We start from the raw sequence: 62,291 nt of genomic DNA on the forward strand, positions 1-62,291 counted from the left end.
ATCAGAAGAAACTTGCAGTGGTGTTTCAGTTCACAACCCTCTCTACAGGCAACACAGTTCAACATTAGAGACGATGAGACAAAAATAAATGGAGGAAGCTAGACACGGGAACATAATCAAAGGCATCGAGCCTTTTAAGATAGTGTCTGTCCTAATATTTACAGAGTCCTTCCAAAGCCAAGCGACTTCTTCTGGACTTCAGAGACTCGGTGCTGCTCTGTTCTTGTTTATGGCCCCAGTGCCAAAGAAAATTGAGAGGCTGATAAACACCACGCACCCTGCCATGCTCTGTCAATGGACGTCTTCCTTGGAATTAAGTGCCTGAACAACATAAAAGTATTTTCGTTCTGCTTTATGTTCTCATCTGTCTCCTGAGCAACTATTTTCAGATTTATACAGGAACATGAACTCAGTAGGACTTGGGGTTTTTTTTCCTGCTTTTCCATCAAGCTACCGTGCCAGCCCATGTGCAGCGTGTCTTGCTCTGGCACGGCATTATCCTGATGTGTTCATCTTGTAGTTGTCCCTCGTGTGGGAATTCGCTCATCTGAATTCAGAGCAAGCTCCAGCCGACCAAGGAATGGCTCCCCTCAGAAAAGCGGACTTAATTGAAGGGAGCTTTCACTGTAGCCACTTGATGTTCAATCTCGTTGGGTGTCTGGACCCTAATTAGAGAAGGGAATTGTGGACCGGGAGCAGGAAGTTGGCAGGACTCGCAAATACGGGTTCACCCCAGGGTTGCAATCTTCTGGGTGGCTGCCGCATCAGCGCGGTGATTAGTGGCTCCAATCCCACTGGCTGGCTATAATGGAATAGAAGCCCTCTAATTGTGTGTTAATTAGAGTTAATTGCTCACCAGGAAGGAACTCAGGCCCTCCTAGCTGATGGTGGAAAGCAGCGATAGCGGAGCGCTCCTGACTGAAGGAGGAGCCCCTCAAGGCAGGGCTCCTGCGAAGGGTGATGCTTGGCAGGAGGCTGGGAAGGGCTGCCCAGCTCACCTTCCTCCTCCTCCGGCACCTGGGACGGGTCTAACCCTGCACTGATCCTGATTGTCTGGGTCTGTGCTCCGCTCCCGGGCTGCCACAGCTCGTCCCGTCCCTTGTCAGCATCCCAGTTGCAGCAAGGGGTTTCCAAGGGCTGTGCTGGAGAATCGGCATCACCAGAGGCAGGACCCATGGAGAGGGCCAAGAACCAGGGTTGGGCAGCTGTGGACAGCAGGCACAGCCTTTCTCCTGCTAGTACCCCTGCTCCTAAATCGAAGCCACTCAGAGCCGGTGCTGCTCTGTGTCTGCAGGAGCCCTGCTGCTCAACCCAACCTCTTTGGGAATGGAGGGCACAGACCTCCTCCTGCTTCAGACCTCTGCATCACACGAGAAATTCCCCCAGATCCTTTTTCCCTGCAAGAATTTCAGGCCAATATCAGCTTGAGGCTTTGCAAGTGAGGTGGAGGGAAAGAGAGGCCGGGGGGAAGGCAGTGGGAGCTGGGATATGTGGTGGGAAGGGAGGACGGACGTGCACCCAGCAGATGCCTGGCACCGAATTGCGTGAAGCAACTGCAAGCAGGAGCGGAGCTGGACTGCTGTGACTTTGGAAGAGACAGGGAACATGCCCAGCACAACCGACAGCCTGAAAGCAAGCACCGGCTCAGGATAAACGTGTGGGGTCCGGGGTTTGGCTCTTGTGGGTTTGTTGTTGCAGGGAGGAATGCGAGCAATTTCTTGGCACTATTTCTCCCCAGGATATTAGCATTATAAAGGGAGTCGCTGAGAAGCAATAGTTCAGATTGTTGTTGGCTCCGGTCAGTATCTCCAGGGGTCTTGGGTCTGCTCTGTCCTTTTCCAGTTACTATAGTCGAAGGATGATTTGATTGCTCCGCACTTTTGACGTACAAAGCACCCCAAAACAGCTGAGGAGGACGGCTGGCAGGAGCGGGGAGGATAACATCCCCATTCCGCATCGCAAAACCTCCTGCTCGCCCATTCTCTGCAGGAGGCCTGCAACCTGAAGCCTTGCCTCTTGGCAAGGACAAAACAACAGATTGATGCTTTCTTTCCTTTCCTGACCCGTATAAAGGGATCCCAAATGGGTCTTTGTGTCTCTTCTGGCTCTAGTTCACATGAGGTATTTAAGCCTAATGAGCCTGTGATCGTACGCAGGGCACTCGGGGATGGACAGAAAATCTAAACCCCAAGGACAGGTATTTTTAAGGCACAAATGTGGATGGAGTCGAGGGGGATATCTCCCCCTGTGGAAAGATTGGACCCTGACTACTGGATGGTTTTTTTTTGGGGGAAAAACCCTCTGTGCCTCCTTTTACAGCAAGTTGTAAAACTTTACTGCTTGTCAAGCAATCTCAGTACTTGTCCCTCCTGGGAAAAGGAGCCTTACTGCTATTACCGCAGATTCACCCCAGCACTTCGGGCTCGAGTGATGCTGGGCACAAATTCATGCCCTCAGTCATTTTTAGCAGCGCTTTGGAAAAGACTTCTCGTCCCTCCCATCACAGTCATATAAACGACGGCTGCTCTGGGAAATCACGTTGCAATCAAGACGGAGTTGGAAGAACGGTTGTTCATGATCTCCCCCTCCTTGGGGACATCACTTCCAATCCAGATTAGATTAAATTGAACCAAAAAGCATCCAGATTGCACAGCTGTAAAGCAGCCAAGAATTAATGAGTTTTCATGATCCCAGGCCCCCAGTGCAATTTCTTTTGCATTCCTCTGGCCTCCCACATGCATTGAACAATGAATGCACCCCATTTCAGGGACCATCAGGAGACGAGCAAATGTTTATAAACTGAAAATCACCCTTCAGGCCATTGGAAAGGCGTTTTGTCCTCACCAGCAAAGACTGCCATAGCAGAAACGGAAGCTGGCAGCCCCTATCATGCTGTGCAGACTCCTGCAATGAGGATGGAGGTGGAGCAGCTACATCCCTCTCCAAGCCTCAACCAGTGGGAGAAGCATTTTTAAGCATTGAGTTAATCGCTTAAACACTGACAGGTTGGTTTTTGCATTTACTGTTAACTCAGAAGCATGGAGAACCTCAATCATAAAGAGCCACGTGGAGATTGTGTTTCAACAGACACACAGCCAGGGTTTAAAAGTAAGACTTAGAAAGCAAGGCATGTGCCAAGCTTGTTGAGAGGTGGCAGGGCAGCGCTGGGACCTGCTCAGGAACAGGGAGGGATGAGGACAATGAACAACTGAGCAAACCTTACCTCCTTGACTGCCGAGCGAGCCCACAACCCTCGCTGGGTGTGCAGAGGTTGGAACAACAGGGAAATGAAACGGCCACCAGCACCACCGCGTTGGCTTTGCTGAGCCACCAGTTCTGGCTCCTCCACCAGTGCTGCAGATGGGAAGCAGCCCTCCAGGCATCTCCTCTGACTCTGACAATGTCTAAATGCTTCCAGGCACAAGCGATTCCTTCGTCAGCAGCATGTTCCAGTCCCGGGGCTGGAACAAGAAGTCCTCTCTGTCTGGGGGGTGTTTGGACAATTTGTGTCTCAGGCAGACGGGCAGGTTGGGTTTTGCTGCAGACAGGTGGCAAAACTCGTGCGCCCCAATGTATGAGCTCCGGAGGAATGAGCGTCGCTGCAAATCATTGCCAGGAGCAGTGTTTCCATCCAACCAGCCCCTGGCAGAGCAGAGCTGGACCTCGGTTTAGGCAAATCTCCCACTCCCCATCTGGCGCAGCCACCCCAGATGAGCCACATTTGCTCAGGCCTCCATCAGCCACATCAGCCCGGAGCAAGGTTGTGCAGACGTGCGCTCTGCACCCCTGCATTGTGCTGGGCACAACCCCTGGGGGGGCTGGCCAGCATCTCTGGGCCATGTCCCCCACCCTGCACACCTCCTGCTCCAGCAAGGCGGGTGCTACATCAGAGTACACCTTCAGGTGTAGCCGCAGGGCGACCACAGCTTCTCCCCCTCAGGCCACAAAGTTTTGGAGCCATGTTGCCCTGGAGGGAAGGGAAACACCCTGGATTTTCTTATTAGCTTCCTTCTTGGCTGCAGGTGGTGCTTCACCCGCATTCCACCTAAACCAGTGAAGGAAGAGCACCTAGCTGCACCCTTTGCACCAAGATGCCTTTAAACCCGTGGAGTTGCCACTCCTGTTCCTTGTTTGCTTCGTGAACTTGGCTGGAATCCTGCTTCCCTTCGGCATGTTCCCCGGCTTTGTTTCCAGCCCTGCATGGAGGAAAGGACCTGCAGAGCTATTGCATGGGTTGTTCAAACCCCATGGCCCTGAAGGTACTGTTGCAGCAGGTAGACGAGAGGCCACGCGTGGAGCTGGAAGAGCTGGGCAGTGCACAGGGCAGTGCTGCTGGGAGGGAAACCAGCACATCCTTCCCCAGCAGCAGGAGCAGCCTGGGAGCTTTCTCTCCTCCATGGAGGGCAGGGATGAAGAAAGAGGTGACTTTGAGCTTCGAGATGCTGGCACAGTCTGCACTGCAGCCATCCCCGCAGCACCTCCTGCTAACTCCTCACCCGCCTTCTGCAGATCCACAGCTGCGCTTCTGCTCCCCATGGGTGGAAGTGAAAGGCTGAAATGGCCAGGAAAAAAACAAAGCTGGTGCAAGTGAGAGCAGGCTGTGGCCACCAGCAGAGTTAGGCTCCAGGGGGACGCTGGAAGCCCTTGAGGTGATGAATGAGCCTATGGGTACGAGCAGAAGGTGCAGCCTCCTGTAAATAGGTGTTGAAGAAGATGCACAAGATGTCAGGTCTTTCCCCGTGGTGTCACATAATAAACGTGTTGTCCTCCTTGCAGGACACCCCTGTTTCCCAGAGGCAGGAGAAAGCGGTGGCTGCAGGACAGCCACCCCTGCGAGGTCACCGTTCCTCGTCTGCATGCTCAGATGTCCCAGCCCTCCATGTGGAAGCAGGAGAAGGGGCACGACAGCACCCGAGGGTGCTGCAAGGCACCTGGCAGGGTTGGGATGGGGGGCCCTGGAGGAACGGGGCATATTCTGGAGCAGGAATAAGCAGCCACGTGGTGTGGTCCAGGTTGGAATAAATGGATCTCTCCACTGATAAATACCGTGCATAGGGGGAAGAGGGTGTGAATGAGATTTCTCCTCTAGAGGCTTAGAGCGGCTTTGGAAAAGCCTGTCCGGTGTGTTGAGCACTTACTCCTTCATAAGGTACCGTGGTCTCCTTTGGGGATGCACTGTGCGTGCTGGGCCCTTCTCCCAGCTCGGTTCCTGCCTAAGGGATGACTTTGGGGTGGCTGAAGGGACAGAGCAGGACCATGCCACCTTTCTGATTTAAAAAGGTTCATTTTCAAAAGAGGGGATTAGACAAACAGGTTTTGTGCTGAGTAGCCCTCTGACATTACTTATGTGCATTGGCAAATTAGGACCATCTCGTGACATCTTTTGTAAAATAGGTTGAGTTTCTTGGGCCTGATGTCTTCCGAAAGACCAAGAGAGTGTGGGCGACGTGCTGGAGCTTTGCAGCAGCCACAGACAACAGACATGGAGCGGGCGATCTCAGCCACGGTGTGCGGCGGCTCGGTCCAGCCACCTTGATGGAGACTTGCACGGCACGACCATTGCTGTCAGCACCCTCTTCCATGAAAAGGCTGACTACAGCTTTGTTGGCAGACCAAAGCATTGCTAATTTCTCAAAGTGGCCCAAAACGTGGCAAGTTCAGTTTCCCCAGGTCACACTTCCAAAAAAAGGGGTAAAAATTAAAAATCTATATTTTGATACACTCAATGAATGATATAACAAGCTTGTCTAACAAAGAGCAAGCGGTTTTATGGATAGTGATGTGAATGTTAATAGTAAATTAGTTAGAAAGTCCGGTGAAGCATGACACTAATCAGGAAAGGTGATTGCATCTGTGCTTTAAAGTACGTGATCGCCCCTGAATCACCCGAATTTGCTGCTCAGCCACGGCTGGCGCAGCAGACCCTGCAGCAGGAGGCAGGCTGCTCATTGCTAAGGGGACACTGGGAGTTTGACAGCTCTGATGACTGTCTCTTGAGATGGTTTCGCAAAACCCTGGGCCTAATGAAAATGCCACTCGAGCAAGATGCGGTGTTTCGGGCTGTAAAATATGGAGCTGAATTGCTTTTTCAGGACTGAGCGAAGGTGAAGAGTCTGAAAGTTAGTGGTCCACAGCTGGTACAGGGACCTGAAAGCCCATCATGACTTTTGCCAGGTCTGCAAGGGACATCTCATTCTCTCCTCTCCAAGAAGGGTCACAGCTCCTTTCTGGGGCTGGGCAAATCCACCAGGAGACAGGGATCTGTTGCCCGGGTGGTCCAGCCTGTCCCAGAGGTGTTGGACTCAATGGCTGAGATCCTGGAGAGTGACCAGTGACCCCAAGGAGCAAAAGTCCTGTTCTCTGCTGTTGGGTTTGGTGGGGGAGAAGGAGGGGTTAATATGCTCTAAAGTAAGGGTCTGTATAAATATACATACACAGTTTTTAAAATATATAATATACATATTTATATATAAAAATTATATTTGTAAAACAAATAACAGTTTCTATATGTTTTAATGAGCATATTCTAAAAGCCCATGAGCTCTCAGTGTACTAATTACAAAATGGGCCAGGCCTAAACTTTCCTTTCCTATTACCCATGTTCCTCCTCTTGATTTTGAGTAAGTCAGACTTGACTATTTTCATGCGGTCCGAAGCAAATAAAGAAAATAGCAGTGAAGTGAAACATGCCACTAGTTTGTAGGCAAACTGGCAAGCTTCTGACTCTGCAAATGATTTACTGGAATCTTTAATGAAGTCTGCATGGGTGAATTATGGACAGCAAAACTGGGAACGGCATTTGGCGTTGAAAAGGAGAATAAGGATAGAGTATTTTTTTAGCCATTTTCCTATCAGATTTATATTTTTCTGAAGTTTTATGATGCTTGGCCATAACTCCTGATATACTTTTAAAATGGTGTTTTCATCCCAAATTAAGATTGCATTGTAAAAATGTCTGCAGCAACCTATCTCGTCACAGCTGCTACAACACCCACGTTAGTTTTGCCACTACCACAGCACTAAGTTATCCATCTGGGGTGGGCTGGGGGGGCTGCAGGCTTTTCACATCACTGGTACGGTCCTACATGAAGTTTTTCATTTTTCTGAAAAGCTGAGATGTGCAAAACCAGCCACCTGCCTCTGCTCAGGCAGGAGAGCCATCTGCGGGGAACCAAGCGATTTAGCTTACGTTTTTAATTCTTTTAAGTATCTTCCGCTAAATAATTAATGGACATGACACCTCCTTCCTGCTCAGCTGTGGCTTTCACAAGGTGTGAAGACGAAGCCATCAAGCAAAACCGAACAGTTTGTGGTATAAATGTTTATCTGCCACCTCCTGCCCGCTCCCCATCCTCAGAGCAGAAAAAAAGGGATTTGGGCTCAAATCAAAAGAGTTGGGTCCCAATGGGCCTAATGCCTCCACCAGGCTGTGGCTCTAAGGGAAGGTCCTTGAGCTTGGGTTGATGTTGTGTCTCTGAGGCCCATCAGGGGAGATGGAGAAACGCAGCTGGACCCGCTCAGGGACAACGTCTTGGGCTCCAGCAATGCCTGCCTGCCGGTGGTGCCTTAAAGCTGTGTGTGTCGAGTCGAGTTTCCCAAGGCTGCAAGTTGAATTTCTCATAGCTACCCCCAAAAAATATTAGCCTCCATCGATGGTATTGAAGCTCCATTTGGGGGAGGACCCTTGCCAGTTCCTCCCATCAGGATGAAAACCAGCAGGCAGGCTGCCTCCGCGCTGGCTGCACGGCTGCTGCCAGCCTCTGTCCTCGCTGGAAAGAGCTTTGCACTTTGTGGAGAAACCATCAGCCTCGATCTGCGAGTCCCCCTGCCCTTTCTCTGGGTCAGAAATCACAACAAACAGCCTCGAGGTTTCAGGAGCCCCAGCATCCTCCGGGGAGGCTGCCCACCGCTCCCCCAGCATCCAGCTCCCACCATCCAAGCACAAGATACAGCCTTGTAGTATTAAAGGCTGCGATCAAAGCGGTTCAGTGAGTCCATGCTTTCCTGTTTGTCCCAGCTCCTGACGAGTACGAGAGCTGCTGTGACCAGATAGGAGTGGGGAACGTGCTCTCAGGGAGGCGAAAGCCTTTTGAACTGAGGACAGCATGGCATGAAAAGCACATCTGTGTTTCCCCAGCCCTCCCACCTCCTGCAAATCCTTCAGGGTGGGTGGGAAAACCTCCCTCGACCCAAAAGCTTTGCCGTAAGAAAGGAGTCGAGGAGTAACACTTGGATGCTCAGAGCTCTGTGTCAGCCTAATCTTGGCTATTCTCAAAGCCCAGGGAGAAACAACTCCTACAAAAGCAGTAGCGCTGGTTCTGTCGGTTCAGCTCGGTTTGCACGGGAGCGTGTGGGGTACGGCTGCCTCGGGTCTGCTTATGATTTTTTAGGCTGTGTTTCTGTGCCAGCTGAAACCCTGGAAGAGATACGCCAGCATCATACAGCCCGATGCAGCTACAGCCAGCCTCTCTGTCCTGTCTCTCCCCGCATTGCCCTCTAAGCTCCTGAGGGTGTTGTGGGCTAAACCGTCCCTTTCTACCTGGGAGAACGCTTTTGGATCCAGGTTACTCCGTTTCCAGGCTTTTCGTTACTGGTTTGCATTTGCCCAGCCAGCCAGAGGCAAATCCATCCCCGCTGACCCCAGGGAGCTTCAACCAGGGGTGAGTTTGGCCCAAGATGTTTCTATCACAAAGCTGTCAAAGCCAATTTCCTCCGATCGGACTGACTTGAAATCCCAGCGGAGGCAATTCATCAACTGCTGGATGCTGGATATAACGGTAAATAAACATCAGAGGCAGGAAAGCCTGGCTGGAGATGAGAAACCTTGTCCTGTGATGAGAGGTTATGAACCTTTCTTATCTTATCTGTTTGGGTTTCATAACGAGAAGCCTGACGTGGCGGTGGAGGCTCACACCGAGCAGCCTGTCCCCGAGCCCCCGCTGGGTGCTGGGGTGCCCCGGGGCTGGCAGATGGACCGACGGCTGGGGATGCTGCAGGGGGACAGCCAGCTCTGGCCATCCCCGGGTTTGTGGTGCGGGCTGGGGCTGGGGCAGCCCCACAGCAGGGTGGCCGCGTGATGCTGTGTCTCCTCCAGGATCAAAAACGTGATCTTTGTGTCCCTGGGGCTGACTGCTGGGCCAGCAATCTGTTTTCTCACGCCCTGGATGAGGGGTGGGATTGAAGGACAAGGCAGGGAGGGAACGTGCCAGCATTAAAGCCATGGTGGATTTAACAGCAGATACTTTATCTGCTGCCAACGTGCAAGCAAATGCCTGTGGGAACGTGCCAGCCCTGGCCAAGGTCCTTCCTACAGAGTTCTTGCCCGTATGCCCATGCTGACTGCTGTTTTGGGGTGCAGCGGTGGGATACACTGGTGTGGGAGCTGGCAGGGGAGCAGCTTCGTTCCCTTCACCTCCTGCTCATGTTGTCCTTAACTGGGGTACCTCCACTCATCAGAGCCCCAGGACACCCCTGAGGGCCACCTTTGACCACTGCTCCAGGCATACGGTTCATCTCCATGCCACACAAGACCCCACCACCTTCAATCCATCCCACCTCTCTGGAAACGGGGTGATTTTTTTCCTATTTGCCTACAGTAGCTGCTGCACGTCTGCTGAGTGGATTAACCCATGGGGATGAAGCCATTCCACCAAGCTCCCATGGGAAATCAGTGGCAGAACCAGGACTGGCCACCCCGTCCCCTGACTCCCGTCCCTGCGCCGCCTCGCCGGCGGCCGGCATTGCAGCAGCGAGGAGGAAATGCTGGGGCTTAAGTGATTTAGCTTGGGGAGTGAGTGAAATCTACTTATATGGGCTAATTGATAGCAAATGATTCCTTAATTAGAAATTATAGAATTGCCCCCTCACTTACAAGGAGGAACAGGACCAATGCGTTGAGGAGCTGAGGAGTATTTTTTGTGGCTGCTGTTGATTCTCCTTCAGAGATGCTCTTGCCAATTAACTTTTTATGACATAAATTTGTTTGCCTTAAAATATCCAGTTAGAAGCATTTTCGGATACATTATTTAAGGCCTGAAAATAAATATTGGATGCTCAAGCTGTGCTTTGTGAAAGCTCAGAGCGGCTTGCCTTCCCACTCAATTATTGATCGTGCTTTCCGCTGCATTGGAGATGCTCCCGCATGCACAGGGGAAAATCCCGGCTTGTTTACTTGCTCGTTCTATTTCTTTCTTACAGTTTTTAACTCATCCAGCAATGGATTTGGGATGTTTATCACAGCAGAGAATTTATTTCCGATGCTAAGGCCCCATCAGGGAGCTGTCAGCCCCAGGTACTTCTCACTGCAGGCACTAAGGATGGGCTGATGTATTTTTATTAAAAGGGGAAATGCCAATGATGGCACAACCCGTTTCCACCGCCACCGGGAAAGGTGAGCTTTGCACACTTGCTAGCTGGATGAGCACAGAAGAGCTACCAAAGTCGGGCTTCTTCAGCAGCCGAGACGGACTGCATGGTCTGACGGATGCTTTTCTCACGTTAGGGACTTTTATGTCTCTCTCCATGTGGGCTTTCTGATGGTTAAAAAGCTACAAGCATCTCATGCAATTTTTTTCTCGCTGAGACATTTACAGGATCTTTCTGCTCAACGCAGACATTATTCGATACAAAATTTTGCCAGGACAGATTTATCCTTGGAATTGCCATGCTCGTGTCAGATTTGATTGCAATTAGCCCCGGAGGCTCCTCAGGGAGAAGAGCAGCCCGCCAGTCAGTATGGTGGTTTGGACCTCGTCTTCTGCAAGCATCAGGACAGAGAAGTGGTGAAAACTCATAGCGGTCGAGTAGCCACGAGTTGCGAGAGCCAGAGCAGTGAGATTTGTAAAGGATTTGCATAAACTTCCCCTTTGGAAGATTGCAAATAGGTTTACAGGGATATTTGGGGGATGTGGTCCCTGGGCCGGCAGGCTCTCGGCCCCCGCGAGATGCCAGTGCCCAAGAACTGCTCACCCTTGCCTTCGTGTCAGGAGATCTGCCAAAAATTTGCCGGTGGAAAACTGGTGAGCCTGGCTGTCTTGCTTTGCAGCCGGAGCCTCGACAGAAACGGCATGTCCACAGGGAAGGTTTCCGCACTCCGTGCGGAACAGAGACCCACAGAAAGCTGCTCTGACAGAGGCTTTTTGAGCAATGGGAGCCCCAGCATCACCCAAGATGGGTCCGAGCGTTGTCACGAGGCAAAACTAATGCGGGACCTGTCTCAGAAGTGTTGCAAGGGAATTCACTTTGCATCCCTGCGCCTTCCTGCATGGCGAATTGGAGCCGCAGAGCTTCAAAATGCTGCGGTCTCAAGGCCCTAATTAATACTGCAAACAAGCTGGCAAGGGGACGCCAGCAGACGGGCTCCGGCTACGGGCCTGACCATCAGCAGGGCTGCAAAGTCCTCGTCGTGCTAAGGTTGGTGGTCAAAGCCAGCGGGAATTTCACCATTGACTTCCAAGAAACCAATGTTTTGCCCCAAAGCCCTGCCCCGAGTCTTTTCCACCCGATGCCCACCAGGACGTAACCAGCCCAATCGGTGCTGCCCCCATCTGCTTTAACAACCTCCAGACCCAATTTTTCCGCTTTTTAAATGCCATTCATGCTGGTGGCGATTCCTCTGATGGATGCTAAGGGGGAAGCTCAGCTTTCGGGCTGGCATTGCCCAATTGCCACTGTTATTGCGGTGAAGGGGACGGTTTTTTAACATCCATGCAAATAATCCCATGGCACTGGGAACTAAATGAGAGCCCAGCGCTTGCCAGCTGGAAAAGAAAACTGGGCATTTCTTTGCCGTAGAAAAGGACTGCAAATAATGGACTTATAAAAGAGGGAGTGCAAAAAAAAAAGTAGACCCGAGTGCTTTCTGTTCTCCTTTACATGCTTATAAGAAAGCAATTCAGGCTTGGCGCATGCATTTATTAAACAAAAAAAAATTCTTGTGACTTCGTTTCTTTCCAGGGCAGTCGAGCAAACTGCTCGATATGCCGTGACCTTGAAACATAATGAAGCATTGAAAAGCAAATCCGGCGATACAGAAAGGAAGTGTGTTTTACCAGGCAAGAGGAGGTATTGAGGTCCAAGCAAGAAACAGCCAAGCGGTTATCTCTGACGGCTTAAATCTCATCCAGGCAACGCTTTTTACAAGACCCCCTTTGTTAAGAGAGCCACAAACGGTGCAATGTGTGGAGGGTTCTGCAGAAAAATACCTGGCATTGTGGAGTGCATCTGACATTTAACATCATTTTATAACGATATAACTGACTTGTGTTGCTCTTTGCCCTTGTCAGTGTGTAATAACCCCTAGGACAGGCCCCCACGTGCCCGGTAGAGGTGACCATTGCAAAACGCTATCTGTTCCAGCATCCTTGGGGTCTGCTCCAAGGAGGGGGGGGCAGAGGATGCCTTCTGCAAATAGCAGAGGGTTTGCACGTGGTTATGGATTTAAAACCCAGCCAGGGTGCTGGGGGCTAACAAAGGAGCTGCGAGCTGGCCCATTGCACACCAGCATCACTCCATTGCCACCCCTTTCCTGGCAACAAATGTCCCCAGCTTGATCTCAGAGGCAGTTTTGGGTAGTTGAGAGACCTGTAAAGGCAGCAAAGAAACCAGGGAAGATGGGGGAAGGGGATGGTGGGGCTGCTCAGGAGCTCCTGGGGAGAGAGTGCTTGGGTGAGGGTGTCAGCAGGGACATTTCTTCAAATATAGAGTAGCCAGAGTTAAGAAAAAGAGAAAGGATTGCAAGGCTGCAGGTAGCGTCCTGGGTGCCCTCTGGGTCCTGGCTGTGCTCAGCATCTCCAGGATGTGATCCCATAGAGTCACACCTGGGTGACACACAGGGCTTTTGCATGTCAGAGGAGGAGCAAAATCAAGACCCTTCTCCTGCCTGATGATTAAATATCCCTCAACACTCTGAAGAAGAAAAGAAGGGTGAGAAGCCCCATGTCCCATGTGAAACTTTCCTAATTTTAGCGAACTTTAGCAAGGGAAAGTTTTGCAGTCCTTTGGCCCCAACGTGAGCACCTGGGTGTCAGGATGACTGCAGAGGCACCCCTTTGGAGAGCTTAGGAGGTTCAATCACCTTGGCCAGAAACCTAAAACCAACACGGCAGGTAAATAGAGGGCATGATATCTGGAGCAGAAATCTTGGAATCATAGAATCATTAAGGTTGGAAGAGACCTCTAAGATCATCAAGTCCAACCATCAACCCAACACCACCATGCTCACTAAACCATGTCCCTAAGCGCCTCATCTACACGTCTTTCAAATACCTCCAGGATTGGTGACTTCACCACTTCCCTGGGCAGCCTGTTCCAAGGCCTGACCACTCTTTCAGTAAAGAAATTTCTCCTAATATCCAATCTAAACCTCCCTTGGCGCAACCTGAGGCCATTTCCTCTTGTCCTATCTCTAGTTACTTGGCAGAAGAGACCAACACCCACCTCACTTCAACCTCCTTCCAGGTAGTTGTAGAGCACGATGAGGTCTCCCCTCAGCCTCCTTTTCTCCAGGCTAAACAACCCCAGTTCCCTCAGCTGCCCCCCATCAGACTTGTGCTCCAGGCCCTTCACCAGCTTCAGTGCCCTTCTCTGGAAGGGCTCCAGCACCTCAATGTCCTTCTTGTAGTGAGGGGCCCAGAACTGAACACAGTATTCGAGGTGCAGATGAAGATCTTCAGGTGATGTAGACATCAAGCTCTCTCTGACCCGGGTTATAACACACTTAGGACAGATGCAAGTTTCCTCCTCGAGGGATTTTTCAGCTCCAAGTCTTTGGGATGACAGGAGAAGCTTCCAACCTCCCCTGAAAATCAGCCAGAGAAATGCAGCCCCATCTGGCCCGATTCTCTGGAGGAAAGCCAAGGGGACAGCACGAGTCGTGCAGGAGCCACCAAACACCATTGGGAAGGGATTTTGCATCGCTGGCTTGAACGGGGTGCTGAGAGGATTTTGTGGGATCTCTTGATGGGGCAGCTACCTTCATATTAATTACTAGTTAATTAGTAATTAGTAAAGTGACTATCTGCACTATCTCCAGGAGATCATCCAGGAGATGCTACACAGATGACCAGCATCTCAAGGTGGGTGAGCAATCACCAAAAATACCCTGAATTACAGGCACGCTAGCAAATTTTAGCATTGCGCCCTGGCTGTGCTAAATGGGCAAAATGGGGACGATGTGTCCCCGTCTGACACAGCGGCTGTGGAAATGCAGACACGCAGGCTTCAGCCTGAGCAAAACTGCCCAGGAGAGAATGCTAATTGCCAGAGTCTGGATGGTTTTTTAGTAAATAAGACTCAGGGGCTGCAGGTAGGAAAAGGAGGATGGGAAGAAGGGATGTCCCTCCTGCATATGGGGTCGTAAGGAAAAAAATAGCGTCCATCGACCATATGAACAGGGGGAAAGAGCTGTGCTGGTTGTGCCGCCGGGTGTTTGCTTTGAGAAGATAACGTTGCCATCAGTCATCATTGCACGACCTCTGCCTGCCGCTGGGACGCTGCTGACGGGGCACGTGCTCCGGCAGGTCTTGCTTCAGTCCTCGTTAACCGCGCGATTGATGGCTCTCAGCTCTTCTGGGTTTCTGGGCTAATCCCTCACTCCCATTTTCCTGTGCCTCTAAAGGCCTGGGAATTATTATTTTCCCCTTATCTTTTGAGTCCCAAGCCCTTTTGCAAGGGGGATAACAGATAGGCAAAGGTGTTAATACTTTTATCCTCTCCTTTTATCCTGGGACACTTGCACCCAGGGTCCCTGGGATGAATTTGCAGAAAACGCTGCTTCCTTTGGGTTTGCCCTGTATTTGTATCAGCTGCATTCAGCCCTTGGGTTCAAATCTGATTTAGTTGCTGGTACGCGCTAGAAACGAGACTGCTGGCTGCAACGTAGCATCTTCCGAATGCCTGTCCCTGTCCCTAAGCCACTGCTGGAGTACAGTGGGGAGACTCGGGATCTCCTGCTGCTTGCATCAAGGTGGAGATGACCGCAGGCAGCTCTTCTGACAGATCATCACATTAAGTGGGGCTAATGATGTGAAACAGCTGCTCCGAACACAAGCTGGTGTAATCATCAATTCCATTAACCACATTGATTAATACAGGAGCTCAGCAAATGTCATAAACGAGGCTGCCCGTCACTGAACATGGGAAATTACCGTGCCTTACACTATTTAAATGAGGAAACTGTCCCCTGTTTTATCACGATGCTGCCTGAAAGGTGGAAGGGGTCTGGCAGTGATTCGATGGAAGGAAATAAATGACGGGTGCGTCACTCTGCAGCACTGTTAAATGGCTCTTGCTCCTCGTGTCTTTGCCCCAGAGAAGATCTTTAGATGTGTAGGGGGAAAACTGGGAGTCAGCAGCCAAAACTGGTAGAGAAAGGGCTTGCTTTGAGCCTCTGAAGGACATAGGAAGGTAGCCCAGGAGGACATTGCGCTAAAGACTGCAGTCCTCTTTGGCGGCAAAACAGGGCTTTCTGCTCCTCTACCTCCCTCCTGCAAGCTCTGGGCCTGATCCAGACCCACAGAAATCCGCTGGAGCCTCTTCACTGACTGCAGCAATCCCTGCAAATCCCATATTCCAGCTGAATTTGTCGCTTGGCTGGGGACAGAGGGTGTAGGTGGGAGCACATCTCTCATCTCTCAACCTCATTTTAAGGTTCACGGCGATGCATGAATAATCGTGCCCTTTTGCACGCCTCTTCTGCTAGGCAGGGATATTTGTCCATCTACAAAGCCATCATAAACGGTAGCGACTTCCCCCTTCCCATTAGCTTGGCACTTTCTTCCCTAACGATGATAAAACAGACTCATCTTGGTGGTTAGTTTTAGATAGAGCTGTCATTGAGCCTTGGCATTTTTTGCAGCTTCCGTCGTTCTGTTGCCAGGAGAATCTCCATCGTGAACAAAAGCTGTTTTATTTTGTGCAATCGGACTCGGGGAGGAAAAGAAACTCTCTATGGGAAACTGCAGCGTTAACTCGTGGGTCGCGGGTCTCGCCGTTGCCATCGGCCAGCCAGGAGGGAGGTATGGACAGGGGATTGCTTGGCTTATAGTGAAAGGGTGGTGAGGAAAAATGAAGAGGGCTATTTACTGGAAATGGTTGGTTAAAATAAAGGATTTGGTTTAAAATAAAGGATCTGAGTTACAATCAAGGATTTTGCCATACGGAGTAGTTTTCCAGGAGGAGGGAGGCTGAGGATGCATGGGTGGTGCAAAGCTCCCCAAAGCAAACTCCCCTGCCCGTCCCTCCCCACGGGGCAGAGCGAGCAGTGGGTAGGAGTTGCACCATTTGATGCACGAAGGCAAGGATGAGGGATGCAACGGGGGCAGGAACGGTGTGCAAGGCTGCTGCAAAGCTGCAGATGGTGGCGGCGGGGTGGAAAGATGCTGTAGGTCTTACCTCGAGGACCAGAGAAGGTGCAAGGCTGGACCCCGGGCCTCTCTTATCTCTCACCTCCGCCTCTTCGTTTTCCTTTGTTCATTCATTCACTCAGTTGATGTCAGGCAGCCAAAGAAATTAAAAGCCACTCCGGAAGCCCTGTCATTTGCTTTGCGCACTTTCTCATCAGGCTTAAAAAAACTAATCCCTGTTATTAGTAGGAAGCAATCGTTACCTGGCCGGTTGTTTACCATGACCTTACAAACACCGTACAAGAGGGCTGAGCGGTTTGCACAGCTGTCACGGGTGACTTGCAGGCCCCCCCCCCCCCAATCCCACAACTTTCCTTCCCCTTTGGCACCAACACGGCCCCAAATTTATAAAGGGAGGGGGTACTCACCTGCTGCGGTGCAACGATTACCCCAGCAAACGTGTCGGGGGATGCTGTGCCCGGAGTCTCGAGGAAAAGCAAAAGTAGAGGCCAGGTTTGCAAATACAGCATAGGAAATTGCTGCTTTCGCCTTTGCAACGGATGGAGATCCCGCATAACGTTCGCAGCGCGTGGCCGAGGAAGGAATGGAAAAAAATCCTCCAGACTCTAGCTATAAAACCAAATTGGGTAAATGCACGTTCAAAGAGGAGACGGGTGTTGGAGGAGTAAATCTGCCCTGCTTTCATTACAGCCCAGCATAATCTAATTCAGAAAATGAAGCAGAAAAAGTCCGGGAAAAAGATCCCGGTAGAAGGAAGACGATGCTTTGTTTGCCCGTTCGAAAGGCACCGAGACTTATTTATTAGAAACTTTTGTGGGTAATTGGTTTTGAAATGAGAAAGTTATGCATACAAAATAAATCTTGTCCGAATCATTTATTTACTTTATCCTAGTCGTAAAACCCGAGTACCCCGACCAAGAGGAATTCAAACACCTGTAAACGCTGCCTGTGTCAGCGCTGCTCCGGAGCCTGCCTTGCTCCCTGCCAAGGGATGCAAACAAAGAGCCAGCGCTTCCCGGGAAGGCAGCAATAGCTCTGCTACCCGCTCCCATAGGAGAAGATCTGTCTTGGTACAGCACGAACCAAGAAGGACATCAAAAACCACCAGCTATCCCTATCGCTCGTCATTAACCATCGTGGCTGTAATTAATTCGCAGCAAGGGGAAGATTGGCCTGGGAAGAGCTCACCCCAGGGAGTTTGCCGGGCTCGCTGTCCTAATGAAGCGTTATTAAACGTACCTTGGCAGCCAAGCGCTTTCCCAGCTCCGGAAAGCAATCTATAGCATGATACGGGCAAAGGGATTTGCTGGACTCCTACCAAAATTGGAGGATCATGGAAAAAACACTCCCTCCAGCGCGTAGCAACAGGCTGCAACAAACCCAGGCTGCAGCAGGAGCTCGGACGCTCCCACCGAGGGCCAGGATTTTATTAAATTCCATTTGGGAAGTAGATTTTATTAGGCTTAGATATGGGAACACTCCCGTTCGCAAGGTTTCGGGAGCTGAACGTTAGCGGTTGAACCACCGCTTCACCCGTAAGAGCATCCTTCTGCATCTTCAGCCCCGGCGAGGGGTTTGGTGGTGCTGGGTTTGGTGCTCATCAGACCCGGAATCGTTTGCAGGGCAGCCCGTTTTCAGTGTTTTCCTCCAAGACAAGCAAATGTCCAGCGTCCCTCTGCAATTTCAAAGGTGGCATCAGAGCAAAGATGACCCCTTCTCTTTGCGCAAGAGCCGGATACGCTCACGCATCGGAGTCGCGGGTACGTCATCCCGGACCAGCCCTTCTCCCAAGCGCTATTTAGGCAAACGGAGACAATTACCATTCACTTTTGCGCAAGTGCTTCAGAAACACCGTAGGCGAATGGACAGAGAAAGTCTTGAAATGAACTTTAACATGGAATTCCTGCAAGATTAATTCCCAGCGCCATATAAAAGCCCGAGCTCGTTAGGGCATCCTGTCTGGGTCTAATTGCTCACCGGTATCGCTTCCTGGCAGGGGAAACGGGAGTGGCACACGTCCAAAGGTGGGATGGCCGTGCCGGCGTGCCCGGCTCTCTCCCGGCTCTCTCCCGGCTCTCTGCGGTCACAGTGGGAGCGGAGGGGATGCGGCAGCAGAAGGCGGCTGCAGGCAGGAGAGGGGTAGGAGCAGGGGAAGGAGGCAGGAGCCCGGGGGCAGCCCGCACCAGCGCCTGCTGGAAGGATGCTGGGGGAACATCTTCTTCCATCCCCAAGGAATTTGGTCCCTGCCACATCCAGCACCCACCCTACGACCAAATACCCCGCTGCCCCTTATTGCTCTGAGCTGCTTCTGGGTGTTTCAAAACACTTGTTGCAAAACAGAGAGGGAGAGGAGATGCGGGATGGGATGCTCATCCCTCCATCCCAGGCTCGGCCGGACCTTCCCCACCAGCAACGTGCCTAACGTGCATCCTCAGCGCAGGGAATGCAGCTCCCAGCTGCCAGGATGGGCAGCGGTCGTCGCGCATGAATTGCTGATTTTCAATTAAGCCGAGAGTTTGGAGTTCAAGCTCAGTTTTACCGCCTGGAGATGTGGGTTTACCACAGAGGGATCACGAGGCTGCTGAGCTGAAACTCTCGATGCACGTACGCCTCCTCCAGCCCAGCAACCAGCTCATCGGAAAAGACACTTTTGTCCCCAAAGCTACTCAAGGCGTGACGATCCAGAGATCTCCACCGTCACTTCTCAGGGCTTCAGCTATTTAGGAAATGATTAAAGTGAATAAGAATAAACTGGGGTTTGGGAGGCAGAGAAAAAAAAGTCGATTCAAACTTTGTCGGGGACGGGAGAGGACAGTGTGACTTACCCCTGCCACGGACTGATTCATTTAAGAGCGAAGCAGGACCAATAAATTTTGTGAAACATCAGCTGGTTGGCAGCGGAGGCTGTTTCGCTAGCGAGATTCGCTACTTTAGTATTTCTAACATAAAAACATTGAATGAGACAAGTCATTTTGGACTTTACAGTATGAGAGAGACTGAAAGTGCAAGAGATGAATAAACCAGGGTGCAGGAGGGACAGGAGCACCTTGGTCTGGGTGCCCCAGGCTTGGTGCCAAAGTGCAGACGGGAGTAGCACCCCGGTACCCGCACGGCACCCGCGGGTGCCGGAGCAGCACCCAGCTCAGCTGCACCCCGGTGTTGCCGGCAGCCCGACATTCACGGGTGCCACCTGAACCGTTTCCACCAGGCAAAGCGAGATGAAAATGCGCCGTTGCAATTAGAGAACCGGGCTATCCGGCTGCGGGGAGCTTTCCTTTGATAAACCCCAAACCTCCCAAAACAATGCAACAGAGAGGAGCTCCCAAGGGTGCTTTGAAGTGGTTATACGGCTCGTTTCGTTTGCGTTCGCTAAACGAAGCCAGCGAAAGGGCTGGATGAGGCCAGGGAACCCCGGCTGACACCCGGGACGGGGTTTGGCCGCCCGAGGACTTGCAGCCGCCCCGGCTGCCGCCCCGCTTTCATCTCGCCCCGGCGAAAACCCCGTCTCCTTCTGCGGCGCTGGGAGTTTGGGCGCAGGAGGAGCCAACACCAGGAAGAGGAAATTTAATCATCGGATCCTGATTAAACCCAGGAAAAAACAAGGAGGGGGTAGGAAGAGCGGCGGCTCGCATAGCCCGGGCCCTTCCGCGCACGGGACCCGCTCGCCCCAATATTTCTCGCTCAGCTGCTTTTCCCAGGGGTGTTTCAACACAAAATGGCCACCGGGACGGTCTCTGCGGCCACCATCACCGGCTGCACGTTGCATCCATCCCCGGCCCATTGTGTTCCTTGCTCCCGGTACCCCATTTCCTAACCCAGCATCCCTGCCGGGCAGCGCGACCCAAGTCAGTGCCGGGGTGGGACGCTCAATTAGTCCGTGGGGTTTTAACGAGCACAAAGCCTTTTTTTGGCTGCGGCTGCCTCGGGGTTGGAGCCGTTGCAAGGTTTGAAGCCGCCTTCTCGAACCGTGGTTATCTCAAGAAATTGGGTTGCGCAACTCGTTGCTTTATCGAGAAGAAAGATTTGATTTTCTTTTAGCATTTTCCTCCATGTTTCTTCCCTCTTGCAGGAATTCCCATCCTTCCCATCCCCGGGGAGGGGAGGGATTGGGGGGATTTTTGCTCCGGTCCCGACAGCACAGGGATCCGGCACCAAACACTCGACATGGGCTGCACCACGCGGCTTCGCTTCCTTTACAAAAATGCATGAAAATGCAAAAAAAAAAAAACCACCATAAAAGCTGAATTGCTCAGTCTACAGGGAAAACAGCCCAAGTGCAACCACCTCCCCCCCCGAGTTCGGGTTTGCATTCACTGCGCCGGTGGCACCCCCTTGCACCAGGCTGGGCCCCCGTGGCCGGTCCTGGGTGGAAGTGATTTGTACGGGGGCTCTCCTGTGCACGAGGGTTCCCCCACAAAGCCCCTTGCACGCCTGTGTTGCACGAGGACTGCCCCTTGCACAAGGTTCTCCTACACCCCTCGTGCACGCTTGTTTTGCACGACTGCCCCTTGCACACTTGTTTTGCACGAGGACTGCCCCTTGCAAAGGCACTCCCACACCCCGTGCACGCTTGTTTTGCACGACTGCCCCTTGACGCCTGTGTTGCACGAGGGCTGCCCCTTGCACAAGGTGCTCCTACACCCCTCATGCACGCTTCTCTTGCACGACTGCCCCTTGCACGCCTGTTGCACGAGGGCTGCCCCTTGCACAAGGACCCCCCCACCACCACCCGCGCAGCGGCACGCGCCCAGCCTTGCACGCGCACACCCGCCCCTTTGCACGCGGGCGCTCGCCCCGCCCCTTTCCCCCTCACACCCATCCACCCTCCCCCCCCCCCGCGGACGGTCTCGGCTCCCGCGGGCGGCCCCGCCCCCTGACGTCAGCGCCGGCGCGGGGCGGGCGGCGCGCGCGGCCCGTGCCCGGCGGGGAGGCGCGAGCCGGGAGCGGAGCGAGGTCGGTGCCGGTGCCGGTGCCGCCGCCGGGCGCAGGTGAGCGCCGCGCTGCCGGGGAGCGGGCGCGGGGGTCGGGGTCGGGGGGCACCGCCGGCGGGAGCGGCTCCCGCGCCCTCTGCGGCTCCGCCGGGGGCTCCCGGTACCGCCCCGCCGCCAGGGAAAAGTTTGTGGCGGCGGCGCCGGGCGGGTGAGCGGAGGGAGCCGTCCCCCCGCCCCTCGACAGGGAGCGCTGGGAGGCGGCGTCCGAGGTCGGCCGGTGTGGGCAGCCGGGCTCCCGCGGCTCCGGCTGCTCCGGCCGGGCGGCGTTAGGGCGTGGGGTGCTCCGGGGCTGTGCGGGGGTGCGTGCGTGTGTGTGTGCCGTGAGAGCGTGCGTGCAGCGCTGAGCGGGTCTGTCTGCGTGTGCGGGTAAGCGTGCAACGCCGGGCAAGCGTGTGCTGTGCGTGTGCAGTGCCCTGCGAGTGGGTGTGCAGCGCTGTGCGACCGTGGGTGCGGTGGGTGTGCAACGCTGTATGCGTGTGCATCGCCCTGCAAGCGTGCGTTGCTGTATGCGTGGGTGCCCGGTGGAGCGTGGCGTGCCAGCCCCACGCGAGTGGGAGCCAGGGAAGCCGGGCTGGCGCGGGGTGGGAGCCCCACCAGCAGCGTGTGCTCTGGGCAGTCTGCCCTGCTCCTGCTGCCCCACGGAGATTTCCGCTGCGAGAAACTTTTGCTCGCGCCCCGAGCATCGCGTGCTTTAGGGGGGCTTGCCCGCCTGCCCACACGTTAGCCACCCTGCAAGCACTGCGTGTTGGCCCCAGCAGCCTGCCTGTTGTCCCCTAGGTCCCACTGGCACTGCCAGGAGGGGACGGGGACGATGGGGGTCAGGTCCCAGGGTTTGGCACCCCTGCATCCCGTGGGGAACCCCTTGACAGCCGGGTGGACGCCGGGAGCTTTGTGCACGGCGGTGTGACCGGGTGTGCTCCGGGGACAACGCGCAAGCGTTTCCTTGATGTGTCTGGCCCGTAAACTTGCGGTGATGTCTTACAGCTGAGGCTGGAGGAGGCCGGGCTGCCTTTTTTTTTCCTTTCTTCTCTCATCGGCCACGAGTGGGACGTTCCCTGGGAGTTTGGGGCTTTTTTTTAAGAGCATTGCACCGGCTGTGCTTGGCATTTATTTTCCAGGAGGGTTTGCCCAGTCGGGGCTCGCCGATGTCATGGGGTCGCTGACCTTTTTGCTCCTTGCTGGCTGCTTGGGGAGGGGTTGTTTTGCAAGCAAGGGATGCTATTCAAGGCTTGGTTTACGGCCGTTGCTGCAGCAGGGTTGCTCGCAGGACGGCATTCGGCAGGAGAGGTGGACTCGTGCAGAAGGTGTGTTATGGGGAGGTGTGAATGGGTGTTGATGTCTTGCAGCCTTGGGCTCAGGTACTGGGCTACGCCCTTGGGTTTTTTAGGGATCCCTGGCTATAAAGCTGTTCAGGAGTAAGCACCTCGGCCACGAGGGCAGCTCAGCGTTAGTTATACTCGGAGCAACTTCGGTACAACGGGGACGGTGGTGACCGTGATGCTGTTTTGTGCATCCCTCAACCCCCGCCTGTGCCCTACGTAAGCCGTGTTGCATCGAAGCCTGTTCAGACCCAGAGGTGTAAAGGGGTGTAGGATGCAAGAGCATGCAAATGCCTAGCGCAGCATGCGTGCTCTGGCAGGGGGGATGCTGAGGAAGCATGTTTAATGCCCATCACCGCCCCCCCAACCTGCCCTTCCTGGCTAACACTACCTAAGATTGCAATAATTAAGTTATGGCTGTTAACGAGCAGAGCGGCAGCTTGGGTAGAAGTTGGAGGGGGACGCGCATTGTGTTACATCTGTGTCTAGATAGCAGAACGTCCCCCTCCACTCTGGAAGAAGGACTCATCCTTTATTTTCTAGCGCCCAACTGCAGCAACGTGATGCTTAGATTTGCTTAAAAACAAAAAAAAACCTGATACTGAGAATAATGTCCTCCTGCGATGTCTTGTAGCTCTCAGTATTTGTGTCTCATCCTGGCTCTTGCTCCTGTGCGGCAGCATTGGTACTTGCCCCTGCACAGGTGCCGTCGTGCAACATCTCCGGTACCATCTTTTCTCTCCTTTTCTCTTTTATCTCTCTGTCTTCCTTTTCTTTCACCCTTTCCAGCGGTTAGATGCTCGCCCAGGGTCGCTGTGCTCTTCTGACGGCGAGCTTTAACCCCCTGGCCGCGAGCAGCAAGAGGATGCAGTTGCCCACGATGCTCGCTGGTGCTCCACGCCACGGACCTCCAGCGTCCGCTGGGCGCGTGTCCTCCCGGGTGGTGTTTTTTTGCTGGCAAAGATGCCAGCTTTCCATATATATATTTCCAAAATAACTCCGGTTGGGCCGTGGAAGAGAGTGTGCTTTTCAAAAATAGCAGCGTCGTTACTTTTAATCAAATAAAGCCTGAGCAGCGTGGTGCTGCGTGGAGTGATTGCAGCCGTTGCTTGCCTCTGTGCTTGACATCCTAATTATGTTTTCATTTTAATGAGAGGAAAACTATTTGCGAAGCAAAATATTTATTTTAGCCTGGTGGGGTTGTTCAGAAGAGCTTGTATCTATGTTAAGGAGGTGGTTTAGACACTGCATTTTTTTTAAATGAGAAAAACATTTAAATACGGCAAGAAGCTTTTCATCGCAGAAGCCTGTCTGTGCAAAGGGAGCTAGCAGCTGTAGAGGTCAGGACGTGAAGGGGAATTTGCATCCTCCTTATTCTTCTTATTTTCAAGAGGTCTGAAAGTTGCATCGCCTTCTGGTTTGGTGAGTGGATTTCTGACGGCAGCTGAAACAGAAACGAATGCAAATAACCTCGCCTCGGAGTCTCTCAACCTTAGGTTTGGCACCTGCCTTTTCTCTCCTTTTCAAAATGCATTCTGAAAACACCTGAGCTTTGCAGACTGCCCGGGAGGCTTCCCGGGAGATGGTAAGGAGGTGGGATGGATTTCCAGCAGGTCGGAGGTTTGCTGCCCCTGCAAAGGGCGTGCTTTGGGCTGGCAGGGCTGGCTGTGACGCTGCTCGGCCAAGGGTGATCCTCTCTGGGTGTTCGGGCACCCAGCATTATCACGGAGGGGTGTCCATGCCGGTGGAGGGGTTCCCCAGGCAGAGGGCTGAGCATCTCTTGCATTTTGGCTGCGGATGGCAACTCTTGGAGGAGTTTTGTAGCTGTGTGTTGACTTCCCTAGTGAGCAGCGACGAGCCAGGTTTGAAAGAGGGGGATCAACCTGCTGGAGAATGTATTTGTGCTGTGGAATATATACATTGCAATATATACAGCGAAATGTTCTTCAGTGCTTCACCCTTGCAGGGCTTTTGGTCTGGTTTGCTCTTAAAAATTGCTTGGTTGGGACCTCCTGGAGGCGATGGGACAGGGGCAAATGGCAGGTTTCATTGGTGGCTTTGGTAGTGTCATGCATGTGTTGCTGTGGATGCCAAACGGATAGCTTGCTCCTTGTGTTGCGGTAATACCCCAGGCCTGCTGCCAGGCTGGTGGGTTTGTTGCAGGGCATTTTATGTAGGCTTGCAAGGGACAGCCTGGGGTGGGAGACGATGCAGCAAGGTGTTTATTGAGAGCAACGTGTGGCCGCAAAGCTGGGTGCTGCCTGGGGTGCCCTGTCCTCTGGACGATGCCCCGCTGTGGTACGAGAGGCATCTCTGCCGTCAGCGCCAGCTGATGGACCCATCCAGGCTGCTCCCTAAAATTTGCAGAATGAGATTTCAGCTTAAAAAGCACAAAACGAGTCCCCCATCGTTTCAGGCAGGACCTGAGCTCCGGCATCAGAGCGCGCTCCTGGTCCCTGTGCGAGCGGAGGATGCTTCCCTTTTGCTCACTTGTTGCGAGCACGGCGCAAACAATCCCTGCATTAACCCTGCCAAGGGGCCAGCGTTTGGGCACAGGGCTGTCATTGTTAGAGGACGTCAAAAGCACCGTGCCAGCCTTGGCCGGGGCAGGGAGCACGTGGACCTCTTGGAGCTGGCACGGGGAAAAACCTGCTGCCCACCCGGGGACGTGACTTGGAAGCAAACCCCGGAGGGGTAGTGAAACCCTGGGGAGCAGCGGGAGGGTTGCTCCTCACGGAGGTGATGGGTCCGATTTCTCTCCCTAAAGGACCTGAAGGGTTGGTACGGGGATGCAAGGGCAGCCTGGCTTCTTAGTTACGAAGCTGCAGAGTTCATTGAATTCAAAAGTCCGAATTGCAGCCTGAGCTCCCTTTGTGGCCATAAATAATGTTTATTTTTTAAAAATAAAAAAGGAGAAAGCGCTTGCAGAACCTGTAACTTTGGCTGGTGGGAGCAGGTCCTCCGCTGAGCACGTGCACGTCCTGACAAGCCCCTTTCCTTCCAGCGCAGAGCCTTGGCTTTCTAAACGAGGTGGAGAGACTTGCTCCCAGCAGGTCAGATGGTCGCATCTGATTTTTGTTTAATGCTTAAGTGATGTCCTAGTTCCAGTAACACCGCAACCGTCCGCAGAGCCACGCTGAGGGATAATTTTTGAGGCTACCTGTGGCATCTGTCCCCTCCCATGGTCCTCATTGCAGTCTGGGGTCCTTAATTTCTCCCAGTGGTCCTCGGAGTCAAGTGATTTCAGTGTATTTCTTGCTCCCTTGGGCTCGTAAAGAAAAGCGTGGGAATATGGAGAGGGATGTGAAGCAATGGCTCACGGCAACAGGAAAATGAAGGAGCCCATGAAATTCCTTTGCTGCTCGAGGTGGTTTGCAGGTCCCGCAGGCAGCCACGCTCCCCTGTGCGTGTTGACGGTGTTTCCAGGGTAAAGTCGGTTTTTAATGGGTCGAAGGGTGACCGTAAAACTTCCAACTCCTTCATCCTGTCCTTGGATTCACATTTTTTATTTCTGCTAGGAAGGTTGACATTTTGCGTGTTTTTTGAAGAAATCACTGCTGTCCCACAAGCAGCATCTGTCTTTAATCCCATTTTTTAGTGAAAACCTAGCACTCTCTATGGGCTGGCCAGTCTGCTGCTCCTCCATTACAAACCCCTTGGCCAGTGCCTCCTCCACCCCCACAAGATATTTCTATTTTTAACTTGCTGATTTCATTTGGATCTGTGCAAGGGTTTATTTTCGGTGCCGAGAGGTAGTCATTCCCAGCTGGCGTATCAACGGGCTGCTGGGGAGCGTAACGCTCTCATTACCGATAGAAGAAAACGAATTGCAAGTCCTAGGGCTATATGTTCCTGCGTGCTCCTACGTGAATAGTTGCTCCTGCTCTGCCTGGACTGCTGGTCTGCCTGGTCTGATGTTGCTTCAGACCCATCAGCAGGAAGGCGGCGCACGTTGCATCCCATCTCCTCTTCGCCGGCGACGGCTCGGCTGACGCACGCCGTCTGCATGTGCGGGTGATGGATGTGCGAGCAACTTCGTAGCCTCAAACCTGTATGTATTAAAATACAAAGGTGGAAGATGGCTGAGTCTTTTTTTCTTTTTTTTTTTTTTTTTTATATCTCTCCTGTGTTTCTTCATCATCCAGGTGCTTTTGCGCAAATTGGAGGGACGGTAATGCACGTCTGGTTTGCAGTCCTGTTAAACAATGGGGGGGAAAGCTGCAATAATAACAACAACAATAATAATAATTCTGAAGTTGCTTCCTCTGCCCCCTCCTCCTGCCCCGTGGGAGGGTTGCCCTGGGGAGCATCCCATCGTTTCCAGGAGGGGAGATCGCTGCCACGAAGCAAAACCAGGTGTTTTCTAGCTGACTCCAGGAAACACCCTTTTGACACAGCAAAGAAACGCAGCTGTGGTACGTAGTCATTAGGCTGGGTTGCTCGTCCCGTGCTGCGAACGAGCTCCGTGCAAAGCTATCGCTTCCCTCTCCCCGGCTTGTTCTCCGGTGGTAAATCCAGCAGCTGCCCTTCTCCCCTCGTGCCTGGCCAACCTGGCTGCTCCACCAGTATAAAGTGCTTCAGGTCCTCTTTTAGGGGGAAGGCGTTTGCATGGTGTGTTTGAACCTTGTTTGAACCGTGCTGGCTGTTTCCGTAGGAACAGAAAAGGCTTTTTTGGAGTTGAACAATGGTGCGTGGCCGGCTCGGTCAGTGGAGAAAAGCAAGGCAGGAGATGTTTTATGGCCGCTGCTGCCGTTAGCTTGCCAGCGAGCTCAGCGAGAGCTTCAGGTGTCGACCTGCTCGCTGTTAGCTTTGCCAGTTGAGATGGTCCTCCGCGATGGTGGCCCGCAGCATGTTCTGCTCGGGGCTGCCAGCCTGATGGCATTGCACCAGCAAAGCGTTGGGGCTGGCGGGGGAGCACGAGCCATGTTACGTTGAATTAGAGGGGCTTGAACTTGGAATAAATCCATGGCTGGGTTTGGCTGGACCTCTTGGCTGCGGCTGTCCCAGGATGGCGTCGGTGCAGATGTGGCTTCGGCAAGCGCCGGGGCTGGCTGGAGCATCCATCGGTTTGCTCGGCGCGGAGGGAGAAGGTGCTTGAGTTGTCCATCTAAAAAAACACCTACACCAGGTAAAGGGTGGAGGAAGGGAGCAAAACGAGTAGGAATTTGAATAACCAACGCGGTGGTCGCACAGGGAATTGAGACCAAAGACTCCCAGGTCTCGCATGTCTCCGGGAGTAAAAAATAATCTGTTTGAGCTCGGGTCGTGTCTTTGTGGGAGACGTTAAAGCTTTAACTCCCGCGTTGTTCCCCGCTGCCGTGCCGTCATCTTCGTTCGCATCCGTTCCCAGAGCAGCCGGGGGGGGACGCTGGGGTCCCTCGGCGCAAGGGCTACCGCAGCTATAATTAAACAAAGAGAAACTTTTTATTTTTTTGTAACCGATCCAGCTTCCGGAAAATGGCAGCTAGCTGAAGGGAGGGAAACAAAACAAGCCTTCGCCCCGCCAGAAAAAGCGTCCTCACCTCTGTGGCATTTCCTTGCTTTCTTTCCCCCCTCGCCAGCCTCCCTCCCCAGCCCCTCGCATCCTGGCCGCTGCATTGAAAACCTGCCATCAGATTAGCTCTGCCGGGGTGGGGTTGCTCTCCGCCGGCATGAGAAGTGTTTCCCGGCCGGCAGCGTGCATGCAAACCGAGCCTTGGAAATTGCTCTTCTCTCTCCCCCAAGCACCGTGCCTCCCGTCCCAAACCCCTCTACGCTTTTTTTACCCCCTTGCTTACAAAAAACCATCATTAGCATTTTTTTTTTCTGTGCATGTGGCTGCGCCTTTGGTGCAGATTGAGCTACTAAAGTCCGTAAGAAAGTGCAGGGAATAGTTCCTAATGCACGTGGCCTGGGAGCACGGGCCCCGGTCCTTGTACTTTTCATAAGGTTTGGAGTTAGGAAAAAAAAAAAAAGAGAGGATGAGTGGGTGCGTCCTGCAAAAAAGAGAGGAGGAGATGGGTGGGTGCATCCCCCCAGCTTGTCTTCCTGAGCGCTGGCTCCTCCTTACCTATGTTTGCAGTTGGCTGCAGATTTATTGGAGCAACCTCCGGACGAGTGGTACCTCTGTAGGCGTTCATCACCCATTTGCTCGGACGGAGGAGGACAAGTAGGTTTCTGGGGAAAGCGTGGGGTCCCCAGCAATGGGGTGGGTTGTTTTTTGGGTGGTTTGTTTTTTGTTTTTTTTTTTAATACCAGCTTCCTAGGACACATCTCCTTTCCAGTGCTTCGCGGCAGCCGTCCTCCTTGTCGGGGAGCAAAACAGCAGCGGCCACAAAGCGAGCCTTTCTTTTGGTCTTCGCAAGCGTTTTGCTTGGTTATCTCCGGGCAAGGGCCGCGGACAGACAAAGTATTTACTGTCCCTGGGAGATGGCGATTACCTTGTCAGCAAAACGGATAGCTCGTGCTGCCGGCTCTGGCCTTGACCAGCTTATCGTCCTAAGAGTTATGGGCAGCGTTGCTGGCTTCCTGGAGCTTATCACGTCTGCTGGACCGGGGGAAAGATGCTCCGGGATTGGGACATCAGAGTGATGGGTCTCCTCCCATGCATCCATCTGCTACAGCCTTGCCTGGGTCTTCTCCATGCGGAGTCTGTCCTGCTCAGCTTGGAGGTGAAAAATAGATGAAGGTTTGGGTTTTTTGGGTTGTGTGGTTTTTTTTTTTTTTTGTAAGCTGCTTGGAGTCAGCAAACGCTGCTGAGAAACAGCTCAGTGCCATCAGTCAGTGCTTCCATGTAATTTTTCCTGTCCCTCCTGCTCCCGAGGTGTGGCCCGTGCTCCCTGGAGAGAGCTGGAGCCGCTCTGGAACGGCATGCCTGAAAGTTAATTGCTGCCGAAAAACGCTTTAATTAACTCAATTAGCCAGACGGTCCATCTGGACTCTTGCAGCGCCTGGTGAGATCCCGTGAAACAAGGTCGCAGCTCCACCCCGACGATGGGGGGAACACACCGACTCCTTCAAGTCCCCGGGGGACGTGCTGTGGGCTCCAGCGCATCCCCGCTCTTGGACCCGCAGGGAATGCGGGATGTTTTTCCAGGAGGTGCGTAAAAATTGCACGTTGACACTGACCGCAGATCCCAAATGCTTTTGGGTGAGCAGGGCTGGCATTTTTTTTTTTTTTTTGTTCCTCTGCCTGATTTTTAGCACCTTGCCCTGCAGCGGGACAGCCTTGCGGCTCCTCGGAGGTGCGACTCGCCGGAGCAGCTGATGCTCTCCAGCTCCTGCTCTGCCTATTAATAGGAACTATTAAAATGCTCACCAAATCCAGGATGCAGGACATGACCGGGCATGGAAACAGTGAGCAAAAAAAGCTTTAGCCCGGCACGCTGTTTGAACAGAGGAATGCAGGGCCCTGCAGCGGGGATTTGGGGAGGGCGGGCATTTAACCCCCTCTCTGCAATTGCCCTGCAGCGGGGGTGACCTTTCTGTCCCGGCTTTACCTCCGTGCCTTGACCCCTGTTTTAAACCCTCGCCTTACAAGCGTGCCGCAGGAAAACTGCTTGCCATCCTGCTGCTGGTTTTCCTGCTACCTGGCCATGATGGGAAACCCCAGTGCAGGCAGGCGGAGATGCATCCTTTAGGTAACGGGGAGGGATGCGTGTCCTGAAGGGTTTGGGTACCAGCGGATAACGCTGGGGGGGAAACTGAGGCACGGAGCATTGGCATCGCCTGGGTTCATGCAGCAGTACAATCTGAGGGTTGAACCGTGGTCTCTGCAGTCGTGGTGCCCATGCCTCCAAAAATGGGCTCTAAAATCACTTCAAAAATGCATTCAGGAGGAGGAAAAAAAAAAAAAAAATCACTGTGTCCAGAGTGCCCTGCAGTCAGGCAGGATAAAAGGAATAAAAATATTTGCAGTTTGGCCTAATTTTTAGGGGATTGTGACCGGAAAGCGGTGATGCCGGCACTGTATCAGATGGTCCCCTCTCTTGCAGCGGGAAGGGGAGGTGTTTTGCTTTGGGAAAGGGTGGGTGGTTCCTGGCTTAAGGCTGCTTTAAGGCAATTCAGCTTGTGCAAGCAGGGCAGAGGGTGATTTCCCTGCGGGAAGGCTGGCAGGCGGAGGTGATGCTGCTGGTCGCTGCTGGGATGTTTGTACGCAGAGCATCTTCCTTCGGGCTGAGCATCCATCGCACGGCGCTGGGGGGTCCTGCCTGGATGGCCTGGGGAGATCCCGGCTCATTCCCGGGTCCCAAAGGCAGAGGAGTCCAGGCATCAGCCTGATTTTCTTTCTCCTTGTGTGGACGGGATACGTGGGAATCATTTGGACTCAGAGGTCTAAGCCATTATAATTCCTACATAGTGCTGCAAACACTTCTTCCTCCCTTTTGCCTTTAAGTATAAAATCCTCATCCCTCTTCCCGCACAAAAAATGTGAGTAATGTTAGAGAAATTTGGGATGAGGCCCAGCAAACGATCGGATATCCGGCTAAGCACGTCTCTGACTTATGAACTAAAAGCTCCCAGATGAATAGTGCAGCAGAAGAAACAGCAGATTTTGAAGGATTATATTTTATGTTGGTGCTCTGCTTTATCTCTTAAAACTTCGGTCTGCAAAACTTGGAAATGGCTTTTTTTTTATCACCTCGGTATATTTGTTTTATGCTGAAGTACTAACACTTTGTTAGTTGTCCTGTTGAAAACAAAGCTGACAGTAGTAAGCACTAAATTTAAAAAAAAAAATAGTGCCAGCTGTCTTGTGAATGCACATGATGTGTTTTGGCTGATAGTCTTTACGTGGGCTCTGTGAGCTGTAAATGTTGTTTACTGGGATTGTGCATGGAAAAAAAGCTGAATTCAGTGTAAAACGGGAGAGCTGGGAGGCTAAAATGCCAGTGGATGTTGCTCTTAGTAATAACGGGTGGTGGTGGCCGTCTCTCTTTTGGTTTTCTTTTCTCCTTCTGGACAGTGCCAAAAAAGTTTCCATTTCTTTCCTGTTGATCGAGTACTTAAGTCGTTCTTCTAAATATAAATCTGTCCTAGTGCGTCAGCTGTGCCTGGGATTTCACTTCTTTTATGTGTCACTTCAAGCAAGTTTTAATCAAAAAGAAAAATAAAAAAAGCCCATCTGCATTGGTTTGATATTTAGGCTCTCTTTTCCCATCAAGAGCGTGTCTAATTCTGGCCTGACCCTGGCCCTTTGACAGCAAAGTCCTGCAGGCTGCATGTGGACATCAGCTGGTTGTGCTGGAGAACATCCCTCAGCTCCTGGAAAGATCTTGCTGCCTCCTCTGCTCCTCCTTGCAGAGCTGCCCCATTGCCAGCACCAAGATCTGCCGCACTTCTGGACACGAGCGGCATTGAGGTATGGAAGAGCTTGATCCTACAGGGACGAAAATCTGGTGCGTTGCTGTGAAAGATGCTGAGAAAAGGAGGTTTTGTCTAGGCACGAGTCGGTGAAGATGGCCGTGGATGGTGCCCTGGCATGTTGGTTGTACCTGGAATTGTCTTCTCTAGCCAAGAGCCTGTTGCTTGTAGATCCCAGCCCATGCTTTAGATATGGAGCCAAAATTAAAATACACACGTCACCGTGGTTATCAAAGCAGCCTTGAAGCAGAGCTAGTGGTGGGATTGAAGTTGCTTTCCGTAGAAATCAATAAACGGAGCGGGTTCTTTGCTGCGCATGGCCAATGTCCAACTGACCCAAGGCATCTGTCCCTGAATACCCGGGCCTTTTTAACCTGATTTTAGTCCTTACTTTCTAAAATGAGACATTCTTCTAGAGACAGTGGACAAGCTTTGAGCTTTTCTGTATCCCCCTGCCTGGCTGTCAGCAATGGCTTTGTCCTTTTTCCTCTAATGTGGGCGCTTCTGTGTTGGCCCGAGACAACCCCATACCACGGCTGATAACGCTTCACCCCTAATCCAAGCTGCAAGGATCCGAAATTCGACGGTGTGGTTTCTTACCTTAGAAACCTCGGTGGCAATGAATGGAGTACCCGGCGCTCGGCTCAAACCGGGAGGTTCTGAGGTTCCTCAGGACCTCATGCCTTGGGCTTGAGAAGCGAGGGCAGGTACATCTCCTTACAGCCTTGCCTGGAGCTGACTTCGTGGAGACAGCAGAGAGGGAATAACTTGCCCTTTGGAAGTATTCCCTCTGCGGTGGCTTAGAGTTGCCCATTTTTTAGGGGATGTTCTTGCAAAGATGCATCACCGTGGTTTGATGCACACACGGGAGGGTGTTTTGTGCTTGCAAGAAGTGCAATGCAGAAAGTTGTAGAAACCGACTCCACTCAACCACAAAAGCTCTGCTTTAAGCAGGGAAAAAATCTTCCATTACTTTAAGATGACTTTCAGGTGTCATTTTATTTTGCCTAACGCTGCAAAAACCATGTCTGAGATTCAGCCCTGCTTCGCCCGGCAACGAGAGTGATTCTGAGCAAGGGCGAGATTTTGCTAAATTTATAGAAATGACCATTTCTGTGCCCAAGTGTCTTGCTAAAGAGAGGTGTCTTCCCCCAAAATGAGTCACCCCGAAGAAGGTTTTGTCCCGGCACAGAGAAGCAGCATGTCTTTGACGTTGCACACAGTGGAGCTTGCGGTCTCATTTCGTACCACATTAATTTTGAGAGCGTCCAGACAAGGACCTCATGCATTTTTAACTGACGTAAAACTAAACAGTTCAAAGTGCGTAACTTTGTTTGCAGATAAACCTTTCCAATAAACGCTTGGGTCTTAAAATGATGAAATCGGTTTCTTATCAGCCATCTGACCCATGATGATGGGATCCAGCAGCTTTTAACCTGGCGAGACCGAAACAACAAACTCTGAAGTACAGACGGATGGGGTGGGTGGTGTTATTTTGGGGTTTTTCCCTTCATGGCACTGTTGATGTTATGGAAAGTGCTTGGAGCCACTGCTTGGATTATATCTGCCGTCCCTCACCCCCAGGTTGCGTTCCTCGTAGCTAATTTGCAGGTTGCACGAAGCCTCCGTGCAGTTTGACGGGCTTTAATTTCAGGGGTAACTAATTAAACAAGCAGGCGTGGTGTTTGCTCTTGTGTTGCATAAACACTGGCCTGTTTTGGTTTATCTCAAACACCCTCCTGGCTGGCAGAGGCGGGTGCCTGCACCTGGAAAGCTAATTCTGTTCAATTCCCACCTGTGGACAAGCTCTCATCTAAATTAAGGCAAGGACTTTGCTGCTGAAAACTGCCTGAAATTAGCCACGTGGTCTTTTGTGCCGATGTAATGAGTTTGGCGTTAAAAGCATGCTCTGAATTGAAGCAGGAACCATTTCTGGGATGGGTATCCAACTCGCTGGATTTGCAGGTGAGATCAAATTGAAAGACCAGGGCTTTTTGTAGCAAATCCTAATCCACGCTCTGGGCCGGAGCAGATGTCTGTCCTCACGTCTGCTTCTTGCTGCATGCCTCCCGACTGGCATCGTCACCCGCGGGTTTGCTCTCCGGCTAGCGTACAGCTCCCAGCGAGCTTCCCTTCTTTCCAGTATGGGTTTGCGGACCAGGGATTGGGTCAAACGTGGAGCATGCCATGGAGCATCCCCTGGAGCAAGCAACCCCCAGTCCGGTTTAACCCCACACGTTGCTTTTCTATGCGAGAGACCATCAGCTCCAGCAAACGCTTAAGCTGCTTAAACCCAGGTATCGTGGCGAACCTGATTTGGAAATGTTTACCAAGGGCAACTGCTTAAAAAAACCGCTGTTTTGAGGAAATTCATTGCAATGTGCTGATTGCATTTCTTTCTGCCTCACTCAGACTCGTGATGGTTTTTGTCTCCTGTCAGCATTTTCAGCGTAGCTGAAGGTGTCGTGTAATCCACCAACAGATCAGCACCTGGACTAATCATCAAGGTGCGTAAGCACATTAATTCAAGGGTAAGCTTTTGCGTGAGCCCATCGCTCGGATGAGTTCTTCAGTTTGATAATCCAAAGAAGTTTTATTCATTAGCGAGAGAATCTGGCTGCTAGGTGGCGGCTGCTCGGTGGCTCTGGGAATGCTCAGGCAGCGAGCTGAGAACAAAAACCCTTTTTTTTTTTTTTTTTTCCCTAAAATGGACCTCCTGACTGAGGTCAGGAGCAAGTCCAGCTGACCTGGGGGCTGCGGCTTCATCCTGCCTACCTGCTTACAATGTCACCTAAGCGGGTGACCCACGGGTGGCTGCCGCATGCCCACCCTGCCCGCGGCATCTGTGTCTTGAACGCAGCCCTCTCTTTTGAGATGATGAGCAGGTCAGGTAAGTCCAGAGGACCAAGCAGGACCGATGTTTCAGCCTTTGACGTTCTCTGTGTGAGGAAGTGGTCGGTGTGGGGAAGATATCTCTTGGTGGAGTACTTGGGCAGGGAGAGCTGCATGGAGTTGGCTATGTGTTGGTCTGCGGGCAAGTTGGAGCTAGCTCATCTCTGATGGGCTAGCTCATCTCTGGAGCTTTTTGTTGTCCTCTCTGTGTGGGGCTGCATCAGTTATGGTGCCAGCCTCCCCATCCAGCAGCGCAAGTGATTTTCCTGTGCCTGCCCTTCTCTGGTCACGCTGGTGGGACTGGTTTCCCAACATTGCAGCCGGGAACAAGGAGAGCACGTGGCTCTGCGCATTGCAACAGCAATTCAGCTGAGAACAGCTACTTCTTTCCATCATCAAAGATGAAATTAGTGAAGGGTGATGGAGACAGGGCTCTGAAGTGTTGATGAAGTTAAAGCTCTGTCATCATCTCCACTTGGGGGAAGCACAGCTTTTCAGGGACTCGGTCAACTTTTGACAGCTCTTGAAGTCCAAATTAGCGTCCAAATTAGCATCCAAATTATCTAAGTAAGTAGACACTGCCGGGACTGTAGCCCTGGTAGTAGCATGATAGTGAGTTGCTCCCAGATTTTCTCAATGAAAGCCTTTTACTGTGCTTGAAGTTTTTGTTGCCCTGGTTAATTTGGTGTCTTGAGATGGGGAGAAAGGGTTTGGGTCACCCCCTGGAGTGCACCGGGTGTTAATGAGATGGTTCTTGCAGCACCCATGGGGGCAGGAAATAAGTTCCCCTCTTTTCATTTTCCGTGGCTGCCCTTATCCTGCTCTTTGTGGATATTGCCCCAAAATCTCATGGGGGACCATGAGGAGGCATCTTTTCCACCACAGCATCACATGGGGAGCAGTGTGTATGGTTTCTCCTGGTGATGGTCCTAGGTGGGGCCACAGCACGGTGTCCATACTGTTCCTCGGTCAACTGAGAGCATGCCACCAGTGGGCAGCGCAGGTGCTGGCAACAGCCGAAGAGCTTTGCCCAGCATACCTGCTCCGGACCAGCTCATGCAGACGTCTGCGCCAGAGTGCAGATGTGTCCTTAGATTAACCCACCGATCAGTCTGCAGTGCTTAAAAAAGAAAAGGGGAGATTTTCCTCCTCTTCCAAGGCAGAGGATGATGACTATGAGCCACGGGTGGGATGTCTGTTGTCAGACAAGGCTGTTTCTTCTTCAAAAGTGTCTCCCTCTTGCCAACAGCTGGATTGTGGCTCTGGAAATCTGGATTTTGTTTCTCCTCCGCCACCAATTGCCTGCGTGAGCTTGTGCTGTTGCTTGATCTGGCTCAAATCTGAGTTCCCCTGGTTTGAAAGGCTCTTGGTCCTTGCTTTTGGCCCTAAGCATCCCTCAGGAGCAGTCTTGCTTCGGCCGTTGGCTGAGCTCTTGGGCTCCTGAAGGACTTTGGAGGGGCTGCAAGGGCTTGGAGGAAGAAGGTGCTCTCCTGGGCTCCTGTTCTCTCCAAGGTTTTAAACTTGAGTTTGCAGCTTTCACATTTAACCCCTGGGAGCTCCGTGCTGGATGCGATTCTGGGGTTTTGTGCTTTTGTTGGTCTCCATTGGGACTTGGCTGGAACAAACTCCTTGCCCTGGCAGAGGAGAGTCCATCCACAGCTCTCTGTTAAAAAAATCCAAAAACACCTTTGGGATTTGTGTTTGGATCCAGCCCTACCTGGATTAGGAAGTGTTTTTTCTCTTGGAAGAACATTGAGCAGACAGTAGGGAGAGGGTGGACTGGGACTGAACTCTGCCTCTCCTGATACGGGGGCTACTGGACATCAGATGGAGCTGGTGAGAGCCCATTCCTGATGGAGGTGGGTTTTCCACTACCTGGGCACCAGACCCGTGGAGTTCCTTGCCAAGGGACATCGTGGAGGCAAAAAGTGTGTGTGGGTTTAAGGGAAGACTGAACAAGTCCTCCCCTGGACAAGAGGTCCAGCTGACGTTGCAAAATAGGCAGAGCGTCTCTCTCCGTTGAGGTCTCTCTCCGTTGAGGTATACTCTCCTTTGGTCACATTCCTTCACCATCAGATGTTTGGGCAGATGCTACCTTTTTTTTTTTATTAGTTTTGTGGAACAGAGAAGTCTGTTGTTAGGGTGTGCCAGGAGGTACCGCGCTCTCTGTGCCAGGGTTTCGGCAGCATTGGCTGCACCCAGGACTGTGCCACTGGAGACATCCCTCTGCCTTGTTTTGTTGGGGGTGCCAGAGGGGGTGACTGGTCTTGCAGCCCGTGGTAGCCTTAAAATCATGGAAGCAAGTACATCTTTCTTTACTTCCCTGCTATATTATCAGGACTTGTGTGCGTGTTAATGGTTTTATTGCTGGGAAGCGTTGCTGTTGGGTAGTAGGACCTGGGCTATCAGCCCAGGAGCACCATTTTTATGGCCCTATAAATCATGAGGGTTCCTGCTGCGTACAGCACTGCCAGCACCTTCTTACACTTACAGGCTTTTTAAACCTTTGCCACACTGGCACAGTTTTCAGCGATTTTGGGGGCAGGGAGGCTTTGAAGTTGCTGTGGATGCTTGAGGGTGGTACCTGCATCTCCGGGAGCCTCCTCTGCCTTGGCAGCCTGCACATGGGTGCTGCTCTCTGCTTGACGCCGAGGCATCCAGCTTTCCTTACCACAAGTGGCTCTCAGGCCTGACCCAGTCTCGCTGGCTTCTGCAGTGCTTTCTCCTGACTTGGTGGCTGATTGCGTGGGACACGGGTGGCCAAAATCAGTGGGTGGCTGCTGGGCTGGAGCCTGTGCTTGGCAGCAGCAGGAGGTCCTGCAGTGAAAGCTCTCTTCCCCCCGCCCCTGCCAAAGACACCTAATCTATATTTGAGTCACTTGAAAGTCAGCGCTGGAGATGGATATCCAACGGGATTCGTGCTCCAGAGTTGTTGCTATAAAAGGAAACTTTCCCGTCCTTCCTGCTTCGCTCGCGAAGGGTGACGTCCCCATCAGGGAGGCTGTAACGGGCACCGGGTGCCAGCAGACACCGGCAACCCATGCTCAGCCGTAATTACTTTGGTTTTTTTCCTCCCTTCTACCTCTCTTCCATCAAACCCAGGTGGCAGCGGGGCTCAGCTGGCAGGAGCAAAGCCGAGCTTAAGCTTGCGGGCAGGATTTTTCCGTAGGGCTTGGCAGGGGCTGGAGGGGACAGCGTCGCACCGGGCTGTGCTTTCCAGCCAGCTCTGCTGCCCTGGCGATGCCCGAGCAGGTACGAGCATACCCACCGCTTGCCGTGCACGGTGGGGATCGGGTCCAAAGCAAACCCTTGGGAGATGAGGGAGGTCCCGATATTTCCGCAAGTCCCTTGTTCGCTAGAAAAGGGACTGAAACAACACGTCTTCTGTTCTGGCGTATCGGCAGCTCCAAGGCTTGTTCCGGGATGTACGTGAGTTCACGCTAACATGCTCTTTCTGGTACAAAGAGCTTGTGTTTTGTGTTGTCTTAAGGGGTGGTTTGCCTTTGGTTGGGTGTTTTTGTGTTTTTTTTTTAATTTAAGATGAAAGCATTGGCTTTGCAAACACAAGTGGTGAAGTAGGAGGAGGAGATAAGAGAAAGGCGACAAGGTCAAGAATCACTAGGATATGCGGCATTGCTGGCATCAAATGTGGAAAATGCTTGGGCCAGGCTTCTGGAGGAGAAAAAACCCAACAACAGCCAGCTCTTCCCCATCTGTCTTCACCAGCAAGGCTCAAACTGCCTTACAGAAGAGGTCAGGATCACGGGGAGTGAGACGCATTGTCTCCAGGACAAAGGAGAGGGAGGAGGAATCGTCCACTTCTCCCTCCTCAGCAAAACCCATCGTTCTCTGCTGGCACTCAGCTACCACCAGATGTTTGGAGACCCTCAGAGGCATCCCATGGCCAGAAGATTTCTCACTGTGCTTCAGGGTGTCTCCATGGTGTCCTGCAGTGGTTTGACTGGGCAGACTTGTGGATGGGGCAGATGCCAGGCAGGAGGTCACTTGGTGGGCATAAGTGATGGGATTGCACAAGTCAATGCGGTCTTTCCCAGTGTTGCATGTGCCCTGAGAGGACCTTGGGCCGTGCTGCCCTCATAATTGCTTGCAGCAAGTGATGGATACAGACTACGTGGCCACTCGTGGAAGGTGAGGAGTCAACCATGAACCCATCCTTCCAGGGCTGACTTCAGAGATGAGCTGTAAGAGCGTCCATCTGTCCACCTTGCCACCACAGGTGGCAAGAGGACGCCAGCAGTTTCAAAAGCCATCCCAGTCGTGTAGGAGGCTGCAGAGGGCCTGGCTAGGTCCGTACTGACATTACCAATTTAGAGGATGTTGTGTTTTTCACCTCCCGTACGTGCTGGAGGATCTGTTAATACAAGTGTGGAAAAAGCAGGCTGATCTCTAGATGGGCAGATCATTTTCTGCTGGGTGGAAGTGTATTGAGCAACCTAAGCCCAATGGCCAAGGCTGTGTCATAGCATAGTCATGAGGAAGCTCTTGAAGGTGGAGAATCTGCAGGGCAAAACAAAGTTCCTAAATCAGACCGTTTGCTAAAATTTGACAAATTTAGCCAAAAAAAAAGAGGCGAAAAATGGCCTCTTTTGGAGGCCGTTGCACATTGCAATGACAGAATCTGGTTTGTGTTGGTGTTCCCAGGCGCTGGCACTCCCTGAGCAGGCAGTCATCAGCTCCTTCAGGGCTGGGGTGTCCCCTGTGCGTGTCCCCTGGGTTTCCAGGCGGAGTCTCTTCTGTGACTGCTTGTATGGTCTTGAGGTACTTAAGGTTTTGTGACTGTGATAAAAGCAGCATTTTCAGTAAATTCGTTGTGTAGGATGAATGCGCTCTGTGGGTAGCGCTGTGGCTCTGGGAAATGAATTTCTAGCTACGAAGAGTTAAATTCACTTGTATTTAAGGAAACCTGACTGTTTTTAAAAGAAACCTCCAAAAACACTTCTGTGTTTGTCAGAGAGCCGGGCAAGCTTGACTTTGGAGAAGGAAAGGGCAAATTAAAAGCCATTAGCAACAAGTGCCTGGAGTTGGTTTTGGCTTTGGCATGGGAAGAGGACGATGAGCGATTGATTAGAAGCTCTTTCTTCTCTTCCCACCTTTCAGTTTGTGGCCAAAGGTAGGTGGAAGATTTCCTCTGAACTTAGACCGCGGGGCTTAGAGCTTGACGGGCTTTTTCTGCGTTACCTGGGGAGAACAGGCTTGCAGTTATGGTAGTTATTGCAAGGTTGACCCGTCTTGTGTCATGGTGTATGCTGTTCCTGATGCTTCCCACGGATATGTGCGCGTCATGGTGGGATGGATCCTGTAGCTCCCTGGCTTGGCTGAGCTCTGGGGCGGGCAGGGATATGCATCAGTCCTCCCCACCTCCCTTTGCTGGCGGCAGGTACCGTGTACTGCCCTTCCTTTGGCTGCGCATAGGAGGACCTGGCTCCATCTCCAGCCCCGATGGTGCTTGGTACCGCCCGGCCCCGCCAGCCCTCCTGGGTCTTATCAGCCGAAATTCTTGGCAGTCAGGGGTTTTCCATCATTGAGGCTTTTGGAGGGATCCTCTCCCACCTTCCCAGGCTGCAGTCAGTGCTTGTTGGAGAAGACCTCCCCTTGGCCAGCAGCAGATCCTACTTCCCATCCTCAGGGTTTGCACCTTTTAGGTATTCCCATGTTCTTATTGTATTTGCTCACGGACGCAGGGCTTACACAGCCGGTCAGTATTTTTCCTGGGACTGCTTTTCTCTGCTAACCCCGTTCACCATGGCCGGATGCCCGTGCTACGTCTTTGATTTATAGCTCAGTGTCCGGGCAGAGGTGGGTCCGTACCGTAATCCCATCAGGACTAGCTCGGCGTGATGGATGGAGCTGGGAGCGTTGGGGAGGACGGGGCTCTGCTGCCAGCCGCACCGTGGAGCCTGTGCCGGGGGGGGTCTCTGGGCGTTCCCCTGGGTCTGCGGGGCCGGGAGGGGAAAGCCTGCGGTTGGGTTTCCGGGCTAAGCCGTCCCAGAGAGTTTGCAGAAGTTATTTTTAACCTTTTCTGTGCCACTGCATGCCGGGAAATGCTGCTGTTTAAAAATCAGCTGAATGCCACGCAATCAAACACCACAGAAAAAAGACCTTTGGGCGTTTTTTAATAGGTTTCAATAGGTTTTTTTAATAGGTGCTACACTGTCGTCAGCCCTAGACCCTCCCCAAACCTGCTGCTGCTCTGTGCCTGGTGGAGAGGAGATCCAGGCGTAGGTAGAGCACTTATTCAAGACCCTGGAGATCCTGCTCGCTGCTTCCCAGCTTGCTCCCCAGCTTACTTCCACACCTTGAGAAGTAGCCAGCCTCTGCAGAGAGGAGCACGGCTCGGTCTGTCTGCACGTCCCGTCTGTCCCTCCCCAAAAACCTTATTGATAGCCCCAGCTAACGCAAAGTTAAATCCATGCAAGTCCCTGTTGAAGACAGCTCTGCTGTTCCCCTGACAGTGACTCACAGGACAGGCGTCCCGTGATGTCCCCCGGGGAGCAGAAGCCCAGCGGATGGGGCGGGGAGGTGACGCAGCCGCTGTGTCACCCCACGCGATGCCGGCGTAGGAGCAAGGGGGATCCGCAGAGAAACCCCGCAGCCCCCCACCATGCCGATCCAAGGGCAGCACCATCCCTGGTGCTTCAGTGCCCCAGAAAGCTGGTAAGGATTCCCCCAGCTAACAGCTATGGGAATGTGCTCGTTGGGGATTCCCTAAAGCTTTGCCCACCCCTCAGCAAAGCCCATTTAGGATTTTGGAAAGAATAGTGACACGGCTGGTACCGTGGCGTGTAACCACCATGCTGCCTGCAAAGCTGCCTGTTGGGTTACTTGGGGTGGGGGAAGCACACAGCGTGTCCTCCTGGCTTGCACGGCTGGATTTTACGCTGCAGCATTGCTTTTCCCTCGTGGGAGGGGAAAAAAAAAAATAATGGTGTGAAAAGCGGGTGCGGGTGCCTTTGAGCTGGTCGCACGACGAGATGCTGTCGCCTTCCTCGCTCGCGCGAGGCGAGCTCCGGTTGCTCACCAGTTTCCTTCCCCCTGCCCAGTTCATTTTAGATGCTGTTTATGGCTTTGGGTAAACAGATGGGGCTGGGTTTTTCTTTGTCTATATTTAATCCTAGTCTATATTTAAAGTGCTTTCAGAGGAGTTAGCAGACCATTGTCTCAGCCGTGGCTACAGAAGTGATTTCTGAACAAATCTTGCCCCGTCCACCCTTGTTTCCCCCCACCCTGTTCCCGACTGTCCCCTTTTATTCTCACGTAGCCCGAGCTTGAAGGCTTGCTGGTTATCTGTTCTGCCTCTGCATTCAGAAACATCTCGGATCCGTCCCCTGGGATAGTCAGCTCCAAAACACAGCTCCCACCCCAAGTCCAGCCGTGGGGAGCATGCACCCCCATCCTTTCGTGTGGGAGAGCGTTGCTACATGCAGAATGGACTGAGATGCAGCCAAGATGCTGCTTTTGGGAGAGGAAATACCTCTTTGTAATCACTCGTTTTGATGTACGTTTTTGCTGCCTTTTGAGACTGCAGGGTGCATGTAGGGGGGATTTTTCCAGCTGTTTCTCCACACAACCACATCTGTCCAGACCTTTAGCATAAAGCTTCCCATATAGTTACATAAATACAGGATGGGAGAGCATCCCTGCAAATGCTGGGCACTGTGAGGTGTGTGGATACATTGGTGAGAGTTGTCAGGGCACAGCTGGAATGGTTGATATAAAAACTAATTTGGCACTGGACTACCAGGCAGGTGTTTAAAAATATGTTCATGATTTGCATTTTGATTGACAGTAAAATTGCCTACCTGTTCCTGGTTTCTTTCTTGCTTCGTGCAATGCTCACCAAGCAGGGGTGACCTTTGGACTGTTGAAAGTGGTTTTTTGTTTTTTAACAAGATTGTGTGCACGCATCGCTAAAATTGGTGAAAACTTTGCCATGTGAGCTATTTCTGTAATGATGCTGTGCACTTCGTGCTGGATTTTGTGCCTGTGTAGCTGTGGAGGGCTTGAACCCTCCAGTTAGGGAGGAAAAAAAACCCCTACAAGAGCCTGCCTAGTGTCTTTTCAGGGGGAAGCAGCAAGTGCTTAGGGTCTTGCATGCCAACTGGAAAATGTGCAATCCCAAACAGTGCCTCACATTAATGAGAAACAACATCCTGCCCGCTGTGGAGATGCTTTTGCAAAGGGGTGAGCTGGATGGATGGTGAACCGTGCTAGCTAACGAGAGCATCTTTCCTCTGTTCCCCCCTTCCCACTGACCGCTTATTGCTTTTTCTTGTCGCTGATGGCAGCTCCAAGTCCCTGTCTTACCTGGCCTGGCTCTGATAAGCGCAGTCCTGACTCAAAGCCTGGTTTCTCTGTATTTAATGCCTGCCAAGCCCTCTCCCCTTGGAGTGCTCCCAGCAGGGCCCGAAACAATGCTCTTCTCAAAGGGAAAAGTGTTTGCACACAAGTTCTCCCTTCCCTTTTCTGGCTAGAGCCTGGTGCATCCCTTCCAGCTAACCACATTCCCGGCATACCGTCCTGGGGGATGGCTTGGGAAGCATTTCAAGCAGGCTGGAGTATCTCCTGCTCAGGCTCTCCCCTGCAAATTTCCTCTTACTGCATTCCAGAAAAGGGCACCGAATCCTTCAGGGCTTGCTGCTCCTCCTTGCCGTGCCAGCGGAGACACACACGCTGCTTTAATAACAGCCGGCTGCAGCCAAAGCAATCGGCGCTTGTCTTCACGTTTCCATCGGCTCCGAATTCCCACTTAAGGAATTTGGGTTTGGGGGTTATTTTCTGCTTGATCTGATTTTCAAGCAGAAGGAGGAAAAAAAATTTGCATGAGAAGGAGAGAAAGATAAAACAGGGAGAAGGGAAAAACAGTGCTAGGAGTGGATGAAAAGCCCTTTGGGTTGCTGAACTCAAGCAGGTGATTTGGATATAACTTTTAATTGGATATAATTTTAATTAAGGGCTTTATTTTTAAGAGCTGTCGGTGCTTTGTAACCTGGCTGGAGTTTTGTGGCAGGTGTGTAGGGAGCAGGATGTAGGGATGTCGGTAGGGATGCTGCATGGCAGGATTTACCGGGATGGTGCCAGGTACGTCGGACCGCATACCTACTCCGTGGTGCAAATCTGAAGGAGCAAAGTGTGGCTCAGGCTCTGCTGCTTCAGCTAGCAGAGAGGCACCAGGCCTTTCTGGCCACCCTCCAAGCTCCAGAGGACACAGGTGACACCAGAGGAGGTCTTACCAGCGCTTGCATCAGCCGCTGTGCTGTGGTCGAAGTGCCAGCACGTTCTGCGGGCAGCGGGAAATGGGTTAATTTTCCTCTTGGCTCCGGCTTGCTGATGCAGCTGCTCTTCCACAGGGCTTCTGGAAGTGTTTTTGCAAGTGTTTCTGGAAAAAAAAAGAGGAAAAAACCCTTTCTTCTTCCTTTTGGAGGCTTGTCTCCCCCTCCCCGTTATCATCCCTGTACTGGCTCCATGCAGCAGCTCGAGCGAAGCCGGGCAGTCGGTGCAAGGAGGGACATTTCTCTGCCCGATCCCTGCCCAGTTGGCCAGGGAAGGGGAGGGATGCAGGGAGCAAGCGGGAAGAGCCAGTCCCCATCCCAGGAGATCCTGGTGCTGCGGCAGGAGGCAGCGATGACCCGGTTGAACATGCAAAAACCTGGTCCCGTGGGCTCTCCACACTCGCTAACCACTGCCCTGGGTTCCTACAGCATCTGGGTGCTTGATGGTTTTATAAATATATATCACAGCAACACACAAATGCCCTGTAAGCCCTTACAAAATGAGGAGAAGGACCAATTTATGAGCAACCTATGCCCAAATAACTCTTAATGGCAAGAGGGCTGCTTCGTACGGGGTTGTGGCCAGCAGTAGCATCGTGCAAGACCAGGCTGTCCTCGCTACCCAAAGCCCTTGGTGATTTGTAGGCAGTGCCGTGCTTATTAGGAGCACCCAGATTATCTTTTCATGATGCTTTACGGAGAACATGAGGATGTTCTTCTGTATCGGCACCGCAGGGTTGGCGTGCACCTGGGGAGAGCGTCGTCGGCGAGTGGGTGGCATGGTAGGACCTGGAGCCTTTGCTAACGTGCTGGGGTTCGTTTCTCTCTCCCAGGCTGGTTCCCCAAGGTGACACCAGGGTCCCCATAGCCGCCTGCACTCCTGGAGAAGCCATGGCCTCCTAGTGCCCCCCGGGACCGGCGGGGTCGGCAGGCCGGAGATGGCGGCGCAGAGGATCCGGGCGGCCAACTCGGGCGGCCTGCCGCGGTGCAAGTCGGAGGGGACGCTCATCGACCTCGGCGAGGGCTTCGCCGAAACCAGCCTCTGCGACGTTAAAGGTGCGGAGGGACGGGTGGGGACCCCCACGGGGTGGGTGGGGATGATGCCCCCTCCTCAATTCGTGTGCATCCTCTCACCCTGGGGTCTGGGAGGGGGTTTGGTTAATAATTAGCAGGCAGCAGCTGATGGGGAAGAGCAGTAAGCGCTGACAAGCGCATCCACGGTGCAAGGACAGGCATGGACCTGACACCAAGAGATCCAGCAGCCAGGAGAGGTGACAGCAACGAGGTGGTGGCGAGGGTTTGTTCTCCTCTTCCCTGGAGCTGCGAGCTTGCGTGTTGCTTGAATAATCCTTTTTCTTCCTTTTATCGCTTTTTCTTCAGCTGTATTTACCTTACCCAGCATAAAAGCTGCGTTCAGGTGAGAGGGAAATTACTGTTCCCACAGCAGAAATGGATCCCAAGGAATAACTCCAGGTGGAAGTTAGCGTGCGCTGAGGGCCTTTAAAAATAAACACGCTACGCTTTTGCAGGCGCAGCGAGAAGAGACCCGAACATCAAACGTTCTCGCTGCAAATTAGATTGTTTTAAATGCAAAAACAGGAATTACTCATGTTCTCCAAGGGGACTGCTGGTTTCAGCACATCTGTGTTAACCCTACCGCCGTGCCGGCTGCATGCACAGCCCGGGGGGCCACAGGGACGGCCGCTCGCCCATCTGATCCGAAGGAATGGAGAGACCGAAAATGCTCCGTCCTGCAGACGGCTCGGGCTGCAGTACTGGGTTAACAGCGGCTTCCTACCAGGGTGGTAAAATAGCTTCAATATGGAGTTTATATATAGTTTTACGCTGAATAAATGTCCTCACGACTTTCCCTGCCTGCTGCCGGAGGAAGTGGATTAACGATGAGTTGTTTAGGATGTGTGCAAACTCTTCTCTTCTGAATGTTTTGATCCCTAGAGTATATTTAAAGATTTTTCTTTGCTAGTCTGTGTCTTCCCTTGCCTTGTACTTTCTGTGTCCGAGAAGCGCTGCCAGCCTGCAGCTAGTGACCACAGGGATGCGCACTCTGATCTGCCATCCCTTTTTCTCCAGGATTTTAGGGGCTTCCCATGTTTCTTAAATCCCCTTTTTCCCCCCCGAGAGCTCTCGAGCCTATTGAAGCAGGTGCTGTCCCAGTTCTCTTACAGCTCCCTATTGGTGAAAATCCAGCTCTCCTTGTTTTCTTAGGACTGTCTAGCAAGATAACACACATTCGAACGTGGATGTAACATCATCCGCAGCTTACTTCTAGGTGCTTTTTACAGAAATAGGTCCTAAAAGTGAGAACAAAAGCAATAAATACGGTGACAGCGTGAGCACCTGCAGGCTTGACCCAGCCGTTCCGCTTGTAATTGGGATCCCCTGGCACTGCTGGAAGGGAGATTGGAGATGCTGCTAGGACCACGACAGCACTGCATGAGGGCGATGCTGTGCTGCTTTCTGAGGGTTCAAACTACACGACCTTCTTTAGAAATGGAGTTAATTTTTGTGGAGGAGCTTTGAAATACAGGTGCTATGTAAGAGAGGTGAGATGCTGATTTGTTTGTGAAAAAGTAGGAATATGACGTGCCCTTAGTGGGTACCCTTAGTTGTTTCTTGCACTGAAATGTGAGATGTTTCACATGTGCAGGAGAGGGGTTACGGCGGAGCAAGAGCACCTATAGCCTGTGAATGTTACGTGTTAACCTGCAGCAGCACAGATAACTATTTGCATGGAGAGCGCAGTGGCTGTGCTAAAGACCTGGTGGCCAAAGACCTTGAGATACCGCTGAGCAAATTGGTAGGATGATGGCTCTTCCCATGTAGCAATCGTTGAGAACCCCCCACTAATTAACTTCTGTTATCCCCTTAAATGTTCACATTTAAGATGCCTGTGATTCTGGCACGTAGGAGCTTAGATCCCAACGTGCCAGGTGAAAAGGAAAGCTGATAAGAAGTGACTCCCGCTCCCTCAAAACTCCCCCCAACACATCTTCTTGCGCATCGTTCATCAGGGAGTTCAGCGAGGCTGTGGGACGCTGGCGTCTCGTACAGGAGGAGCTGCACGGGGCCCTGCGTGGAGGGGGAGGCTCCTTGCTAAGGCACTTGACTGCATCGGGAGGACAAGGAGTTGCTGCTTCTCCTGTCTCGGCTCCTGCTGCTCTTCCCAGCCACGTCAATGCCCGTCCCTTTAGATCATGATCCTGTGGGGGAAGGGGAACGTGAATGTGCCAGATGTAGTGGAGGGAGAAGTTTTGTTTAAAAATTTTAGTGGGGGGGAGCCTGTGGGTTTGAGAGGCTTTAAAACTACCTTATTTCACCGCATAAATTAGCGCAGATTGCTTACCTGAAAGAAATGATTGCAAGTAATTTGTGAGTCTCTTGCTTACGGTGCTGTTTTTCTGCTTGGCTTTGCAGTGCCTTCTCCTAGTGCCTTGCTGGTTGACAATCCCACGTCCTTTGGAAATGCGAAGGAAGTAATAGCAATCAAAGATTACTGTCCGACTAATTTCACCACTTTGAAGTTCTCCAAGGGAGACCACCTTTATGTCTTAGACACGTCGGGAGGCGAGTGGTGGTACGCTCACAACACCACGGAAATGGGTTACATCCCTTCCTCCTACGTCCAGCCTGTAAACTACCGCAACTCTTCCTTAACGGACAGCGGGATGATAGACAATCTACTGGAGAGCCCCGACGAGGGGGTCAAGGAGTTAGACCTGCTTGGAGAATGGACTGACGTGAAAAGAAACTCTGCGAAAACCTACAATAACAACCCGTTCTTGAACGGAGTCCAGACGAACCCATTTCTGAATGGGAATTTGCAAACGGTGCCCAGCTCAGAGAAAGAGTCCAACTCCAACGTCGCCGTTGACTTGCTGCTCTTTGACACGGGGGCTCCTACTTCAGCTGTTTCCAGTTCGGCCGCTAATAGCAGCCTGGGTAACATTTTTGATGAGTTTCCATCCTCAAACAGGCTGGATCTGGAACAGCCTGTGAAAAGGGACAATCCCTTCTTCAGAAGTAAACGCTCGTACAGTTTGTCTGAACTGTCCGTTCTTCAAGCCAAGTCGGACGCTCCGGCATCGTCGGGTTTCTTCAGCGGTTTGAAGTCTCCCACCCCTGAGCAGTTCCAGAGCCGGGAAGATTTTAGGACAGCGTGGCTGAACCACAGGAAGCTGGCTCGGTCTTGCCATGACTTGGATTTGCTCGGTCAAAATCCTGGCTGGGGTCAGACGCAACCGGTGGAGACCAACATTGTCTGCAAGCTGGATAGCTCTGGTGGAGCCGTGCAGCTCCCAGACACCAACATCAGCATCCATGTGCCAGAGGGTCACGTGTGCCCTGGGGAGACGCAGCAGATCTCCATGAAAGCGATGCTGGATCCGCCGCTGGAGCTGAACAGCGACAAGTGCAGCACCATCAGCCCGGTCCTGCAGATCAAACTCAGCAACATGGAGGTGAAAACCTTCATCATTCTGGAGATGAAGGTGTCAGCAGAGGTCAAGAATGACATCATGAGCAAGAGTTTGGTAGGACTGCAGTGCCTGCGGAGCGACATGAAAGAAGGGCCGTACACGCCGATGCAGCTGAGCTATTCGTATGGGGACACGATCCAGGTGCAGCTGGAGAACTTGGAGCCTTGCATGTACATCGCAGCCGTAGCCCAGGGGCAGAACATCCTCTACCCTTACACCGTTTGGGATTATATCAGCAAGAAGATCACGGTTGGCGTCTACGGCCCAAAACACATTCACCCTTCCTTTAAAACCGTCGTGGCCATGTTTGGGCACGAATGCGCGCCCAAGACACTCCTGGTGAACGAGGTCATGAGACAGTCCCAGAGCCCGGCTCCCGTTGCCCTCCAGCTCTGGGGTAAGCATCAGTTTGCTCTGTCCCGGCCTCAGGACCTCAAGCTCTGCATGTTCTCCAACATGACCAACTATGAGGTGAAAGCTAGTGAGCAAGCCAAAATTGTGCGGGGCTTCCAGATGAAGCTGGGCAAGGTCAGCCGCCTTATCTTCCCCATTGCGTCCCATGATCCCAATGAGCTCTCAGACTTCACGCTGAGGATACAGGTCAAGGATGACAAGGATGCTATTTTGACCCAATTCTGCGTCCAGACACCGCAGCCGCCTCCAAAAAGTGCCATCAAACCGACAGGGCAGAGGCGGTTCCTCAAGAAGAACGAGGTCGGAAAGATCATCCTTTCACCTCTGGCAGCCACCGCCAAGTATCCTGTTTTTCAGGACCGGCCAGTGTTGAGCTTGAAGTACGGCAAGCTGCTGAAGACAGTGGTGCGGCAAAGCAAGAACCACTATTTGCTGGAGTACAAGAAAGGAGACGTCATAGCCCTCCTCAGTGAGGAGAAGATCAGGTTGAAAGGGCAGCTGTGGACCAAGGAGTGGTATATTGGCTACTACCAGGGAAAAATAGGCCTTGTGCACACCAAAAATGTGCTGGTGGTTGGGAAGGTCAAGCCCAGCTACTTCTCAGGGCCAGATCTCACCACCAGCCTGTTGCTCGAGCAGATCCTGAGGCCCTGTAAGTTCCTGACCTACATCTATGCCTCCGTGAGGACTCTGCTCATGGAGAACCTCAGCAGCTGGCGGTCCTTCGCCGATGCGCTGGGGTATTTGAACTTGCCGCTCACGTTTTTCTGCCGAGCGGAGTTGGACAGCGAGCCGGAGCGAGTGGCCTCCGTCTTGGAGAAGCTGAAGGAAGACTGCAACAACACCGAGAACAAGGAGAGGAAATCTTTCCAGAAGGAGCTGATGACGGTGAGTCCGAGGTCTGACAAGGGGGTCTTAATTCCCTGCCGCGCAGAGTGCTTAAAGTGAACGGGAGGTGGAAGTTTCCTAATTCAGTCTGTAGAAAATTAAGTCCATCTTTAAGGTCTTCTGCGAGCTGCTTGGCATAGCCAGGTGGAATTTCAGCCCTGCGGTTGTATGCGTTGAAGGGCTCCTGGTTTAATGGGATCATGGCTATAAATGAGGGATGCGCTAGGTGAAAAACGGTAGGTACGTGTTGTGTGAGGGCAGCCAACAGGCTTGCTTTGGAAGGTAGCTAATCTGAAGCCCCGCAAAATCAAGGTGATTTTGGTCCGGTGTTTTCATGGCACTCAACTGGTCCCCGCTGCTGGGTATTTACATTTCAGCCTTCAATGATGCATGCTTCGAGGAATTCCTTGAGAGCTGCTGGTTTCCTCAACCCCAGTGTCAAAGCGTGCGTTGTTGAAGGCAATACTGATGGAAAAGTGGAAGAAGGGCAAGAAACACAAAAGCTTTTCCTATACGGAGTGGGGTAGGCGAGCCACCTCTCGGGTCACGTACTTTTGCATCACTAGGTGTGTCAAAGCATGCCAGAGGAGGGTTTTACAGCTGCTGTGAAGAATGATGCTACACCTTTACCTTCGTGAAACAATCTCAAATTCCTCTATAATAATGTCAGGTTACGTCTGTCCCATCTCTCTTTGAGTGGCAGCTAAACCAAGGGCACCTCTGAGCTGGGATGCTTTACATCCAACTGTGGATCGCGTTTGCAAATTGAAATGCGTGGCTTGCTTCTGTCCTGAAAGACATTTGGGGAGGTGCTGCCTGCAAGTATTTCTAGGATGCTGTTAGGAAGCCTCTTACGAGAAATCATCTTCGTGATAATTTCTGGCATTTCATAGGAAGTGAGCCAAAGAAAATGTAGGACGAAATGTCTGGAAGAGATTTGCAGCTCTCGCTTCTTAACAGGCTCTGCCGCAGAAGCAGGATAACCAAATTATGGCGAATCATGTGGTTTAAAATGCCAATTGAATTAAGGAATAGCGACAGCTTCGCTTGGCGGTGGTGGGCGCAGGCAGCAGCCATGCAAAATGAAATTACGAGGAGGCAGCCCGGGTAAAGAGGACTGGAGCAGAATGAAGTATTTTATTTCCCAAACTCCCTTTAGTAAGAAGGGGGAAATTTGAGGATCGACTGTGAGGTGTAAGGTGTTACGAAGAGTACGGAGCCATTCATACTCATGGAAATATTGTCCGGCAAGTTCCCGGTGCCTGGGTACCACTCTGTGGACCTTGGAGCGGTGTTTTAGCTTTGACCGCTATGTCATGCCACCAACGCTGCTTATGTTGAGGCGTTCTTCTGCCCATCGTATGCGGTTGTCTCTCTTCTTTCCGGGGCCATCCGGGACGGGAACATGCCCACCATGGTAGCCAAGGCTGGTGTCTGGCCCCGTGGTTCCCCCAAGGGAGGGCTTGCTCCTTTAGCCTCGGTGAACGATGGGATGAAATCTGTGCTCCTCTTGCTGGATGCTTCCAAGGGCTTTGTGCTGTTTGCCTTACCGCTTTGCAAACCTGTAAGCGTTTCTTTTGTCTATTCCCTTTGTCTCCAGGGGTCCCAGACAGTCTGTAGGTCCTGGAAAATCCATGCCAGACCTCAGTGGGGAGACAAAAGGGAAAGATAAGGCTCTTTGGATACTCAGGGAGCAGCTAACTCAAGGGGAGGGCCATAAGCTGCAGGAAAACATCCCGCTCCCCAAGGGATGCCTGGAGAGCAGAGTCCCAGAGCAGGTTTTGTTTTCCTTGTTTGAATGGAGGCTAATCCTGAGCATTGGCTCCCTTTCCTATTCTTTGTGGGTCTGAGCCTGTCGATAAAGGATGAGCTCCCTTCCTGGTGGAAGATGATGCTTTTCTAAACCCCTTGCTGCTGTCAAATCCTCCTTAGCTTACGGAGAAATTAGACTGAGCCTGTTTTTTTTTTTTTAAAGAAAAAAAAAAAGATGTTTCAGGGGATGACAACGGAGCAGTAATGTATTTTATTGTGTTTAAATCTGATTTTATTTGTAACAAATGGACTCGCTTTCTGGCATCTGCTGGCAAGAAGAACCGGTTGGATTAAGCTCTGATCTGGCCGTTTCACCTTAAAGTTGGTTGTCTCCTCTGAAAGGGACTGTGAAGGGAGAAGCAGTCAGCAGGCTTATCTGACTTCAGTATTGAGTGCACAAAATCGCGGTGGCAGAGCCATGCACCAGCAGCCAACCACGGAAAAGCCTGGTCGTGATGACTAGTTAATAAGTAATCTGCATTTAATTATTATTTTTCTAATCTAGCACTAGCAGCGGTGTGTGAAGGTAACTGGGGGAATGTTGCTCAGAAATAAGTCATCACATAAGAAAGAGAAACCTACCTCTCCCCTCCCTCCTTTCTGCCCATCGAAAGTAGGCAGCACGTGGATGCTCTTGCTAAAAAAGCCTGGGTACCGACTCAAGAGGACCTCGTTGCAGCTGGGCCACCGGTACCTGGCCATGCAGTGACTGCACTACCTGGTCCTTGGGAGCTGGGGTTAGAGCTGTGATGAGAGACAGCATTTCTCTCTTCCTCTGGATTTTCGATACGGTGTTTTCATGGAGCGTTTATCATCCTTTCCATCAGACACTGCTGTTGGGAAAAACATGGGTCTTCTGGGAATGCCACTGGGCATGTCAGCAGAGAGCTGTGGAAACGATGAGCTTTCTCTTCTCCAGGCTACTTCTAAAGATCATGCAGAAGATGATGATGGGTTTTTTTTTTTTTCCCCCCATTGTTTTCTATCGTTTGTTCTGACTGCAGGTATCTGCATGCTGCCTTTCTTCTACCAAAACCTACTGCTTGTCCCTGGTGTGGGCAGACCCCAAAGAGCTGCTGGTGGGCTCAAGCAGTCCTTCATGCCCTGCAGAGCAGGGTGTCCACTGCTTGGAGCACGCCCGGAGCGCGCCAGCCCAAGGTTGCTCACGTTGGGCCCCTCTTGCTCCTCCATCCCAAAGCAATTTGCTAGCTAATGGTAATCCCTGTGCTGAATTTGAGGGAAAACCAGACTCCTGCCCTTCTTCTGCCTTCATGGGAACAAATCCCCACCACACGTATAGATCCTGGGCATTGCTCCCCTACGGAACCACACTGCGTCATGCTGAAGTTGATGGGGATGTGGTCTGTAGGACGTGGCTTGTCCTCGCATAGCCAAGTTGCTCGCAGCACAGAAGGAGTTGTCGTCACTTGCAAGCTTCCAGCAAGGTCTTTTTCATGCACTTGCAAGTCTTGCCCTGCGCCCCTATCAATTAATAGAAAGCTGCAGAAATGCCACCGATGCCTTTCAGCTGTCGTCTTGTCAGGCTCCTTGCTCCGCAGGCAGTAGAAGACAACCAGCTTCTATTTTCTTGGGCTGGCAGGAAATCTTTACTGCCTTTCCATCCCCACTGCAGCCCTTGCAGGCTCTGTGCTCTTGTTCCCATGCAATTTTGCTCTTGCAAAAAAAAAAAAAAAAAAAAAAAAAAAGCTGCCTGTGATTGCACTTGGCTGATGGCACTTGGCATCACTTCTCCTGAAATGACACCTTTCTCCTCGTGTTTGAGGAGGTCCCGGGGCTGTGAGAACGGGAGCCAGGTGAGAGGCGCAGCACGGTGCTGCCCCCGGCACGTCGCCCGCCTGCCGTGCTCGGGTCGCGTCCCTCCCCGGCACGCGTCCCCGCCGCGGTTAATGGGACGCTAAATATTACTGCTTGCGGTAACCGCATCTCCGCTTCCCCTGCCAAACACCGTACAGACGTTTCAGGGGCTGAGTAATGGATGATAACGCTTAGACACCCTGGGGCGCTTTCTGATTTAAATGCTATTTTAAAAAAAAAAATCATTAACTTTAAAAGTCCATTTCCATAACAGCTTCCTTGTGGGTCTTGCACCGCGCTTGGTGGGCACACGTGAACTTGGCGGTGCTTTCTGCTCCCGGGGCAAAGGAGAAAGGTTTTTACTCCTTTAGTTTGGCTGAAGATGGGGAAGCACAAGACCCCCCCAGCTCAGATAGCTCCTCCAGAGCATGTGGGGGTCAGGGCTCGACCGCGGGGGGCTGCATATTTGTGCATGGGAGAGCGAGCAGGGCTGGAGGCTGGCAGAGTCGGGAGTGGACCGGGAAGGTGGCGGTGATGGGCATGGGCAGGGGTGGCCGCGCATCTGCAAGTGGTCTTTGGGGTCGTTTGCCTGTTGCTTCGGGGTCGGCTTGCTTTCTTCCAGATGCTGGTTTTCATCATTAGAGGATGGGAAATGGGATTCTGCATTTCAGAGCCGGGATGCAAATTCAGCCTCCCCTGGATGTCTTTTAAGTAGAGGCGCTTCTGCTCTGCTTTGAACTGGGATTTGAATATCAAACCATCTCCTTTGCTGTGTGCTTGTCTGGTGGAGCAGGCTTGGAGCCGCTCTGAGGCTAATAAAGGCTTTGGAGGGCGCTGGGAAGGCACAGCCCAGGTCACGCCTCGGCAGGGAGCACGGCTGGGTACCGAGGGATGGAGACACGGTGGGTGTACCCAGCTATCTGGGGAGGTTTGTCCAGGGCGAGGGAGGAGGATGGAAAGAAATTGTAGCGTAATCCCAAAAGCGCCTGCTGGAGGATTAAATCTGTTGTGAGCCCTGCTAATCTCGGCCAGGCAGTCAGGGCTTCCAGGAGAGCCCCATGCCCGCATGCGTTTCATGTATTTCTGTGACAGAGGGAACGAGTTGTGCCCAGGCCAAAAAAAGCGTGTTGCTGTTACCTGATATTCCCTCTTTGGCTCCGACCTTAGCGGCTGCGTGTCCTTCTTGCACCCCATCCCCACCTGGCTTTGGTGCTGTCCCCCGTCACCTCTGCCCACTCACCTGCATTTTCCCCAGCCCACAGTGTGCATGTTGAGCCTCCCCAGCTCAAATCACCACGGGCAAAGTGCAGGAAGTAGGTGTTCCTGTCGCCATCAGTAGGTTTCAGAGTTAATATGTGCTGCGCTGCGGGGAGCAATGAGTCTCTTCCAAAGCTGTTGCTTCAAGCGATTGTACAGTTCTCAGTTACGTGGCCTCCCGGCTGCTTTACTTGATGCCGTTTTCTTGTTTACTTCGAGCAGCAGAAGGAACGGGAGAATCTGTCTCCTGCAGCTCTATCCTTAACCCTGCGGCGCAGTTTGCTCCCAGTGGCCTCCTCCGCTGCCTCAGACCTGCTCAGCCTCTGGCAAGAGATGAGAGCGGCTCATTTAGCCTGCTTTGCTAAATACCAGGTTGTTTCGGGGTTTGCACGCAGGCGATCGAGCCGCCTGGAAACGCAAGTTTGAGGATGCTAAATCTGCCCGCCCTTGGGACCATCCAAATCCTCCGCCTGCAGAGGAGAGGGTGCAGAATCTGGGGGCTGGGTGGTAAGGTGGCATTGCTGGAGAGGAGGCACAGGTGTGAGATCTAAATGCTTCTTAATGCCCTTTTTTAAAAAAAAGAAAAATTAATGCTCTTTTAAATGTATTTTCCTTGCTTGCTTAACAAGAGGGTTTATTACTTCTCTCCTGGTACAGGAAACCAGTGTAAGCACTTGAGGAGCAAACAAACGCTGGTCTGCAGCTGTAATGAGATTCAAGCCCAGCTTTAAGCTGGAAACAGATAAGGGAAAAATCAACATGCATTTGCTTTGCAAATTGCTGGAGTGGTTTCAGGTGTTCCCATCTTCTCCCAACTGTGCCTGTGAAACCATCTATGCAAGGATTTAACCCTTCTTCTGCCCCAGAGCCAAACCAGCTGGGGTTTGCCCAGAACCCCCTGTGCCAGGAGAGGATGTCAGGACCCAGGGCGGTAGAAAGTGCTCTGGCAGCGTGTGGAACACCACATCCACGGTTTCTGTGATAATCAGCCCCGTGCTGTTGTGAAGACGTGGGTGATGTTCCCAACGGGGACATGTATGCCAGCGTGGTTCCTTGGGATGTTGTCCCCTGCATCCCTGAGCTGTGGTTTGCCTTTATTGAAGTGAGACCTCCTGTTCAAACGCTGAGCCCTTGGTGTTCACCCATCCTGGAGTCACCATCCTGAGTACCACGACTCTGGATCTGGCCGTAGGAAAAGAAGAGGGTACTCAGCAAACTATCGCCCAAGGCATAGTCTGGGGTCTGTTTGCTTGGTTTCCATGTTTTAAAAAGGGGATGCCGGTTTCGTAATATAAACTGCTTTTCTGTAGCCACTTGAGGTTCGAGGTGGGATTTGTCCAGGGACTGGGGTTGCCGCTGAGGCTGTTGCGGTTCACGGGCTCTGGCAGAGGATGGGGGAGCCCTGGTGAGTGGGATGTTGATTCTGTCGGTCAGATCCTGTCCTCTGATAATTACCACTTAAACCCTTCCTTTCCTGGGTTGCATTGTGGGTTTTCCCCTATTGCAACTTGCTTTCCACTTCGAGCAGATGTTAATGTGATTTGGTACCTAAAGGTAGGAGCTAACACTGCTCTGTCATTTTTTTTCCTGGCTAAGTTATCGCTAGCTAGAAAACTGTGACTGCTGCAGTTCCTCTTCCCCACTTCTTCAAAACCTTTTGCAGAAAATCTCAACTTTTAGGCCAATAAATGATGCAGAAGGAGGTGGTTTCTGATCTGGCATGGGAAGGCAGAGGGGCGGCGAGAGGAGCAAGAACATCCCGAGCCAAGCAATGGTCCTGTAGTGCTGCCAACTGGCCCTTCGCCTGGGTCTTACCCCAGCCCAGCTCCTCCCAAGGCTGATGTCCCGGTCTCGTCCCAAAATGTTCTGGCTGGCCCGTACCTGCCTGTCCGTGCTCCTCCGGGCTCGGGGAGGCAAGCTGCACGCATGGCGCTGGATTAGTTACCTTGATTAAAGGCATCTGTTCTTCTCAGCCCCTGGGGTGCTTTAAACTGCTTATGGTGGCGCCTGAACATCTTGAGGGGTTGCTTGGAAAACAAGGCTGCGTTGGCCAGCCCAGGCTGCAAGCCTCGTTGGACAGGGGTAGGGCGCTTTGTTCAATTAATGGGATTACTCTTCTGTTGAGCCTGGTGGCCTAATTTCACCGGCTGTTGGCAAAAAGGGGGTGTGAGGATTTTTGGGGTGGCTTCTTGAGAGACTTCCCTGTACGGTCCCCTGGGTACCTGCCATCTACCGCCCACCTTGACTCTCTGGTTTGGTTTTCACCACTGTCCCTCAGGCTTTGCTGAAAATGGACTGCCAAGGGCTGGTCGTCCGGCTCATCCAGGACTTCGTGCTGTTGACCACGGCTGTGGAGGTGGCCCAGCGCTGGAGGGAGCTCGCCGAGAAGCTCGCCAAGGTCTCCAAGCAGCAGATGGATGCTTATGAGGCCCCGCACCGGGACAAGACAGGGGCGGTGGACAGCGAGGTGAGAGCAGATGGATCTCGATCTCCACGGGTCCCCTAGGGTTGCAGATACCTCCAGGGCACGTTCTTCTGGAGCACCTTTGGGGGGATAAAAGGGATTTGGGTGTGCTGGGGAAATTTGGGGGTGTTTTTCCCCGGGGATATGCTTGGTCTGGGATGGATGTGTGTTGGGGATGGCATCACTTGCCCACTGACCATCCAGCTCAGCTCTGACCTCCTCCTCCTTCTGCCCCATCACCGCAGGCCATGTGGAAGCCAGCATACGACTTCCTTCTCACCTGGAGCAGCCAGATGGGCGACAGCTACCGTGACGTGATCCAAGAGCTGCACACCGGGCTGGACAAGATGAAGAACCCCATCACCAAGCGCTGGAAGCATCTCACCGGCACCCTGATCCTCGTCAACTCCTTGGACATGCTGCGGGCAGCTGCCTTCAGCCCGCAAGACCACGAGGATTTTGCCATCTAGCTCCTGCGGCGATGTTTCTGTCCACATCTCATTTGCTGTTTTTCTTCTGTGCTTTTTTCCCCTTTTTTTGAAGCAGTTGACTTTAAAAAGAAGCGGAGGTTGCTCTCCCCGGGTTTTAAGAGGCCAAAGTTTGCAAGTTCTCCACTGGGACTGGAAATCAGCAGGAGACATCCCTGCTTGGTGGGAAGGCATCCAGAAGGGGATGGCTTTTCATATGGCATTGATACCCGTTAAACTATTTCTTACTAAAAAAACTTCAAAGGGGGCAAGGGGGTGGGAAGGGATCACAAAAGAGATCACATTTTTTAGGCATTTACAAATAAAAGTCTAATTTTTGTAACGAGCAGTAAAGGTTGTAACCACTTTGGGGGGAAGCTGTGGCTGTTTTTTACGTTGTAGAAACCGCTTTTAAATTATCGTTTTTGAGACGAACATGAGTCATGTAAATACCTATTTTAAGAGGAAGCACAGTAAATGCCCTCCCCCACCACCCTGGTCAGGCTTCGCCAGACCACCAGACGTAAAGCACCGTATGAACTTAGGATGTCCTCAGCCCAACAAGCATCTTACACCAAAAAAGGAGCTTTTCTATTTTTTATTCACAGGCCCTGTGAGCCGTTTGGTTAATTTTTGTTTTATTTTCACGTCTCTGCAAACATGCCTTTTCTCGTTTGCAAACAGGGAGATGCTCGTTGCCCGTTTTCAGATGCACGGGTACCGATTTTAACCAGGAGAAGCGGCCGCTGCCCCTTGCGCTTCATCCCGCCCAGGTGCTGCAGGTCATCTCTGGAAGAAGCTGGAGGTTTGGGGTTCAGCAGAAGACCTCCTTGGGAGATAGACCAGGAGGATGGTGGGAGTGGCTCACCTTGCCATGGCAGCAAAGCGCTTGGGCTGCTCCTCTCCAGGTGCTCCTTCTCTGGGGAGGAGGTCAGAAAAGGGGAGGGAATTGTTGCCATCCATATATCCCTTTACACGCACAAAAAAAAAAAAAGAAAAAAGAAGGAAAAGAGAAAATGTTTCTCCTAATTTGAAATCCGAGCTCACTTGGAGAAGCTCCAGATGTGCTATGCGACTTAACGCTCATTGCCATTGATTTCAGAGGGCTTTGAGCGGGGCTCTTCAAGGCTCCTAAAGTCCAGTTTAACTTGTAAATAGTCTTTGCTATAAATCTGGTGCCACTGAGCTAAATATTTGCAGCACCAAGTGCCCATATTTTTCCCCATTTGTTTTATAGCCGAGTCTTTTGAATCACCTCCCCTCCTCCTTCCGCTCCCCAGCTTTCAAATATTTTACATGCGAGGGAAATATTTTTGCACAGAAAGATTATTTTAAGTGCAAAGTCTTACCACAACGCTGCTACCACAGAAAGGTTAGTTGTTAAAAGATGATTTTCTTTCAGGTTAATCCAAAAAAAAAAAAAAAAATAAAAACAAAGAATGGGAAAGGCATGCGGCAGATTGTGCCGGCACGGCCGCTTCCGGAGGGACCGGTCTCCTTTCCTCTTCCCAAAATCACGTCCTCAGAAACGATCACTCTCGCCAGACCCCACAAGAAGTAAATAGCACCTTAAATTTCTCCTCAGGGGCTTTAAGGAGTTTCCTATGCAACTTAACGTAGCACAGAGAGATGGTCCAGCAGCAGCCGAGCCCACTACGCGTCCCCTTTCTCTTTCCCTAAGGCACCCTAAGAGCATGTTTTTCCATGCACGAGCAAAAATCTCCGTTGCAATAAGGAATACCTCCTGCCAGAGCGTGCGTGCAGGCAGAGGGACGACTTTCTCCTGGGGTTTCACCGAAATCTTGGTTTTTGCCGTTCTCCGAAGCAGCACGTGCTGTAGGTCCTGTGCAGGGTCTGGGGCTCTGCAGAACAGCCTCACCGGGGACCCCTGAGGGTGTCAACAGCAGGCGAGGGCAGAAATTTGAGCCTCCTGTGTTTCAGGGATGTCCCTGAATAATTTCAGCTTTTTTTTTTTTTTTTTTTTTAATCCCCCCTTGGTTCTTCTAACTACCTCAGGTACTCCATATACCCAGCTTAACATTTCAGCAGCAGCCTAAAACATGCCGTGCTCAGCTCGTTGATGGCGTGCGCCCTCCCTGAGACTCGCAGGAGCACGGCTGGCACGTTTCGGAGCCCGTAGGGTAACCGCTACGCTAATTTGTCCCTGTCCTCGTTCCGAAATCCAGTCCCTCCTCACGTGCCGGGACTTGGGCGTAATGTCCTTCGGATGCCTTCTGCCCGCTAAACGTCAGGCCCTTCTCCAAGAGCTCCGTCTGGGCTTTGCATTACCACCCTTTGTGCAGTAACTGGTTGATGTACTTAATGTTTAATGTTCCTATTTTTTTTCTTTTCTTAAAGAAAAAAAGATTTTTGGAAAAAAAAAAAAAAAATTTCCAATTAAAGCTGTTACTATTCCAGTGCTCCTGCGCAGACGTCACCTACTGTTGTCTCTTCATCTCAAAGCAGCTTGGATGCTTGGGATTAATTTAGCGGGTTTTCCACCACGCGAATGACGTGTTTCTCGCGGCACGTTTCCGTACCTAGAGCCAGCGGTCCTCTGGGGCTGATCTCAATCCGATCTTCCTTCCCTGCGCCTTTCCATCCTGCCCTCGCCGGGAGAAAGTCGCTGAAAATGATCTGGCCTCCCAAGGTGCTGCTTATGCTCAAGCATTAGGTAAGAAACTTCGTGAAGCAGGAAAGGATTTGGTTGCAGGATTTGTTTTGGCACGGAGATGTTTTTCTGGCTGTTTTCTGAAGGGAGAAAAAAAAATCCTTGTATTTAGCCAAGGCGGTTCCGGTGCTCCTGGTATGAACAGTTCAGATTTCAAGCCGTGAAAGTGAAATATTCAGATATTCGGCCGTGGCTTCGGTTTGCTGAGGGTGAAGCGGAGACATGATGGTTTGATTTCATTTTTGGTAAACACATCTTGGGGTCTGGCACGGGGAGGCACCTCTGGGCTGCTGAGCCAGGACCGCCGCATCTCACGGGTGATGAGGAGGACGTGTGGCACACAAGGACGTGCTTGGACCTTGCTTGGCACCCCTTGCTCCATCCATGCCTGAGTGGGTGTTACTGTGTCCTCTCCTGAATACCTCAGAATCCATCTTCCAAGCAGGATGAGCTTGCAGGAGGATGAGCTTGCAGGAGGATGCACACTAATGAGCGTACGGAGCTGGGTACCAGACCCTGCTCATGGAAGGAGATTGGAAATTTCCTTCTCGGCATAATGTGACCTGATTTCCAAAGCAAAACCAAGGTCTAGCCTAGGAAAAGATGAAGAGAGCGGGGGAAAAAATTAAAAAAGTAACCTTTTTGTGGAACTCACGAGCTGACGAAGGTACCAAACACCCCTTTGCATTGTCAAAGGCAATGAGCAAACAGGTTCTTCCCAGACTCTTCCAGGGATGATGCACCAGGAGCCAGATGTTGGCTCTCCTCCTTTTGTTTTGTGATCTCAGCAGTCCCTTATTTCCCAAGCAGCTATTTTCCCATCTAACCCATCTAATTTTTCAGCAATACCTTCAGTAGGGTGTTGGCCTCCACAGCAGGGTGATGGACGTACTGCCGGCACGCTTTTCCAGCCCAGGCTCGCTCAATCCTTGCTGCGTCGTCCCCGCTTGGTTCGGTGCCCAGACCCGTGACCGCCATGGGATTTGGGCTGTGGTTCGGACACCGTCCAGGCTCTTGGGGCTATAGTCAGTTTGTGACCCCAGTTGAGGCTCCCTGGAGAGAGCAGAGCTACAGCATGAGCATTGCTGCAGCCCAAAGGATCCGCCGTGGCTATTGGAGAGCGGCTGTGTGGTGGCCGACATTTGGGCTTTAAAATGGTGCATTTGGGACAAAGTTGTAATCGGGGATGATGCAGTTGAACCGCTATTTTACTTGCTGCTGCTGCTTCTCAGCCCTCTGATGTTTCCTACAGGTGCTTTCCTAGAACAGCTCGTTGCTTTGCACAGGTAGATACACATGCTTTGAGATGTGCATAAGCTGAGAATAAAAACAAGGGAATAATGATCCTGGATCAGATTACACGTATGGATCTGCTGGTCCAATAACGATGCGTTGGCTTGCTTCCTTGAAACCTGCAGATTTCTGTGCATCCCGCTGCCTGCCTGCCTCTCCCCTCATTTCCAATTCCTAGCAAGTCTCTGCTGGCCGTCTTAACTCAGCTGCCCATCCTTACTTGTTTCCTTTCCTCTGTGGAATCGGTCAGTGCCGGTAACCCATGGCTGGGGCGGTGATTGATGTTGGGAGCTTCACAACGTAGCGTGGCACGAACACCCATCCTCCAGCGCAGGTACGCCCGGTGAGAAAGCAAAAAAGGAGCACGTGTGAGATGATGTCCCACTGATGGTCTGCTGTGGCGTTTTCTGAATTATTTCTGAATTATTTGCATAAAGGCTTGGTTTCTGCTGGGGTTATCGGTCCCCACCTGACTGCCCTGGCACTGCAGGTTCACCGCCGGGATGGTTACGGATG

At 52.1% G+C, this 62,291-nt stretch overlaps 1 protein-coding gene across 1 annotated transcript; it reads left to right on the top strand.

The window, feature by feature from the left end:
- The first annotated feature begins 21,288 nt into the window (after window positions 1-21,288).
- SH3BP4 (SH3 domain binding protein 4) lies at window positions 21,289-59,251 on the top strand. The gene is made up of 5 exons (XM_075153793.1): window positions 21,289-21,352; window positions 45,032-45,254; window positions 47,634-49,996; window positions 57,159-57,347; window positions 57,590-59,251. The coding sequence occupies exons 2-5, from the start codon at window positions 45,137-45,139 to the stop codon at window positions 57,812-57,814; spliced, it is 2,895 nt and encodes a 964-aa protein (XP_075009894.1). The 5' UTR covers window positions 21,289-21,352; window positions 45,032-45,136; the 3' UTR covers window positions 57,815-59,251.
- The last annotated feature ends 3,040 nt before the right edge of the window (window positions 59,252-62,291 follow it).

The sequence above is a fragment of the Calonectris borealis genome, chromosome 6, assembly GCF_964195595.1.
Source record: "Calonectris borealis chromosome 6, bCalBor7.hap1.2, whole genome shotgun sequence".
Taxonomy (NCBI): domain Eukaryota; kingdom Metazoa; phylum Chordata; class Aves; order Procellariiformes; family Procellariidae; genus Calonectris; species Calonectris borealis.

Bases quoted from the DNA above. Each gene is read 5' to 3' on its own strand.
- SH3BP4 (XM_075153793.1), top strand. From the start codon at position 45,137: ATGGCGGCGCAGAGGATCCGGGCGGCCAACTCGGGCGGCCTGCCGCGG. The intron at 45,255-47,633 runs GTGCGGAGGGAC...TTGGCTTTGCAG, and splicing joins CAGCCTCTGCGACGTTAAAG to TGCCTTCTCCTAGTGCCTTG. The intron at 57,348-57,589 runs GTGAGAGCAGAT...CCATCACCGCAG, and splicing joins CAGGGGCGGTGGACAGCGAG to GCCATGTGGAAGCCAGCATA.